Below are 72,089 nucleotides of genomic sequence, written 5' to 3' on the forward strand. Positions count from 1 at the left end.
TGATAATCTGTGCTTGCAACTGGCATCTGAAGGGTGTGTTGGAGGAGAGGGGAGAGGGTTGGGGGTGGTGGTGGAAGCAGTGTTGCAGGACTGAGCCCTCAACCTGTGAATCTGATTCCATCTCTGAGTGGATAGTATGAGAATTGACCTGAATTGTTAGACAACCAGCTGGTGTCAAAAATGTTGCTTGTTGGTGTGGGAAAGCACCTCCCACCTTATACACACATTGGAATTTGAGTGAAGAACCCCAAATGGAGGCTAACACAGAAAGAAAGGGAGAAGACACAAATTGTCAACATAAAAAATGAAAGAATCATCATTACTACTGATCCCATGGATATTAGAATATTTTGAAAAAATACTATGGGTCTTGTCAGAGAGGAGCTTCAAGATGGTGGAAGAGTAAGAAGTGGAGATAACCTTCCTCATCAAAAATACATCAGAAATACATCTACATGTGGGAGAACTCCTACAGAACACGTACTGAATGCTGGCAGAAGACCTCAGACATCCCAAAAGGCAAGAAACTCCCCACGTACCTGGGTAAGGCAAAAGAAAAAAGAAAAAACAGAGACAAAAGAATAGGGACGGGACCTGCACCTCTGGGATGGAGCTGTGAAGGAGGAAAAGTTTCCACACACTGGGAAGCCCCTTCACTGGCAGAGACGGCGGGTGGCGGGGGGAAAAGCTTCGGAGCTGCGGAGGAGAGCGCAGCAACAGGGGTACGGAGGGCAAAGCGGAGAGATTCCTGCACAGAGGATCGGTGCCGACCAGCACTCACCAGGCTGAGAGGCTTGTTTGCTCACCGGCCAGGGAAGGTGAGGGCTGGGAGCTGAGGCTCAGGCTCCGGAGGTCAGATCCCAGGGAGAGGACTGGGGTTGGTGGTGTTAACACAGCCTGAAGGGGCTAGTGTGCCACAGCTAGCCGGGAGTGTGTCCGGGAAAATGTCTGGAACTGCCAAAGAGCAAGAGACTTTTTCTTGCCTCTTTGTTTCGCGGTGTGAGAGGAGAGGGGATTAAGAGCGCGACTTAAAGGAGCTCCAGAGAAGGGTGCGAGCCGCGGCTATCAGTGCGGACCTCAGAGATGGGCATGAGACGCTAAGGCTGCTGCTGCCATCACCAAGAAGCCTGTGTGCCAGCACAGGTCACTCTCCACACCTCCCCTCCTGGGAGACTGTGCAGCCCGCCAGTGCCAGGGTCCTGGGATCCAGGGACAACTTCCCCGGGAGAACACACGGCACACCTCAGGCTGGTGCAATGTCACACCGGCCTCTGCCACCACAGGCTCGCCCTGGATCCATACCCCACCCTCCCTCCGGCCTGAGTGAGCCAGAGCCACCTAATCACCTGCTACTTTAAACCCATCCTCTCTGAGTGGGAACAGAAGCTCTCAGGCGACCCACACGCAGAAGCAGGGCCAAATCCAAAGCTGAAACCATGAGCTGTGTAAACCAAGAGAAGAAAGGGAAATTTCTCCCAGCAGCCGCAGGAGCAGCGGATTAAATCTCCACAATCAACTTGAGGTACCCTACATCTGTGGAATACCTGAATAGACAACGAATCATCCCAAAATTGAGTTGGTGGACTTAGGGAGCAATGATATATTTTATTTTTCCTTTTTCTCTTTTTGTAAGGGTGTATGTGTGTGTTTCTGTGTGTGATTTTGTCTGTATAGTTTTGCTTTTACCATTTGTCCTACGATTCTGTCTATCCAGTTTTTTTTTTTTTCCCTATACTTTTTAGCACTTCTTATCATTGGTGGATTTGTTTTTTGGTTTGGTTGCTCTCTTCTTTCTTTTCTGTTTAAATTACTTCTAAATTTTTTTTATTTTAAATAATTATATTTTATTTAATGTTTATTTTCTTTCTTTCTTTTTTTCCCTTTTATTCTGAGCTGTGTGGATGACAGGGTCTTGGTGCTCCAGCTGGGCATCAGGGCTGCGCCTCTGAGGTGGGAGAGCTGAGTTCAGGACACTGCTCCACAAGAGACCTCCCAGCTCCACATAATATCAAATGGTAAAAATCTCCCAGAGATCTCCATCTCAATGCCAAGACACAGCTTCACTCAACGACCAGCAAGCTACACTGATGGACACCCTATGTCAAACAACTAGCAAGACAGGAACAAAACTCCACGCATTAGCAGAGTGGCTGCCTAAAATCATAATAAGAGCACAGACACCGCAAAACACACCACCAGATGCAGACTTGTGCACCAGAAAGACAAGATCCTGCCTCATCCACCAGAACACAGGCACTAGTCCCTTCCACCAGGAAGCCTGCACAACCCACTGAATCAACATTAGCCAATGGGGGCAGATACCAAAAACAACAGAACTACGAAACAGAAGCCTGTGAAAAAGACACCCCAAATTCAGTAATTTAAGCAAAATGAAAAGAAAGAGAAACACACAGCAGATGAAGGAGCAAGGTAAAAACCCACCAAAACATACAAATGAAGCAGAAATAGGCAGCCTACCTGTAAAAGAATTCAGAGTAATGATAGTAAAGATGATCCAAAATCTTGGAAATAGAATGGAAAAAATACAAGAAATGTTTAAAAAGACCGAGAAGAACTAAAGAGCAAATAAACAGTGATGAACAACTAAATAAATGAAATTAAAAATTCCCTAGAAGGAATCAATAGCAGAATAACTGAGGCAGGAGAACGGATAAGTGACTTGGAATACAGAAAGGTGGAAATAACTACCGCAGAGCAGAATAAAGAAAAAAGAATAAAAAAAATTAAGGACAGTCTCAGAGACCACTGGGAAAACAGTAAACGCAACAACATTCGAATTATAAGGGTAACAGAAGAAGAGAAAAAGAAAGGTACTGAGAAAATATTTGAAGAGATTATAGTTCAAAACTTCCCTAACATGGGAAAGGAAATAGTCAACCAAGTCCAGGAAGCACAGAGAGCCCCATACAGGATAAATACAAGGAGAAACATGCCAAGACACATATTAATCAAGATATAAAAAATTAAATACAGAGAAAAACTATTAAAAGCAGTAGGGGAAATACAACAATAACATACAAGGGAATCCCCATAAGGTTAAGAGCTGATATTTCAGCAGTAACTTTGCATGCCAGAAGGGAGTGGCAGGAAATATTTAAAGTGATGAAAAGGAAAAATCTACAACCAAGATTAAGGATCTCATTCAGATTCCATACAGAAATTTAAAAGTTTACAGATAAGCAAAAACTAAGAGAATTCAGCACGACCAAACCACCTTTACAACAAACGCTATAGGACCTTCTCTAGGCAGGAAACACAAGAGAAGGAAAAGACCTACGATAACAAACCCAAAACAATTAAGAAAATGGGAATACGAACATACATATTGATAATCACCTTAAATGTAAATGGATTAAATGCTCCAAACAAAAGACATAAACTTCCTGAATGGATACAAAAACAGGACCCGAATATACGCTGTCTACAAGAGACACACTTCCGAACTAGGGACACATACAAACTGAAAGTGAGGGGATGGAAAAAGATATTCCATGCAATTGGAAATCAAAAGAAAGCTGGAGTAACAATTCTCATATCAGACAAAATAGACTTTAAAACAAAGACTATTACATGAGACAAAGAAGGACACTACATAATGATCAAGGGATCAATCCAAGAAGATGATATCAATTGTAAATATTTATGCACACAACATAGGAGCACCTCAATACATAAGGCAAATACTAACAGCCATAAAAGGGGAAATCGACAGTAACACAATCATAGTAGGGGATTTTAAAACCCCACTTTCACCAATGGACAGATCATCCAAAATGAAAATAAATAAGGAAATACATGCTTTAAATGATACATTAAACAAGATGGACATAATTGTTATTTATAGGACATTCCATTCACAAACAGCAGTATACACTTTCATCTCAAGTGCTCGTGGAACATTCTCCAGGATAGATCATAACTTGGGTCACAAATCAAGCCTTGGTAAATTTAAGAAAATTGAAATCATATCAAGTATCTTTTCTGACCACAATGCTATGAGACTAGGTATCAATTACAGGAAAAAAATGTGTAAAAAATATAAATACATGGAGGCTAAACAATACACTACTTAATAACCAAAAGATCACTGAAGAAATCAAAGAGGAAATCAAAAGTTACCTAGAAACAAATGACAGTGAAAACACGATGACCCAAAACGTATGGGATGCAGCAAAAGCAGTTCTAAGAGGGAAGTTTATAGCAATACAATCCTACCTTAAGAAACAAGAAACATCTCAAATAAAAAACCTAACCTTACACCAAAAGCAATTAGAGAAAGAAGAACAAGAAACCCCAAAGTCAGCAGAAGGAAAGAAATCATAATTATCAGACAAGAAATAAATGTAAAAGAAATGAAGGAAACAATAACAAAGATCAATAAAACTAAAAGCTGGTTCTTTGAGAGGATAAACAAAATTGATAATCCATTAGCCAGACTCATCAAGAAAAGAAGGGAAAAGACTCAAATCAATAGAATTTAGAAATGGAAAAGGAGAAGTAGCAACTGACCCTGCAGAAATACAAAGGATAATGAGAGATTACTACAAGCAACTATATGCCAATAAAATGGACACCCTGGAAGAAATGGCCAAATTCTTAGAAAAGCACAACCTTCCAAGACTGAGCCAGGAAGAAATAGAAAATAAACAAACCAATCACAGGCACTGATTGAAATTGTGATTAAAAACCCTCCAACAAACAAAAGCCCAGGACCAGATGGCTTCAGAGGCGAATTCTATCAAACATTTAGAGAAGAGCTAACATCTCTCCTTCTCAAACTCTTCCAAAATATAGCAGACGGGGGAAAACTCCCAAACTTATTCTATTAGGCCACCATCACTCTGATACCAAAACCAGACAAAGATGTCACAAAGAAAGAAAACTACAGGCCAATATCACTGATGAATAAAGATGCAAAAATTCTCAACAAAATACTAGCAAACAGAGTCTAACAGCACAGTAAAAGGATCATATACCATGATCAAGTGGGGTTTATTCCAGGAATGCAAGGATTCTTCAATATATGCAAATCAATCAATGTGATACACCATATAAACATATTAAAGTATAAAAACCATACGATCATCTCAATAGATGCAGAAAAAGCTTTCGATAAAATTCAACACATATTTAAGATAAAAACCCTCCAGAAAGTAGGCATAGAGGCAACTTACCTCAACATAATAAAGGGCATATATGACAAACCCACAGCAAACATCATTCTCAATGGTGAAAAACTGAAACTATTTCCACTAAGATCAGGAACAAGACAAGGTTGTCCACTCTTGCCACTGTTATTCAACATGGTTATGCAAGTTTTACCAACAGCAATTAGAGAAGAAAAAGAAATAAAAGGAATCCAAATCGGAAAAAGGGTAAAGCTGTCACTATTTGCAGATGACATGATACTCTACATAGAGAATCCTAAAAATGCTACCAGAAAACTACTAGAGCTAATCAATGAACTTGGTTAAGTAGCTGGATACAAAATTATTGCACAGAAATCTGTTGCATTCCTGTACGCTAATGATGAAAAATCTGAAAGTGAAATTAAGGAAACACTTCCATTTACCATTGCAACAAAAAGAATAAAATACTTAGGAATACACCTACCTAAGGAGACAAAAGACCTGTATGCAGAATACTATAAGACACTGATGAAAGAAATTAACAAGGATACAAACAGATGGAGACATAGACCATGTTCCTGGATTGGAAGAATCAACATTGTGAAAACGACTATACTACCCAATGCAATCTACAGATAAAATGCAATCCCTATCAAACTACCACTGGCATTTTCCACAGAACTAGAACAAAAAATTTCACAATTTGTATGGAAATACAAAACACCCTGAAAAGCCAAAGCAATCTGGAGAAAGGAAAACGGAGCTGGAGGAATCAGGCTCCCGGACTTCAGACTATACTACAAAGCTATAGTAATCAAGAAAGTATGGTACTGCCACAAAAACAGAAATATCAATGGAGCAGGATAGAAAACCCAGAGATAAACCCATGGACATATGGTCACCTTATTTTTGATAAAGGAGGCTAGAATATACAATGGAGAGAAGACAGCCTCTTCAATAGTGGTGCTGGGAAAACTGGACAGCCACAGGTAAAAGAATGAAATTAGAACACTCCCTAACACCATATAGAAAAATAAACTCAAAATGGATTACAGACATAAATGTAAGGCCAGACACCACCAGTCTCTTAGAGGAAAACATAGGCAGAACACTCTATGACATAAATCACAGCCAGATCCTTTTTGACCCACCTCCTAGAGAAATGGAAATAAAAATAAACAAATGAGACCTAATAAAACTTAAAAGATTTTGCACTACAAAGGAAACCATAAACAAGACTAAAAGACAATCCTCAGGATGAGATGAAAATATTTGCAAATGAAGCAACTGACAAAGGATTAATCTCCAAAATTTACAAGCAGCTCATGCTGCTCAATTTCAAAAAAAAACAACCAAATCCAAAAATGGGTAGATCTAAATAAACATTTCTCCAAAGAAGGTATACAGATTGCCAACAAACACATGAAAGAATGCTCAACATCATTACTCATTAGAGAAATGCACATCAAAACTACAGTGAGGTGTCACCTCACACCAATCAGAATGGCGATCATCAAATAATCTACAAACAATAAATCCTGGAGAGGGTGTGGACAAAAGAGAACCCTCTTGCATTTTTGGTGGGAATGTAAATTGATATAGCCACTATGGAGAACAATATGGAGGTTCCTTAAAAAACTACAAATAGAACTATCATATAACCCAGCAATCCCACTACTGGGCATATACCCTGAGAAAAGCATAATTCTAAAAGAGTCATGTACCACAATGTTCATTTCAGCTCTATTTACAATAGCCAGGACATGGAAGCAACCTATGTGTCCAACGATGGATGAATGGATAAAGAAGATGTGGCACATATATACAACGGAATATTACTCAGCCAGAAAAAGAAACAAAATTGAGTTATTTGTAGTGAGGTGGATGGAGCTATAGTCTGTCATACGGAGTGAAATAAGTCAGAAAGAGAAGAACAAATACTGTATGTTAAGACCTATATATGGAATCTGAAAAAAAAATGGTCATGAAGAACGTAGGGGCAGGATGGGAATAAAGACACAGACCTACTGGAGAATGGACTTGAGGACATGGGGAGGGGGCAGGGTAAGTTGGGACAAAGTGAGAGAGTGGCATGTACATATATACACTACCAAATATAAAACCGATAGCTAGTGGGAAGTAGCCCCATAGCACAGGGAGCTCAGCTCGGTGCTTTCTGACCACGTAGAGGGGTGGGATACAGAGGGAGGGAGGGAGGTAAATGCAAGAGGGGATAGATATGGGTATATATGTATATGTATAGCTAATTCACCTTGTTATAAAGCAGAAAGTAACACAGCATTGTAAAGCAATTATACTCCAATAAAGATGTTAAAAAAAAGTACTATGAACAAGTCTATCCCTACAAATATGAAAATGTAGAGAAAATTGAACCATTCCTTGAAGTATATATCTCTATGGAAGAAATATGGACGATGCATAAGAGTTTTGATACTGAACCCAGACAAATTAATGTGGATATTATTGCTCAATCCAGGTGAGAAATGATGAGGTATTTGTGGCCGGATAAGTAGAAATTAAAAGGAGAAGGTATGAGGAGGTTTGAAGAAGAGGGAACCATCAATTCCAATGATCTTACACTTTAGCATTTCTCATCTGCTCACTCCCTTGAACATATCATTGACTGCATAATCTCAATTTTAAGCAAAATTCTCTCTAACTACAACCTCCTGTCTTCCTAGCTAATTACCTCTTTACAGTGATTTTACAGTTCTTTGAATTTCCCATCTAGACTAACAGGTCTAGGGGAAATTTTTTTTTAATTGAGATATAGTTGATTTAAAATGCTGTATTAGTTTCAGGTGTACAGCAAAGTGAATCAGTTATACATATACATATATCCACTCTTTTTTAGATTCTTTTTCCTTATAGGCCATTACAGAGTATTGAGTACTCTGTACAGTAGGCTGTGCTGTACCGTAGGCTCTTATTAGTTATCTATTTTATATATAGTAGTGTGTATATGTCAATCCCAATCTGGGGGAAAATTTTTAATAACACTCATTTGAGGCTTTTTATACCCATAATTTTGTAATTCTTACAGTCAACATGTTTTTCCTTAATGTACATCTAAAATTATTGCTGGAATCTTGAGGAAGAAAAATGGATCTGGAGGAACCAGGCTCTCTGACTTCAAGCTATACTACAAAGCTGCAGTCATCAAGACAGTATTGGCAGAAAAACAGAAACATAGATCGATGGAACAGGATAGAAAGCCCAGAAATGAACCCACATATCTATGGTCAATTAATCTACAACAAAGGAGGCAAAACTATACAATGGAGGAAAGACAGTCTCTTCAATAAATGATGCTGGGAAAACTGGACAGCTACATGTAAAAGAACGAAATTAGAACATTCTTTAACACCGCACAGAAAAATAAACTCAAAATGAATTAAAAACCTAAATGTAAGATTGGATACTATAAAACTCTTAGAGGAAAACATAGGCAAAACACTCTCTCACATAAATTGCAGCAATATCTTTTACGATCCATCTCCCAGAGTAATGGAAATAAAAACAAAAAATAAACAAATGGGACCTAATTAAACTCAAACGCTTTTGCACAGGAAAGGAAACCATAAACAAACCGAAAAAACAACCCACAGGATGGGAGAAAATATTTGCAAATGAAACGTCTGGCAGGGGATTAGTCTCCAAAATTTACAAACAGCTCATGCAGCTCAATACCATAAAAACAAACAACCCAATCAAAAAATAGGCAGAAGACCTAAATAGACATTTCTCCAAAGAAGACATTTGGATGGCCAAGAGCCATATGAAAGCTGCTCAACATCACTAATCATTAGAGAAATGCAAACTAAAACTACAATGAGGTATCACCTCACACCGGTCAGAATGGCGATCATCAAATAATCTACAAATAATAAATGCTGGAGAGGTTGTGGAAAAAAGGGAACTCTCCTACACTGTTAGTGGGAATGTAAATTTTTATAGCCACTATGGAGAACAGTATGGAAGTTCCTTAAAAAACTAAAAGATATAGCTATCATATGATACAGTAATCCCACTCCTAGGCATATATCCGGAGTAAAACTTGGTTCAAAAATATACATGCACTGCATTGTTCATTGCAGCACTGTTTACAATAGCCAAGACATGGAAGCAACCTAAATGTCCATGGACAGATGAATAGATAAAGAAGATATGGTACATATATAAAATGGAATACTACTCAGCCATTAAATTAATGAAAAAATGCCATTTGCAGCAACATGGATGGACCTGAAGATTATCATACTAGTGAAGTAAGTCAGACAGAGAAAGACAAACATATATCACTTATATGCATAATCTAAAAAAACAATGATGCAGATGAACTTATTTACAAAATAGAAACAGAATCACAGACTTAGAGAATGAATTTATTGTTACTGGGGGGAAGAGATGGGGGAGGGAAAGATTGAGAGTTTGGGATTGACATGTACACATTGCTATATTTTAAACAGATAACCAACAAACACCTACTGTATAGCACAGGGAACTCTATTCAGTATTCTGTAATCACCTAAATGGGAAAATAATTTGAAAAAGAATAGATACATGTATATGTATAACTGAATCACTTTGCTGTATACGTGAAACTAACACAACATTGTTAATCAACTTTACTCCATTATAAAATTTAAAAAATTTAAAAATAAAAATAAATAAATAATGAAATTATTGCTAGCATTCATAAGGTGTTTCATTTCTACCAGTAGGCATCTATGTATCAGTCTCATTGCTCTGCTAATTCCACATGCAAGTGGAAATATGCTACAAAGCTTTCATTGTGCTATGTATCTTAATGCAATTACACTAATCCTCTTGTTCTTGACTTATTAGTGACTAAGTGGTAAAATGAAAAAATATTTATCTCATCTATTCCATATAAGCAAAAACTAAAAGAAGCTGATCAATATTCTTACATTCAATTCAAGTAAATTTTATCTCTAGTTAATGAAAATTGGGAATAAAAATGAAAACTTTTTTCCATGAAATCATTTTCGATTCAAAAGTGGGTATTAGCATTTGAAAAAGATACGTTTATTAAATTAAAAACATAATTCAATACGAATCTCAGGTTGATATTCATACCCCTTAGAGGTAATGAATTTCAGAAAGGAATGTTTTAAGTAGGAAATACAATTATACTGTCACATATAATACATGATTTGAAAAATATAACTAAGATTAAGTGGCCTACCAAATTGTAATTCAGAACTAATCATTCTATTTGCTTCACTGTTTCCCTTACACAACCTTCATTCCCTACCACCTCACCCACACCATAAAGAGATGAGAATATAAATGTTTTTCTGTACTCTCTGTCCCATTTTGTAGTTTCAGATTATGATCCTTTGGCAAATGGAAAATTATCTATTATAAATTTGATGACAGCAGCTAAAAGATATTTAAGAAAAATATTGAAAAAGTAACCTGTCTTCATGAATATTTTGAGGATTTTTTTTCAAAAACAAATAAACTCTTGGGTTTTGTGTTTTTTTTTTTTGTTTTTTTTTTTACTATATTTGTAGTATTTCTGAGGATTCCTTCCAGGAGATTGGATGTACAAATAAAGCTATTCATAAGATTTTCCCCACTTTCCCTATCTTATGCTAAAGGGATAAGCACAATTTAATACAGTACAATGGTAAATAAGCCTTTTTTCTTTTTAAGCAATATGCTTCATCATTATTTTATAAAGTAGGAATCTAACTTTGTGCCATACAACATGGCTAGATTCAGGGGTTTATACATTTTTTAGCATGATAATACTTTGATATTAATATTTGGGTAAAATTAAGTAACAGAATTATCTTGTTTTAATAGATATACTCATATTAAGCATTCAGGGAAAATTCTTTAGGTGTCTATATTTCTAAATTAATAAAATTTAACCCTTTATATCAAGAATAGATTTGTTGAGGTCTAATTCTAAATATTTTTGATATGTGTTTATCATATTTAATTTAAATTTGGAATTTAATTTAAAACTTACTTTAAATTTAAGTTTGGGAACTTACTGATGCTTTCATCCATGACAGTAATCCTTTAGGGATTCAAGATTCAACGTGTATAATATGATTCATTCTGAAGAAATACGACTAGCTCCTGCAAAATTGCCTTGCAGTTTACAATTCAAAAATATTTTAACATTTTAGTGTGGGTTAATACAGTCAAATAGATTACTTTTGTGTCATCATGGTATTAAAAATGTGGGGATTCTCATTTTTTATTGTATTCCTTTTAAATGTTAAAATGTACTATTTATCCAAATGCCTGCTGGTGGTTTGCTGTCACTTTAAAATGAAAAAATGCACTCATCTCATTCTAAATCTGTTATACTTTAATCTTGTTTATTGTTAATGGCAACATAAGTGTCCTAAATTCTGGTCTTACTCATTCCTCTCCTTCACACTATATTAAATCAATCACTAAGTCCTATAGGTTTCTGATCCAGAGTGCCATAATAATTTCTTCTTCCTGAAATTTTTTGTAACTTCGTTTCCTTAGCCCAAGTCCTATTTGCATTGTAAACTAAAAACCTCTTTCTGGATGCACTGATTCTCCAATCACAGTGGAAGTCACTGCATCCTGAACTATATTCGATATTGACTGTAAGATGAAGGAAGGAGCCATATGCCAAGGAAAGTTGTGGACAGTAAAAGCTGAAAAAACCAAAGACATGGATTCTCCCTTAGAACCTCCAAAAAGGAACACAGTCCATCCATCACTTTGAATTTTGTCCCAATAGACCTCTGTCAGACTTCCGACCTACAGAATTGTAGGATGACAATTTGTATCATCAGAGTACTTATTTTCATAAAGTGTTCTTTGAAGATATTAAGGATGTGACACACAGATCCCTTCAGTTAAACCGAAGAGCATCTCAGAAACTTAAGGACATTATCCCTCAGTTATCTCAGCAAAAGGCAAAAATAGAGATGAGCTAATCTAGGAAATATTTGTGAAGGAGCTTCTTGTCTAATTAGTGAACACTGGGTCGTACACAGGAGCACTGTGGAAAAGTCTAGAAAGGTGTATTTTTTAAATGTCTTAGTTCTTCTAATGGTAATTCCTTTCATATTTATGTTTCAGATTTCAGAGATAAACCTACAGCAAGGTTTCCAAATGTTTGGTTCAAGGGTCCCAAGTATCACCTGTCTAAAATTATGTAGAAAATTAATATTTATGATGAAAGTGAATATGCATTCACTATATTGCACATAAAACTATGAATATATGTTGATGAGTTATAATTTCTAAATGTCATTTGTACTCATCAAATAAATCCTTAGGCTCTGCTGATTCAAATGACAGAATAAGGCAAAAATAGCTCTGTGATGGTTATAAATGATAGAAACAGATCCACAATTATTGGTCACTAAAATCTCAGTCCTCTTGAAGACAGGTGACTTTGACAATTTAATACAAGTTTTTAGGCTGATAACATTTTGTTTTTTGTCTACCCTCCATGAAAATAAAGATGGGTACCACAAGAACAAACAAGCAGAAAGTCAGCTTGTTTGTCAGAGCCTCTGGCTCTCCAGCAGATAATGCAGTCAACAACAAAGATGTCAGCGTTTTGACCTGGAGCAAAAGACAATGTTCATCTGCATGTGTTAGCTTGAAGCACAACCTGGCGATCTGGAAGATCTTCCCCATGAAAGCTGTCCTAAAATGGCTCCACATAGCATGGAGACTCTGGAAAAAATTCCTTTGGGCTAACTAGTGTTTTAATCTGTTGACAGCATTTTAATTTTCTCTTTCCGAAGAACCTCTGAAGAGGCCCCGTGGAGAAAGGAAGTGAGTCAAGAGGAAATTAAAAGTGAAGATCTTGTTTTCTCACAACTAGGATAAATCTGTTAATTAAGCCAACCCAGAAAAATGTAAGCAATTTTTAATTTACAATCTGGTGAAAGCTTGCTATCAAATAAATTGATTAGTAGTAATCATAATCAAAAGCTCTGGATTAGTAGTTAATTTGTGGAATCAATTAATAGGAACATTTATCAAATATTTTTGGCCCTGTGTTTCTGCAGATAACAGATTCATTGCCCTGTGTTTCTGAAAATAAGAAACCCTGGATTGTGGGATATGCAATGATTCCTAGGGATATGGCTCTGATGTGAGTTTGTTTTTTCTTGATTTCTTGTTTCAAAAATGTACTCTTGAATATTGTGATTTAATTTTTCCTTTTTATAAGCATAATATTAATGGATGATGTGTAAAATTATTTATCAGGTAGAATTTTTTAGTATTAATTTATTAAAGTGGTCTATCCAACTGTTTGTCCTGGATATTTATAACTAATTCACTTAAGGCTGGATAAGTATTTTCCCAAATTAATAAAATTAGCAGTGACTCAAGGCTCAATTATCTGCCATTAAACCTCAAATGAACTACATCTCTCTAATTTAGAATTTAATGTTTGCTTGAAGGGTTTTTTTTCCCCTGAATATAAAAGTTTCATATAAATGCTTAAACCATGTAATATACTACCCTAATTTATAAGACTTTTTAAATAAATATTGGGTGTGTTACTGAAGGACTGCTTTTCAAAGGAAGTTCCTTAAGGCAAAATTTTAAAGTATTTTTAAAATACGTTTTGTAAATCAATCATTTCCTTAAATTAGATTTATCATCCAAACTAACCTTACATCATTGATTTGATTATACATTAACAGAGAAGATAGAGCCCTATTACTTGATCTATGAGAAAAATATAACCAAATAAATAATTATTTAACTTTTATTTTTAAACTTCAGAGTAAATTTGTTTATGCTCTCTTTTCTAAAAAGAAAACATATCACCTTAGCATACCTTCTCTTATTCAGTTCTTTTCTTCAAAGATAATTTGCAGCAGTGCCTGGTTAAAGGGTCAGTTATATATGATTATACTTGGGCCAAAATTTTTTTAAAAATTATACTTCATGTGTTATAAAGCAACATAAGGAATATGATATTTCTGTTTAATGCCAAACTTTACTTTCATTTGGAATATAATTTTACATTATCATGTCTGAAAATTCTTATCACAGTTTTAGCTTTCTTTATTGTGTACTAAAAATACTCCACAGTATTGCAAAAATGCAATTGGTTATTAAGCCAGAAGAGAAGAGTCTTCAAAAAACAAAATGACCCTTTAGTCATCATCAATTCATTCTGCCTAAATAGTCTTTGGTCTCATATTAAAACATAGTGATGGCTCAAAATGACCAATCAGAGAGTTACCACTGAAAAGGAGAAGAAGGACTTGATCATCTAAAGTCATGTTCTGCTAATTTTAAGGGAAATGTATATTAACAGAGACCTCTATATCATATTCCATATGTCATATACATTACCTGTAATTAACTTACATGAAAATTTTTATTAAAAATTGGGCATTGATTTTTAACCCCCAGGCAAGCTAGAGTAACAGAGACTGACTTTACACTCCTACTTGAAACAACTGAAAAAATAGACAAAATACATAAAAGAAGAGTATAGTTTTTAAGTCTATGGACATCAGGGAATTAAGGATAGCGATCCCTGAGAGACAGGAAGCAAATGAGGTAAGCTCTATGATTGCCTACTTTCCTGTCTAAAGAAAGTTTCCAGCTGGGGCAAAGATAGGGGACCCAGGAAGAGATTAGAATTGAGGAACTGAAGCTGAGGGTCCTGAGAAGCCAAAAAGTCTAGAATTCACAGTGTAGAGTACCAAAGAGTGAGCTATATAGATAGAGGATTCTGAGAATCTGCAGAGTAGCCCCCTAGAGTCTTAATCTGAGTATTTATATACATTTGGGGAAAATATTGCCCAAAGAAAGAACCACTCAACATCATTAAAGAGAAAAATTTCCAGAACTCACACAGAGCCAGAAATAATACCAGTTCCTACCAGTCAGATTGGAAAGACTTACAGAGCATTGTGTAGAGTACTCAGAAAGGTAGTGCCTTAACTATAAGGAAAATTAGTCATTAACTGCATGTTGCTCTTATCTCACAATGCCTAAAAACAAGACCTGAAAAGATCAAACTGTTTCCAAGTAACTTAACTGCATGCTAGAATGAAGCCTAAGAATATTAATTAGAGTAAAAAAAAAAAAATCCAGCAGACAATACTTTCATATTGTCCAGGATTCAGAAATTACCCAGAATGCAAATAAGAAAATGTAACCCATAGTGAGAAGAATAATCAGTTAATTGAAACAGACCCAGAAATGACACAAATGACGGAATTAGTAGACATTGCTGTACAAAGAGTTATTATAAGTGTATACTAAATCTTTAAGAAGCTAGAGGAAGGATTAACACATGAAATAGAGAAAAGAAAGATACAAAAAAGGACCCAAATCCAACTTCCAGTGATGAAAGCTACAATATCTGAGAGAAAAAAAAAATTATTTAGATGTGTTGACAGTATATAATATACTGCAGAAGAAATAAAAAGAAAAAAGATTAGTGACCCTCAACACATATGAAAATATACTATCCAAAATAAGACAGAGAAAAAAAAGAATGACCAAAAAAAAAAAAAAAAAAAAGGTGAACAGAGGAACCATGTGACAATATCAGGCAATCTAATGTACATGTAATTGGAGTCGGGTGAGGCAAAAAGGGTGGGATGATGAAAAATAAAAAAAAATATGAAGAAGTTATGGCAGATTTTCCCCCCAAATTTGATAAAAACTGTAAAGCCACAGATGAAGACACTAAACAAAACCAATGAAAAGAAACAAGAAGGAAACTACACTAAGGTATATGACAAGCAAAATGTTTAAAACCAGAGGAAGAAAAATAATATCTTAATAGAAGTTCAAGAAAAAAGGATATATACAGAGAATACAGATAAGGGTGACAGCAGTGTTTTGGCAGGAAAAAGTGCTAGATAGAAGATATTAAAACAACATCTTTAAATAATGGAAAGAAATCTGTCAATTTATAATTTTATAACATGAAGAAATATTTTTCAAAAATGAAGATGAAATAAATACTTTTCACACATACAAATGCTGAAGAAATTCAACACTATCAAACTTGCACTATAAAAAAAAGTTAATGGAAGAGCTTTAGGTGGAAAAAAATGATACCATGACAATGACATAAACAATGATTATCAGATTAGATGAGAAAGCAAGACCCAACTATATGTTGCATATAAGAAAGCCAGATTAAATAGAGAAACAAATAGATTAGTGTAAAATCAGAAGTTGTGAAGGACATAAGATGTTACTACTTACAAGATTATATACTAGATGGATGGATGGATGATAGATAAATAGATAGATAGATAGATGATAGATAGATAGATGGATATAGCTAAACAGACAGACAGACAGAAAGATAGATAGATACTAGCAGAAACTGTAGGTATCTGAGTCTGAGACCAGAGCTTTATCAAGTTGATTCCTCATTCCTAGTACTAGGCAGGTGACATGGTGAGAGCCAGATGAATAATCTTACTTGAATGGTGGGATCAAAGTACAGGAAGTAGATAATGCAAATATTAATCTGGGAGTTTATATAAGAGAAGAGTAATTGTTTCCCAGTCCCCTCCTTATAAAAGAAAAGAAGACTTTGCTCCCTAATGTAAACAAAAATTCTCTTCTGGAAGAGAAAGGGGAAGATCCTGGGTTCTTACACTTTGTAATGTAGATAAATGTCTCTAAATCATCCTCTAAGCTTACAACCCAGAGTTTTATTCCCCTTTGAAATATAAACACATAAGGAGACATGTCCCTACATCCCTATGGAATTTACTTTCAAAATTTGTCCCTTAACCCAGTACTCTGGAATGTAAGCATTTGGCTACAGGGGAAGTAAGGGAAAGTGTGTGTGCATGTGTGTCTGTGTGTTTTGGGGGTGGTTGGGTTTCTTGGTTTTTTAATCTTCCAAAAAGAAGTAAATGCCTCTATCATGAAGAAAGCAAATGGCTGCAGGTTTGATATAAATGCTCTGTGAAGAGCAAACATTACTGGGAAAATGAAAGAAAACATGCTTTGTTATAGTATATCAATTTCCATAGCTCAGAACGTCAGAATTTTCTAGGAACACTGAGAAATACAAGGAAATTTTGATTCTTCCTCAGCTATAAGTAAAATAATGGAAAAGGATATACAAAGTTAACACTAATCAGTGATCCAAAGATAGCTAGAGTGGCTATTTTAGTATTATACAAAATAATTTCAGAGCAAAGAATATTATCAAGAATACAGAGTCATTTCATAATGACAAAGGGATTGTTTTGTCTAGAGGACATAATCATCTTAAACATTTAAACACATAATAGAATATATTAAAAATGCACAAAGCAAAAACTGATAGAACCACAGGGACACATAGATGAACTTACAATTACAGTAAAAGATTTCAACATTATCTCTCAATAACTGATTAAAAAAAAAACATAAACTCAATAAGAATATAAAAGACTTGAACCACACTTTTCATGAACCTGACTTAATTGACCTTTATATATACTTCTCCCTAAAACAGAAATGCATTCTTTTAGCCTCCTGGGAAAGACTCAATAATTCCAAAGGATTCAAATCATACAAAATAATTCTTTAAGCAAAATGTAACTAGTAGTAAAATCAGTAACTGAAAGATCTCTGGAAATACTCAAATATTTAGAGACAACACAATTCTAAATAGACATGTGTCAAAAAGACATTTAAATTAATATTAAAAAGTATTCTTACTGAATGAAAATGTAAACAATGTAGCAAAAATTTCAAGATTCAGCTGTAGCAGTATCTAGAGGGAAACTCATAGCACTAAATGCCTGTATTAGTGGACCAATTCCTTAAAAGAGACAAGCCAGCAAAGTTCACTCAAGAAGAAATAGATATCTTAATAACTCTAAATTAATTAAAATTGAACTTGTAGTTAAAAACTTTCCCCAAAAGAAAAATCAAGGCCCAGATAGCCTGACTGAGGAATTTACTTCTATTGTTGAAGGTGAATTGTCTGTGCTCCTAGCAGGGACAAAATCTCTGTTGCTGCACTAGATCCCATCTTTTTAATATATCAAGGAAATTTTTCCACCAAGATTCCTCTATTTAACCTACACCATAAGTTCTCCTATTTTACTAGATCATCCTTAAAAGCACACAGACATACTTTAAATTAAAATCTTTACATCTTTTTCTCCTGACTGCCTAAGTGCTTTCCTTCTTTTCACAGAAAACCTTCTTAAAAATATTGATTTACCAGTGCTGACCAACAGAACTTTATGCAATGATGGCAGTTAAGGAGTTAGATACCATTTCATTTCTACAGATTGAACATAGAAAAAAATAGTCTATTAATATCAAGTGTTGGTAACACTGTGTTATAACCTGAGTATTTTTAACATGTTAGTAACTATGTAAATCCATACAATGCTTTGGAGAAAGAGAAAATGTTTAAAAGATATTGTGCTATTTTCCTTGGCCTTACCATTATAGTATAAGTAAGACTGGCTTTTAGCCGCAAGTCATCTGCATATTTTTAACCTGAGAGTCTTTTCTCCACTCACACTCACCCCAGGCATGCATGCAGGGCAGGCCAGGAGTCCTAGAGAATTAATGGCTCTAGGAACAACCCTCAATCAATAACAGGTGAGTTAATGTATAAATACTCTAGTTCCCACACACTTAAGTTTGAATATCTCTGAGTTTCAACCACATTCTACACTGGTTATCATAGTTTCTTAGTAAAATTAAGTGCCAGTTGCCCACAATGGTAACTTGCTTGAAAATTCATGCTTTATTAGCTGTCTTCCCTTCCTTATCTCACTTCCTTCTGGGATCACCTCCCAGATAAGTTACTCATAATTGACTCCTCATCTCAGGGTCTGCTTCTCAGGAACACAAGTTATGACAGACTTTTTCAAGTAAATTTGAAGATGTATATATTGACGAAATAGCAATTCCACCCCTAGGTATTTATCTTAGAAGATCTATTGCATATGTGCACCAGGAGACATCTACAAAAGTGTTAATAGTACTCCCTTTTGTATTAGCAAATAACTGGAAACAGGAGAAAGGATAATAAATTAGTAACTTCATACAATGGAAAACTCCGCAGCAGTAAAAATGAATGGATTTTAGCTTTAAGTACCATCATGCAAAAATCTCAGAACAAATGTTTATGGAAAAAAAAAATATGTTGAAGAATGCCTAATGATTTGCATTTTATAAAGTTAAAAGCCTGTAAAATGAAAAAAGTGTTCAGGGGCACTAATATACATGATAGTATTCTAAGGAATTGCAAAATTTAATGCAAAATTTAGGATAATGGGTACCTCTGAAGAAGAAAGGAAGTGGATTGGAATAGTGCATAAAAGGTCTTTGAAGATGATTATAACAGTATTTCAAATTAAACTGTGTGGTAAGTGTATCTCTGCTCATTATTCTTTATAAATTACACAAATTTTATAAATGACATTTTGTGTCTACTTAGTATTGAGATTAGGAAACTTTAAAAAATGAAACTTTATGATGAGAAAGGTAGTTTCCCTACAGAAAATCAGTTACACACCTACTTAAAAGTTAAATATGTATTTGGTTTTACATTATGCAGGATCAATGAAAAAATCCAGTTTTCTATGAACATTGGTAAATGTTCTGACATTAGTTCTACTTTATAGGAAGTTTGGAAAATTGCTGATTTACTAATTAGTGAAGGGTAATTGCATCTGAATTTGGGATTGATATCTGGAATTATTTATATTTTTACCAACAGCATGATCAAATTGAGTCATGTCTTCTCAAACGGAAAATACTATCCAGAAACACATTGGGTTGGCCAAAAGGTTCATTCAGGTTTTTCCATAAGACGTTATGGAAAAGCCCAAATGAACTTTTTGCCAACCAAATACTTTGATTGAATAGTATACAACATATAAAGGTGCTGAAAGACTACAGAATATATCAAGTATGCAAGAGAGTTAAGTAAATCAACCCTGGCCAAGAAGGACTTCATGGATTAAAAAAAAGAGAATCATAGTGCCATGTAGTGCCAGGTGATTATGGGTAAACATAAATTTTCTTCATTTAAAGGACTGTTTTTTGCTAAACCACCTGAAACATTTCAGTAAATGTAAACACATAGTGTTAAATGCTCATAGAGTCCCTAGTGACACAGCACCAACTGTTATGCTATTTTTTCCCTAGTGCTGTGAAAAAGAGATTGTATTTTTTTCTACTTCTTAAGATTGCCTTTTCTACACTTTACATATTTTGCTGATTATCAAGTCTTCTTCATCTATAAAATAAGAAAAATATTGTCTTTACTGCTAAACATATGGTTGTATTGAGCCTTAAATAAGATAATAGATGTTAAAATGTTTTATATACAGTAAAACACTCTACATACAATCAAGGTATTTTGGAGAGTATTTTACTGACTTTTGTTGAGAGTGATGTGAACGGACATTTGTCTTCTCTGTTTAATTCTCTACTAATGGAGAAATTAATATAAAATTTAGATATTTCACCTTACAAACAAAAAGTCTCTTTTTTAAATATTAATCTGACACTTCTAAGCTCAACACCTCAAATATAGAATATAGTGAATATTTGTTGATGGATGCTACTATTGATATTTCAGTCATCTAGCATTCACTCCCACTTTCTTACATCACATCTCTTTTCTAATTTTATTTTCTGGGAGTCTGGTAGCTCCATAGTTGAGATGCCTTCCCATCTGGAGACCAGGGGTAAGCACATGACATAAACTAACAAAACAGAAACAATTTTTCTAGTACTCCCTTTATGGAGCTAAGTAAAACAAAATTAGAAAAGTTGATTTGGAAAATTAACAGTTGCCTAAATTCCTCAAGACACCTGTGTTCCTAACTGTCAAGTCTTCCCCAGTTGGCACCATAGTCTTTTTTTCCATCCCTTGAAGTCTCAACCCAATAACTTAAGTTTTAAAAGAGTAGGTTTTTTTTTTTTTATGTGAACATATCAAAGATTACTTTAGCTGGGAATTTTATTTTTATTTTTTAATTTATTTTTTTCTTTCAGCTTTATTGAGATATTATTGATATATAATACAGTGTGTTGAAGGTATACAATGTGATGATTTTATATATGTATTGCAAAATGATTACCACAATATTTCTGTCACCTCACATAATTGTAATTTGTGTGTGTGTGTGCGTGCATGTGTGTAAGAACATTTAAGATTTACTTTCAAATATTTAATACAGTATTAACTATAGCCACCATGCTGTACATTGGATCCTCAGAATTTATTCATCTTATAACTGGAAATGTGTACACTTTGGCCAACATCTTCCCATTTCCCCCACCACCATTCTACTCTATATTTCTATGAATTTGGCTTCTTTAGATTCCACGTATAAGTGAAATCATATTGTATTTGTCTTTCTCTGTCTAATTTATTTCACTTAGCATAATGCCCTCAAGATCCATCCATGTTGTTGCAAACAGTATGATTACCTTCTTTCTTGTGGCTGGTTAATATTCCATTCTACAGGTATACTGCCTCTTCTTTATACATTCATCCATGTATGGACACTTGTTTCCACATCATGGCTATTATGAATTATGCTACAATGAACATGGGAGTGCAGATATCACTTCAAGACCCTGATTTCATTTCTTTTGGATATATAATCAGAAGTGGGATTGTTGGATCATATGGTAGTTTTCTCATTTATTTATTTATTTTATGGTAGTTATTTTTAATTTTTTGAGGAAACTCCATACTACTTTACATAGTGGCTGAATAATTTACATCCCCACTAGCAATGCACAAGAGTTCCCTTTTCCCCACATCCTCATCAACACTTATCTCTTGACTTTTTGACGACAGCCATTCTAATAGGTGTGCGGTGGTCTCATTGCAGTTTTTATTTGCATTTCCCTGATGATTAGTGATGTTGATTATCTTTTCATGCACCTGTTGGCCATTGTATGCCCTCTTTGGAAAAAAAAGTCTATTCAAGTCTTCTGCCCATTCTTTAATTAGATTGTTTGATTTTTTGGTATTGAATTGTATGAGTTCCTTATACATTTTGGATAATACCCCTTATCAGATACATGGTTTGCAAATATTTTCCCCCATCCCTTAGGTTGCCATTTCATGCTGTTGATTGTTTCTTTTGCTGTGTAGAAGCTTCTTATTAATGTAGTTCCACTTATTTATTTTTGGTTTTGTGACTTGTGCATTTGGTGTCATATCTAAAAATATATTTGGGTGCTCCAATGTTTAGGTGTATATGTACTTAAGATTTGTATGTTCTCATGATGAATTGACTCCTTTATCATTATATAATGGCTTTCTTTATCTCTTGTTACAGCTTTTGAGTTAAAGCCTATTTTGTCTGCTATAAGTATAGTTAACCTGCTCTCTTTTGGTTCCACTTGCATGGAATATCTATTTCCATCCCTTCACTTTGAGCCTCTGTGTGTCCTTGAAGCTGAAGTGAACCTCCTGTAGGGACCATATAGTTGGATCTTGTTTTTTTATCTATTCAGCCATTCTATATCATTTGATTGGAGAATGTAACCATTTACATTTAGAGTAATTATTGATAAGTAAGGGCTTACTAATGCCATCTTATTTTTTTCTGGCTGTTTTGTAGTTCTGTTTTTATTTTTCCCTTCCTCTCTTGCTGCTCTCCTTTGTGAATTGATGATTTTTCAGAGTGGTATTATTTGATTCCCTTCTCTTTATCTTCTGTATAACTACTGTAAGTTTTTGCTTTGTGGTTACCGTGTGTTGGGGGAGATCATTGAGAAGATAATGACTGCCTGTTGACCGGAGAGCTGGACCCAGGCAGTTGGAGGCTCCCACTCTCTTCCCTGTCCTTGAAATGTGCATTTCCCTTGCCTCTCCCATTCCCAGAAGCTGCCCCAAGGATATGCTGCTGAGACCACCTGGATGGTATACATGACTGAACCCAGTAAACTCTTCTATATAAACATTTAAGATTTTCTGGGCAGGTGCAAAAACATACTAATCTTGAGGCTGCCTAAGAAAAACCTCATAAGTAACTTCCCTTGCTTATTAAACCTGCTTATTAAACCTCCACCTATCAATCTGGAGTAGTCTGCCTCTTTCTTTTGTCTCTCCTGTCCTCCATTAGTGTGGAAGCTGGTTTCAGATTACACCCTGGAAGTTCCCAAGGACATCATGAGGTGAAAAGAGTAGTTTTAAGGGATTAACATAAAAATAACGATAAATTGGAGCAAGGAAAAGAGTAGATTTTCTAAAAGCAATGAAAACAAACCAAAACCTATTTGGAGACATAGAAAAGCAACTAAACCATTTGGGCCAATAATTGTTTTGAATGCTTCAGTGTCCTCACTTTTGGTGTTCCATTTGAAAGTCACAGAGACTTGGGGATTTAATACAGTATAAACACACTTTTCAAGTGTTTTCCACATAATTTTCTTCTCTAGGGAAATTTATTTAAACATTCATTTTCACACAAAATACTTAAGAAACATTAACGTGTACACTGACATGACTAATAAGCCACTCACTACTCATACAAATCTATTGCTTGGGCAGTCAGGATATCAGGTAGTATAAAACTGCTTTATGGGAGATTTATCTTACTAAAGATGAAAGTTTATGCAGTATTTCTAAATTTTTTTATGAAAAATGAATTTACGTGTCACCATTTCCAGCTCTTACAACCAAAGTGCAATCAAAATGACCCAGAAATGCCCAGAAAATGTTTATTAAAATTGATTTTTCTGTCATTTCATTGCCAGTGAAAACTGTATGAAATACATACATTTCATTTAGAGGGTCAGTTTTCTTCTCTTAGAATATCTTTAATAATAAGTTTTTTAATAAGAGAATGTCTCTAAAATGGGACAAGGCAAAGGAATTCTAATTTTTCATGGAAATCAAGCAAAAACCTTTTGTACAGATGGAGAGAAATGTTTGGACTTTCAGCTTGTGAGTTCTAATTTTTCAAGAGATGTGGACTATATTCCAATGCCCAATAATTGCCTTATTTCTCTTGATTTTAAAGATAGTCAAAAGTGTGGATAGTCATAAATTAACTAATAGCTAGATGGAAAACTATGGTAGAAGAAAAGAGAAAGACTAAATGACATTCCCCTTATTATCATATGGGAGCTTAAATGTCACAGAGAAGGAAGGACAAGAGGGAAAATGAGAAAGGAGATTAACTCTCAATCCACATAAATTAATAATAATAATTTTGTATTTTTAAAACCTTGTGTACTCAGAGAAAGAGGGGCTTTACACTTCCACAATCAGAAAAGTAGGGATATCATAAAATTACTGATTGCAAAATAAACTCAGCAATTTATTTTTGTACAATGTGTGAGTTCTTAGAAGTTATCCTAATTAGAGATTTAGCTTCCTTCTGATTTCCACTGTTATTTACGTACCTCAAACCAGACACAAACATTACATAGTAACTATACTGAAAAATGTTTTGCTAGATTAAAAGAAAAATGCATATAAAATTAGTCTCATTACTGGATTCAGCTATTTCTATATTGCATATAAATTGGTTCTCTTTAAACACAGAGGAACTGCCTCCAAAATGGTCTATAGGTGAGGGGTATAATCTATTATGGCAGGAAGCTGAGAGGGCACATAAGAATAGGAGATGTTCATTTAACAAGAGAATTTGACTTGTCTGATAATGGGTTTAAAGAAAACAAACTGCTTGAAGCATTTATCCCCAGAATTATAAAAGAGTAAATTCCAACTGATCTATTATGAAATTCAGTTACCGAATGTAATGCCAGAATCCTTGGGGTTTTTTTGTTTGTTTGTTTGTTTTTACTTACAAACATGATAGTATTTCTCTATTGTATTTGCTCCAGGACAGCCTGTTTCCAAACTGAAAATGGTGACATGATGCTATAGTGCACAAGCATCTTCAGCTTCATTCCACCAGCTGCTTGTTTAGAGTTTTATCCCCTGGCAGTTTGCTTTGGCAAAAAGCCTTCAAGATTGTGTCAGCCACAGAGCACAATAGGAAAGACCAACATGGTGGTTTACAGAATTAACAAGAGCAGCTATCTTCCTTGACAGATTGCTCTGTTTAACGATAGCTGTTGGGGATTGAGTCAGCTGCTTGAAAAACAGGGAAAAATCAGAAGGTCATTAAAGCAGTCTGTTAATTTTCTGTCATGAGTAGCTGTATATCCATGATCTGCATATGCAGTATGGCAGAACACTTTCCAAATTACTGGCCTTACAACTGCTACGGTATTTTTTTTTAATCCCTGTGGTAACTTAAGGGATAAGAAAACTGTGATGATTTTGGATACACATTTATAGTAGTTAAAATTTACCAGGTGGAAAATATTTTTGTTCTAAAATTGATCCGAAAATATTTTTTAAAGAAAAAAAAGAATATCAATTCAATGCATCACCTTCTTCTGCCAAAAGTATTACTTGTTCCAACATGTAACAAATAAAAGGCACATTATAGTCATTCCTTGGCCCATATTTTTCCTTGGAAGAACAGATATCTTTAAAGATATTAAAAGAAAAACAAAACTTCTACTCTCTGTCTTTCAGGTGGGACAAAAAAATAATAATAATAAAAGCATCCATTCCATGTCAGGAAAAATACTGGAGCTGAAATGATATTACTTGGTAGCCATGCAGACTCCTAGAGAATGGCACGAAAGGGCAACCAGTTTATGTAATCTTTTAAGAACATCCTGCAGTGTCATCTCAGCAGCCTCAGAATGCTTTAAGTACTTCTAAGTTCTGCATACCAATATATGAATGGCACTGACAATTAAGGACTAACACACGTTCTAAAAGTTCTCAGCTCTTGAAATACCTGCAATACACTATTCTTAGTATCTTAACACCAGCAAAGATCACATCAATACAGGTTGCGGAATCTAGAGTTCTCTTCACAGTTGCTGAGATTGAATAATAAGCTTTACCAGAATTGAGAATTGAGTAGGGACGTATATATCAATTTAAGGGAATTTTCTAATCTATGTGTCTGCCTATAGATAAGAAAACACAATCACTATCATTAAACACTATGCTCCCAAGAATGCGAAAGCACTTAAATAATAACTTGATAGGAGATAAAGAGAAAATTAAGAACAATAGCACTGTGATGGTCTCATTATATCTAGAAGAAAAGGAAGAACTAAAAAATGATCTAGGTTCCTAGAATTTAATCTGCGAATTAAGCAATACAACATTCTCTAATAAATAAAATCATACCCATTATGGTTAAGGCTTCTTAAGTATATGTTTCTTTCTTTTTTTAATTAGTTATCTATTTTATACATATTAGTGTATATATGTCAATCCCAATCTCCCAATTCATCCCACCACCACCACCTCCCACTTTGTGTCCATCTGTTTGTTCTCGACATCTGTGTCTCTATTTCTGCCTTGCAAACTGGTTCATCTGTACCATTTTTCTAGGTTCCACATATATGCATTAATATATGATATTTGTTTTCCTCTTTCTGAGTTACTTCACTCTGTATGACAATATCTAGGTCCATCCACGTCTCTACAAATGACCGAATTTCATTCCTTTATATGGCTGAGTAATATTCCACATCTTCTTTATCAATTCATCTGTTGATGGATATTTAGGTTGCCTCCATGACCTGGCTATTATAAATAGTGCTGCAATGAACACTGGGGTGCATGTGTCTTTTTGAATATGGTTTTCTCTGGGTATATGCCAGTAGTGGGATTGCTGAGTCATATGGTAGTACTATTTTTAGTATTTTAAGGAATCTCCATACTGTTCTCCATAGTGGCTGTATCAACTTACATTCCTACCAACTGTGCAAGAGGATTCCCTTTTCTCCACACCCTCTCCAGCATTTGTTGTTTGTAGATTTTCTCATGATGCCCATTCTAACCAGTGTGAGGTGATACCTCATTGTAGTTTCAATTTGCATTTCTCTAATAATTAGTGATGTTGGGCAGCTTTTCACGTGCCTCTTAGTCATCTGTGTGTCTTCTTTGGAGAAATGTCTATTTAGGTCTTCTGTCCATTTTTTGATTGGGTTGTTTGTTTTTTTTAATATTGAGCTGCATGAGCTGTTTATATATGTTGGAGATTAATCCTTTGTTCATTGATTCATTTGCAAATATTCTCTCCCAATCTGAGGATTGTCTTTTCATCTTGATTATAGCTTCCTTTGCTGTGAAAAAGCTTTTAAGGTTCATTAAGTCCCATTTTTTTATTTTTGTTTTTATTTCCATTACTCTAGTAGGTGGGTCAAAAAAGATCTTGCTGTGATTTATGTCAAAGAGTGTTCTGCCTATGTTTTCCTCTAAGAGTTTTATAGTTTCAGGTCTTACATTTAGATCTTTAATCCATTTTGTGTTTATTTTTTGTGTATGGTGTTATGGAGTGTTCTAATTTCATTCTTTTACATGTAGCTGCCCAGTTTTCCCAGCACTATTTATTGAAGAGACTGTCTTTTCTCCATTGTATGCCCTTGTCTCCTTTGTCATAGATTAGTTGACCATAGGTGCGTGGGTTTATCTCTGGGTTTCTATCCTGTTCCATTGATCTATATTACTGTTTTTGTGCCAGTACCATACTGTCTTGATTACTGTAGCTTTGTATTATAGTCTGAAGTCAGGTAGTCTGATTCCTCCAGCTCCATTTTTTTTCCCTCAGGATTGCTTTGGTTATGTGGGGTCTTTTGTGTCTCATTACAAACTTTAAGATTTTTTGTTCTAGTTCTGTTAAAAATGCCATTGATAATTTGATAGGGATTGCATTGAATCGTAGATTGCTTTAGGTAGTATATCATTTTGACAATATTGATTCTTCCGATCCAAGAACATGGTATATCGCTCCATCTTTTTGTGTCATCTTTGATTTCTTTCATCAGTGTCTTATAGTTTTCTGAGTACAGGTCTTTGACCTCCTTAGGTAGGTTTATTCCTAGGTATTTTATTCTTTATTTTGCAATGATGAATGGTTTTGTTTCCTTAATTTCTCTTTCTTATCTTTCATTGTTAGTGTATAGGAATGCAAGAGACTTCTGTTTATTAATTTTGTATCCTGCAACTTTACCAAATTCATTGATTAGCTCTATGAGTCTTCTGGTGGCATCTTTAGGATTTTCTATGTATAGTATCAAGTCATCTGCAAACAATGACAGTTTTACTTCTTCTTTTCCAATTTGTATTCCTTTTATTTCTTTTTCTTCTCTGATTGTCACGGCTAGGACTTCCAAACCTATGTTGAACAATAGTGGCGAGAGTGGACATCCTTGTCTTGTTCCTGATCTTAGAGGAAATGGTTTCAGTTTTTCACTATTGAGAATGATGTTGGCTGTGGGTTTGTTGTATATGGTCTTTATTATGTTGAGGTAGGTTCCCTCTATGCCCACTTTCTGGAGAGTTTTTATCATAAATCGGTGTTGAATTTTGTCAGAAGCTTTTTCTGCATCTACTGAGATGATCATATGGTTTTTATTCTTTAATTTGTTAATATGGTGTATCACATTGATTGATTTGGGTATATTGAAGAATTCTTGCTTCCCTGGGGTAAATCCCACTTGGTCATGGTGCATGAGGCTTTTAGTGTGTTGCTGGATTCTGTTTGCTAGTGTTTTGTTGAGGATTTTTTCATCTATATTAATCAGTGATATTGGCCTGTAATTTTCTTCTTTTATAGTATCTTTGTCTGGTTTTGGTATCAGGGTGATGGTGGCCTCGTAGAATGAGTTTGGGAGTGTTCCTTCCTCTGCAATTCTTTTCAAGAGTTTGAGAAGGTTGGGTGTTAGCTCTTCTCTAAATGTTTGATAGAATTCACCTGTGAAGCCATCTGGTCCTGGACTTTTGCGTGTTGGAAGATTTTTAATCACAGTTTCAATTTCATTCATTGTGATTGGTCTGTTCATATTTTCTATTTCTTCCTGGTTCAGTCTTGGACTGTTATACCTTTCTAAGAATTTGTTCATTTCTTCCAGTTTGCCCATTTTATTGGCATAGAGTTGCTTGTAGTAGTCTCTTATGATGCTTTGTATTTCTGCGATGTCTGTTGTAGCTTACCCTTTTTCATTTCTAATTTTATTGATTTGATTCCTCTCCCTCTTTTTCTTGATTGGTCTGTCTAAAGTTTTATCAATTTTAGTTACCTTCTGAAAGAACCAGCTCTTAGTTATATTGATCTTTGCTATTGTTTTCTTTGTTTCTATTTCATTTATTTTGCTCTGATCTTTATGATTTCTTTTCTTCTACTAACTTTGGGTTTTGTTTGTTCTTCTCCTCTAGTTCCTTTAGGTGTAAGGTTAGATGGTTTATTTGAGATTTTTTTTGTTTCCTGAGGTAGGACTGTATTGCTATAAACTTCCCTCTTAGAACTGCTTTTGCTGCATCCCATAGGTTTTGGATCATCATGTTTTTGTTGTCATTTGTCTCTAGGTATATTTTGATTTCCTTTTTGATTTCTTCAGTGATCTCTTGGCTATGGAGTAACGTATTGTTTTACCTCCATGTGTTTGTGTTTTTTACATTTTTTCCCCTGTAATTGATTTCTAATCTCATAGCATTGTGGTCAGAAAAGATGCTTGATATGATTTCAATTTTTTTTTAATTTATCAAGGCTTGATTTGTGACCCAAGATATGATCTTTCCTGGAGAATGTTCTATGTGCAGTTGAGAAGAAAGTGTAATCTGCTGTTTTGGATGGAATGTCCTATACATATCAATTAAATCTATCTGGTCTATTGTGTCATTTAAAGCTTGTGTTTCCTTATCAATTTTCTATTTGGATGATCTCTCCATTGGTGAAAGAGAGGTTTTAAAGTCCCCCACTATTATTCTGTTACTGTTGATCTCTTCTTTTATAGCTGTTAGGATTTGCCTTATGTAATGATGTGCTCCTATTTTGGGTGTATATATATTTATAATTGCTATATCTTCTTCTTGGATGATCCCTTGATCATTATGTAGTGTCTTTCCCTGTCTCTTGTAACATTCTTCATTTTAAAGTCTATTTTATCTGATATGAGTATTGCTACTCCAGCTTTCTTTTGATTTCCATTTGCATGGAATATCTGTTTTCCATCCCCTCACTTTCAGTCTGTATGTGTCCTTAGGTCTGAAGTGGGTCTCTTGTAGACAGAATATATATGGGTCTTGTTTTTGTATCCATTCAGCGAGCCTGTGTCTTTTGGTTGGAGCTTTTTATCCATTCACATTTAAGTTAACTATTGATATGTATGTTTCTATTACCATTTTCTTAATTGTTTTGGATTTCTTTTTGTACATCCTTTTCTTCTTCTGTGTTTCCCACTTAGAGAAGTTCCTTCAGCATTTCTTGTAGAGGTGGTTTGACAATACTAAGTTGTCTTAGCTTTTGCTTGTCTATAAACTTTTAATTTCTCCATTGAATCTGAATGAGATCCTTGCTGGCTAGAGTAAACTTGATTGTAAGTTTCCCTTTCATCACTTTAAATATATTGTGTCACTCCCTTCTGGCTTGCAGAGTTTCTGCTGAGAAATCAGCTGTTAACCTTATGGGAGTTCCCTTGTATGTTATTTGTCTTTTCTCCCTTCTTGCTTTTAATAATTTTTCTTTCTCTTTAATTTTTGTCAATTTGATCACTATGTGTCTTGGCATGTTTCTCCTTGTGTTTATCCTGCCTGGGACTCTCTGCACTTCCTGGACTTAGGTGGCTAGTTCTTTTCCCATGTTAGGGAAGTTTTCATCTATAATCTCTTCAAATATTTTCCTGGGTCCTTTCTCTCTCTCTTCTCCTTCTGGGACCCCTATAATGTGAACGTTGGTGCATTTAATGTTGTCCCAGATGTCTGTTAGGCTGTCTTAATTTATTTTCATTCTTTTTTCTTTATTCTGTCCCATGACAATGAATTCCACCATTCTGTCTTCCAGGTCACTTATCCGTTCTTCTGCTTCAATTATTCTGCTATTGATTCCTTCTAGTGTATTTTTCATTTCAGTTATTGTATTGTCCCTCTCTGTTTGTTTGTTCTTTAATTCTTCTAGGTCTTTGTTAAACATTTCTTGTATCGATCTTTGCCTCCATTCTTTTTCTGAGGTCCTGGATCATCTTCATTATCATTATTCTGAATTCTTTTTCTGAAAGGTTGCCTATCTCTACCTGCATTTAGTTGTTTTCCTGGGTTTTTATTTTGTTCCTTCATCTGATACATAGCCCTCTGCCTTCTCATTTTGTCTATCTTTCTGTGAATGTGGTTTTCATTCCACAAGCTGCAGGATTGTCATATGTTTCATTGAAACTCATTGAAACTCGACTGACCATGCATTAAAATGATCTCAAGGAAACCTTCTACACTTTTCAAAATGGGTTTAATTTGCTATTTATATTCCATACTTAAATGATGAATTCTTCCTTATTGAAAATATCTCCAAAGTGAATTCTAATCACATTGCTTCCTTTTTTCTTTTTATACAGTCACAATGGAAATTACTTATCTTCATTAATGGGTTAACCCTCCATGAACTGAAAGTAATAAATAACCCAAACACTTTAATTCTAAACACCTAAAGAGGTGTAGATTTTGAACACAGATATTTATACATGTGTTTAGTAACTTGATGCAACTCCATGCTGTGAAGTTATTAAAAACTGAAATTTAGAATATTTTTGATGATATCCAGGGTTAAATCAAGATTAGAATGAGGAAAGATGAACTCAGAGGCTCTAAAGACTTATGGCTTTCCCCTCTCAGTAGGTTAGCAAGGAACTTGTTCAGGAACCTGAGTTACATCAGTAAAAGACAGGTTGGTACAAAATTCCCTTCTCTAACAAGTCGACTTTCTCAACTAAGAAGTTCCCAGTCTCCCAGATATCTCCTTCCCTGATGTTCCTATAAATATGCAGAATTTTATGTGGATTCATTCCTTCTTCTGGAGTCTTCTCCATGGTGTGTCCAGTTCAGTAATGCCTGGTTCAAGTATACGTCTCTATGTACTTAATAGGAAATAATGTGTATTCTGCTCTTTTAGTGTTTTAAATCTCCTCCAATAAACCCTAATTCACCCTTACAACACATGGCTCCAATTGCTCCTTTGTGTATGGCACAGAAATATTGAAAACATACTTCTGATGTAACTCCCTAAATCATTTGACATAATAAAGTATTAAGGACATACATTTTCTACTATATATTCTGAAATTAGCTTGATTTTGGCTGAAAATTTTCATTTATCAGAATCTTAATCCACAGAACTCACTTTAATAAGGACAGAGACATTTGTATTGCAAATAATATTTGATTTTATAGACACATATGATACTTAAAACAAGGAATGTTATTACCCTGGTAGTAAATGATCTGGTCCTTAAATTAATAGGTAAAAACCTTTGCAAATAAGTTTCAGAATAAAAAGTAATAATCCATATGTTAATTAAAGATGAGTTGTTTTTGCCTGAGAAGCTACTATTAAGTACAACTGGCATCTCAATAGAAGCATCTATTTAAGTATATGGTTACAAATAAATATTTTACATTAATATGTTAAGAAGAGAAAACATAATTTTTAATATCTATGGCAATTTTTCATGCCTTACTAAGTGTGACTTGAACTACTTTATACCAAAGACATAAAGGGTTTAACTAATACTTGTTAGAAATATGATCCCCATTTACTCCTTCAGAGAATCTAATCTATTTATTGTATGGAATTTGATGTAAATTACAAACTGTTTTATATATATATATATATATATAAAAGAGAATAATTTTATATATATATGGTAGAAAATAATTATTTAGGATTTTCAGACTAATCAGTCTAAAATTTTTGTGAGAAGTCAAATATATTTTGAAAGAAGGCATTTTCCCTAATCAGCATACAGAGGGATGAGAAGAAGGAAACGATGTGGTTTAGAGATGTGTTCATTGAGTTGGCAACTGTGCAGAATCTTTAAGAAGATTAAGTGTTATATATAAGTGGGGAAAGATGTTCCATATATAAAAAGAAGTAAGGGCAAAATAACCTTAGTACCTTTTGAAAACAAATATATAATTTTAGATCATGGTATTTTGAGGAATGAGGAGTAGTCATGGTGAAAGTAATGTTGATCGTAGTGAGAATAGCGATACGTGATGTTTATGTACATAGAATAGAGGGACTATGTCTCACTCATATTTGCACCTTTCCTAGGTACTGAAGTCAATGACTAGAAAAGTGTCATCATTGTTAAATAATATTTTTGAAACATGAATTTTATAAACTGTATAACTATAAAAAAGAGTGACATGAATAGATTTAATTTTAAAGAATTTCATGCAAAGGGAAATGAAAAGGAGGATCGGAAAATATTGGATGTAAACCTAGATCAGAGCTGGGCCACAGACCCTGACAGTGGTTCCAAGTAATGGTATATATTCATTAAAAATAGTACCAACAGATTTCTATTTCCTGATTGAATGGCAGTATTCAGCAAACACACTAGAAAAGGCCAAGATAGATTTGCTTTTAAAGTGTCTGTTTAAAGGCATCAAAGATTTTTGAAGCAATGAGGGATAAAAAAGACTAAAATTCCTGCTGAGTGTGAATCACAGTTCAATAGTTTCTTTTTCCTTGGAAGCATTTCTAGTTCTGATGAGGGCAAATGGATGAGAATCTAGCTTCATCTGGAGAGAGGGTCACAGCTGGGAACGAGCAGAACCAGGGGAACATTTAATGGTCCTGTAGAGCTGGAGTGACAAAATTGGTATGATAAAATGATAGGCTTTAAACACACCATCAGTTTACACCTCAAGACATTTACCAAATTCTAAAGCTGCAGAGCACAGAAGGTCAAAGAGCTACCTCAAACCTCTGAAAATTAGAGTTTTCCAGTAGGCAAAGATTTGAGTTTAGGTCCTATATAAGGGAGTGGCACCCTGGTGAACATACCATGATATCACTTGAATGCCCTGATGTTCTATACCATAAGCAATGGGGAAATTTAGTGGTAGAGTAGTTCTTACCAAATTGAACCCAAGTCTTATCTCAGCTCCATACCTGATTGAATTAACCTGAAAAGCTTTCCCTCTATCAGCCTCAAAAAAATAAGAGAAGAAATACTCACTAGAGAAAAATAACATCACCAATAAATAATTATTTCTAGTATTGAATCATGCATTACTAGGCATTTCAAAAGAGAGTACCATATGGTGGAAAACCAAGAGAAAAACTGACTGAAACTACATACATGTAAGCCACATATTACAGTCATCAGACAGGATTGTGAAGAAAACAGAAGAATACAGAGGGAAAATATGGAAAAATATTAATTTCATAAGAAAATTATTTCTAAACAATATATCAAGCACTTTATAGTACAAAATACAATACTTTATATAAAATTCAAAAACTGGATTTAAAAACAAACAGAGTGGGCTTCCCTGGTGGTGCAGTGGTTGAAAGTCCCCCTGCCGATGCAGGAGACACGGGTTTGTGCCCCGGTCCGGGAGGATCCCACATGCCGCGGAGTGGCTGGGCCCATGAGACATGGCCGCTGAGCCTGCGCATCCAGAGCCTGTGCTCCACAACGGGAATGACCACAACAGTGAGAGGCCCGCGTACCGCAACAACAACAACAAAAAAAAACAGAGTACAAGGCACTATTAATGAACTAAAAAATAGATCAATAGATCATATATAAACCGACCCACAGAGTGGGTCAAACTGGAAAAATGTGAAAAGGATGTAAAGACATGAGTGATGTAATTTTAAAATGTTTATACATATGTTTATTGGGGGTCCCAGAAAGAGAGGAAAGAATTGGATAGAAGTAATATTTGAAAAGATAATGAACAAAGATTTTCCACAATGGATGAAATATATTAAGCATAGATTTTAAAAATCTCCGTATACTCAAGGAATGATAAATGTGGCCCAAATAGAAAAAAAGTATAATATAAATATAATAAATACTTCAAAGAAGAGGCTAAGACTATGAGAATTGATTAAAACAAATTAAGAAACCAAAACAAAATCCAAAACACTCAACTAATATTTTACAAGGGAGCTAAGAATACTCAATAGGGAACAGATAGTCTTTATAATAAATGATGCTGGGAAAATTGGATATTCACAGACAAAAGAATGAAATTGGACCACTATCTTGCACCACTCACAAAATCTAACTTGAAATGGATTAAACACTTAAATGTAAGAACTGAAATCAAAAAACCATAAAACCAAAAAACATTGGTCTTGACAACAAATTTTTAGATTTGACACCAAATGCACAAACCACAAAGCAAAAATAAGTGGAACTACATCAAATAAAAGGCTTCTGCACAGCAAACAGAAACAATCAATGAAATGAAAAGAAAAGGCAACCTTAGGAATGGGAGAAAATATTTGCAAATCATGTACCTGATAAGGGATACTATCTAAAATATATAAGCAACTCATAAAACTCAACAGAAAAAAAAAATCCAATTAAAAAATGGAGAGAGGACTTGAATAGACATTCTTCCAAAGAAAACACACAAATGGCCAACAGGTGCATGAAAAGATAATCAACATCACTAATCATCAGGGAATTGCAAGTCAAAACCACAGTGAGATGTCACCTCACACCTATTAGAATGGCTATTATCAAAAAGACAAGAGGTAACAAGTGTTGGTGAGGATGCTGAGATGTTGGTCAATACGTACAAACTCTCAGTTATAAGATGATTAAGCTCTGGGGATCTAAGATACAGCAAGGTTACTATAGTTAACAATACTGTATTATATACTTAAAGGTTGCTAAGAGGGTGGATCTTAAATGTTCTTACCACCCACCCCCCACCCCCAAAATTGTAATTATGCTGAGTGATAAATGTTAACTAACCTTTCTGTGATACTCATTTCACAATATATATGTGTATCAAATCATCATGTTATATACCTTAAACTTATACAGTGTTATTTTTCAATTATAGCGCAATAAAGCTGGAAAAAATCCAACTGCATTTTGCTTATATATATAAAGACAAATAAAGACTAAAAGTAAAAAAGATGGAAAAACCTATACCATGCCAACAACCAACCTGAAGAAGGTGTGAGTAGCTATATAAATATCAAAGGAGATTTTTAAATCAAAAATCATTAATAGAGGTAAAGAGCCATTTCATAAGGATGAAAGTTTGGTGTAACAGGAATATGTATGTAATAATTGCACATCTGTATACAAAATAAAATGGCTTAAATATAGATAGTAAAGTAGAAATCATCAATTTCATAAACTTTGTGTGAGATTTAGCACATTTCTCTCAGTGATAGACTAAGTAGACAAAGCTCTTGTAAAGATTTAGGAAATTTGAACAATACAATTAATAATTTGATCTAATTTACACTGTACCTTCAAACTGCAGAATGTAAAATATGCATTCTTTGCAAATACCTGAAATAAACACAAGCTGATTTGAAAATCAAACATCAACGAAAAACTTGGTTTCGGTTAATGAAGTTTTCCATTGACTTTAATCACAGGGAATGATAGTACTAAGAGATGCCCTAATGGACCTCTTATATTCTAGACATACTCTTCCTTACCTCCATTGTGAAATAGCAGTGAATTTTTTCTTGGTAATCAGGAGGAATCACCCCAGGAAGCAAATAGGAAAGACTATGTGAGGACAAGGCAAGAAGGCAGTCATCTGCAAGCCAAAGACAGAGGTCTCAGAAGAAACTAAGCTGGCTGATATCTTGAGCTTGGACTTCTAGCCTCCACAATTGTGAGAAAATAAATTTCTGCTGCTTATGCCTCTCAGGCTCTGACATTTTGTTAAAGTAGCCCCAGAAAACAAATATGGATTTTGGTATAGACTCCATTGGAAAAAGTAAACAACATTCAAGAATTGATGAGTAATATAAGGAGAGGGATATAACCTCTAAGAATCATTAAGAAATGTCTGATTTTTTTTTAAAGGTAACAAAAATGAATAATACCTTTAGCATGCTTACCAATAGACTGGACACAGAATTAGTGAGCTTGAAATTCTGTCAATAGAAACTTACAAAACAAAAATGCAAAGAGAAAAATGAATTTAAAAAAATGCAACAGACCATCCAAGAACAATTACAAAAGCTATAACATATGGGCAATGGGAATACCAGAAGGAGAACAAAAGAGTGAATGAAGCAGAAGAAATATGTCAGTAATAATGGCTAAGGATATTTCAAAACTAATGACAGACACCAAACCTAGATCAGAGACGTCAGAGAACAATAAACAGAATAAATATCAAAAAATCTACACCTAGGAATATCATATAAAAACTGCAGAAAACTGAAGACAAAACAAAAGAATCTTGAAAGAAGCCAAATGGTTCAGGGAGACCAACAAAAACCTTACTTATAAAGAAATAAGTATGTACAAGATGTCAAAAAGACATAGGAGCCAACTGACAGAATTTTCAATGGCCCAAACTGAAACAATTTGAGCAACAAAATACATAAATAGCCAAAGTATAAAGTAAATATCCAAATCCCATACTGATAGAAATAAGTGATTAATGATATAAATAAATAAATGGGAGAGAATAGACAAATCTCTTCCACAGAAGAATCCTGAATAATTGATGTAGATATTCTTCCCTCAAGAGGGTAGATCATAACTTCCTACTCCTCATGTGTGGACTACACATAGTGACTTTCTTTAAAAGAATATAGAATGGAAAGGGGAGAAAAAAGGAATAATTTTATACATGGGAAACCCAGCAAACACTACCTCAGCCAGGTGGTCAAGGTTAGCATCAACACTGTTGCAATAAGAAAAGCATTTTATTTCGATGGCTTTCCTCCCCAAACTCCATAACCCTAGTGTAGTCATGAAAATTTCATCAGATAAATCCCAGTTTAAAACACCTGACCAGTACCCTTCAAAATGGTCAAGGTCATCAAAGTCAAGGAAAGTTTGAGGAAATGTCACAGACAGTAGGGAAATAATGAAACATGACCATGAAATATGATATATTCTGGACGAGATACTGGTATGAAAATATGACAGTACATAAAAACAAATAAAATATGAATAAACTATGGACTTATAGTAATGCTTTTTTAAAAAAAAAATTTTAACATCTTTAGTAATGCTTTTTTAACATAATAATTTTGAAAAAACCTGTTGCAAGATCATTCAAGAAAAAAGAGAGAAACACAAATAACCAAAAGAGAAATTTAAAAATATTTAAAAGACATTAAGAAGATATTACTTACAATTATATGTCAATAATTTTGCCAATTTGGATGAAATCAATAAATTCTTGAAATTATACAACTGATGAAATCCTGACACAAGAAGACATAGAAATTCTGATTCTATTGAAGAGATTGAATCAGCTATTAAAATATAACCTTCAATGAAAATTCCAGGCTCTTAAAATCCCCACATGGAAAGATAGAAGGGCAGTCAAGGGAAATAGTTGTGTCAGGCAGATGTTAAAATGTTTCCACTGAGAAGCTTTTTATATGTTAATGAGTTATTTAAACCAATAGATGAATATATCATTAATTGCTTACTCGTGTCTCAGTTTCAAGTACAAATATTCAAAGACATTTGCTCCAAAGGAATAAACTAACAAATGTCTACTCAAATCACCACTAGTAGGTAAAATTAAGGAGCTGACAAAAAAATAGAGTAAGAAGAAAAGATAAGGCTAAATTTATTCCCTCAACCCCTAATGACACCCACAGAAGGCATCCCAGTCCAAATCTGTAGGAAAACAATTATAATGGACTAAGCTAATCACCAGCATCCCTGTTTTGGGGGAGAGCTTTGTATCCAGGTCACCTCATCAGTCTTTGACAATGCCTGTCCTTAGTAAATATCTCTATACCTTGATCATGTAACTGCCCCTGGGGAGAGTTACATTACAGAACATATTTGCTTTAGCATGATCCTTCAGAAAAGAATGGCAACTGGCAGGAAAGTTTTCTGTGAAGGAAGGCCATTTACATGTCAGGTACTAAAATTGGTAAATCCTATAAAAATGCATAGCAGATAAGGAAATAAAAAGTCCATGCTGTCAATAAACTCACAATCTGCTGAGGGAAAAGATACAACAAATTCTGTAATACAAGACCTCACATAAGGCTGCCTTAGAGTTGTTCATTACTGAGAGTTCAGAAGGACTTGTGTCTTCCTTGAATTTTTAATACAACTAAAATAGCTTTCAAAATTTTTATTGAACATAATAACATATATCAGAAGGATTTTTTTTGGTAGCCCTAATTTTTAAATACTACTAAGAAAACAGAAGAAAAAGAAAATCAGCATAACTTGAATGGATAGTAAGAGCAACCAATTGTATTTATTTTGTGACAAGCATCCTTTTAAGTTCTTTATAGATATTGATTCAGTTAACTTTCATAAAATCATATTAAGTATGTTTTATTATTTATGCCCAGTTTTACAGATGAGTAAACCTGAGAAAAGTGACGTTAAGTAATATGACCAATTTCATGTAACTACTGACATGGCAAGAAGTTGAACCAGGCAGTTTGGTTCCAGATCACAAGCTCTTAACCACTTTTTTAGTCTTACATTTATGCAAAGTTAATGTACAAAATAACTCAGTGATTTTCCTTATAAGAGAGCCATTTATGTCTTGGGCTAGACATTACTAACAACCTTTCTGGTTGCAAAGAATAACTGAAAGAAATGAAAAGTAATAATCTTAAAGAGACCAAGACATGCCAAGTTGAATGCATCATATTCTATGTCAAGCAGGTGGCAGGCTAAGTAATCCATTTCAGGAAAAATTTGGATACAAAATGTTTGAGAAGTGTTGATTTTAGTAGAACAGTTCTGCAGTGAGATCCTACTGAATGAAATAAAGGAAGATGAGTATGTAGGACAAGGTGGCCCTTGTCCTATGTATCCAGGCCTTCACCACAAGTTCTAGAACATTCTGTCCAGAAGTTTCATAATAAGCTCTTAAAAGAAATATTGGGGGCTTTTTGCCCCTCGTCAATCGTTTTCTAAATACACATTCTTTTCTGATATAATTCAAGACAACATAGGATGCGCAATAGGTGGCTATGCTAACAAATGTTCCCAGACAAAGCTTGACAGTACTGTAAGGTCTGTACATTTCTTTACACAAAATAACTCAAGACAAATTGAATGGCAAGTTCACTAGAAATGTTTGTTATAAATGCAAAGACAAAAAATTGGAAAGATTTAAGTTATAAAAATAACAGCTGAAATCACCTGTTTTCTGCTTTTCTATTATGTTGGCTCATCTTTATTTTAAAAATCTTTCTAGAAGGTTCAGATACTAATCATTTTTTAAAATTCTACAAGGATGGAGGTTTGTATCACATTGTTGAATGAAATTTAGAAAAAAACGTTCTTGAACTGTTCCACCAAATTATTTGCTTCACTTTCTCCCACACTGAGCCCTTTAGGAATACCTTATTTTTAATTCTTCTAACCATATGGTCATTAAGGTTATGGTCTTCATCAACCAGTTTCTGAATCTTTATTGTCTTGCCTTCATGCCACTCACATTGCTCTGTGACCTACAGGGACAGATACAGTGGCTTTTCCAATTGGAAATAAAACATATTTGTTTGTTGAATGTGCTCACAAAGTTAAAACTTATCTGCTTCATTCCTAAAGGAACATAAATTCCTCTGGATTTATTCTTAGATATATTTTTAATTAACCACCTTGTGATTTTGTGTTACAAAGGACATTCAAAATATATTTGCTGATTTATGTTAATCTGTTAAGGGTTTTATTTTGTTTTGTTTTGTTTTGTTTAAGTCTGATTAACTAATTTGTAGAAGATTTTATGTTAAACTGTTACCAGCATTGAGACATTTATATTGATACACAGTGTTGATATTTTATATTCATCAGTTGCTTAAAAGAATAACACTAATAAATAAAGTCTCATCTATCTCATGGCAATTAAAATCTTTAGGTGGTGTAGATTTTAGCAGGTGAGTTTGAAATTTTGTTCACAATAAGAACACTAAAAATAAAAGAAGAAAAAAATTATTCCTGGTGACTGTTGGTTGAGACATTGGTTGACAGGAGGACTGAGAGATTTACAACCTAATTTTAACTTATTGCACTGCAGTCTTCCCGGTGTTCCTAGGTACAAGTACTATATTTAGAAAAGCAGATTAACTCAAGATAACTTGGAACAGCACTCATATGTAGATAGCAAGAACCATAATGCTTCAGATATGAAAGTCACCTTTAGAGGACACTCTAGCCCACCCCCAATTTTACAGATAAGGAAACAGTAGTATAAAGAATCTAGCTAATTTGTAAAAAGTTACACATCAATTAGTGAAGGATCAAATGATGGTCTCCTGAATCAGTATTGCCCTGTTTTTACAGTACTGAGGCACAAGAAAGAGGAAGTAGGAGAAGCAGTAATTTAACTGAAGAAAGATAGCTTCTGTATTTTTTTTTCTTCCAAGGTTTCATGCTCAAGTTGCTATAGGCCTCACGGGTCTGTGCTGATCTTGTAGCTTGATGGGGTGTAAGGGAGTATGTAGAAGAAGGCTTAAGGAGACATCAGGAACCTGGTCAGATTTTTTTTAAGCCATTAGTTTTTTTGTTTTGTTTTGGTTTTTGTTTGTTTGTTTTTTAGTTTAATCCTTTTTTCTCCTCTTCTTTTAAGAAGGGAAGGTGTAATATTCAGCTGTAGGAAAAAACTTGTCTTGTATCCTCTCCTATCAGTTTGCCCTTGGCCCAGTGTAACTAAATGTTTTGTTCTGTTTGCATAATCTGTTGTCCATTGCTTGCCTGTTTCTCTCATGGCCTCTGTGTCCTGGATGTTAGTCTGGTTACATCTTGGTCTCACACATTTTGAATGAATCAATACTACCTCCTTCATTTTTTTCTATTGCTTTTTCCTCCCCCTTATTTACTTGCTCGTCCATCATTTCCTAGGGCCTCTTAACCCTACTCCATCCATTCAACACTTCTCCAGGTCCAAAATTCTCTCTCTCCTTTCCACTTTAAAACTCCTTTGTCTCTTAATGCATTAGCTCAGGAGTTAGGAAATAGTTTATTGAACTTAGGTCACATTTCAGTCTATATCACTGTTGAGCTAAAATTATTGTCAGGCTCATCACTGTTAACTTCCTCTGTTTCCTGCTTTGATGCATAAAATGGACTATCTTGGCACAAGTTCTCACTCTTTTCCCCACAAATATAAAGAAAGAAATAGTTCTTTTCCTGCCAAGTCTTAACCACTACCCCATCTGCTTTCTCTGAAAACTCACTCAAGTGAACCCCCCACTGAGGTTCTTTGCCCTTAGTTTAAAATGTCTCATCTTAGGGCACATGCACACACTGACCAAGACAGCTTTAACATTCCCCTCAGCTTGATTAAACATTAGACAGGTTTCTTCCTAACTATAGGCTCCTGATCATCATTTTCTTAGAACACATACTTTAAAAACTTGCAAGCAAGCCAGGAATGCCTCTCTGGAGAACCTGCAGTCATCCTTCTGAAATGTAATCATCAAGAAAGATAGAGCCTCTATCTCCCAGTCTCTGTGAGAGGACAGAAGCCTAACTAAGTGACAATCAGCCAAAGCAGATATCTTTTTTTTTTTTTTAATGGTACGACCACCTTTATTGTTTGCAACCAGGAAGTGGAAGAGGAAGGGATACAACAGCTCTGGTTCCTGGGGCGGCTCCACAGACTCCTGCGCTGTCCTCCAAAAGGCAAAGCAGATATCTCAATGACATTGACTAATCTCTTTCCTAAAGTCATTCAGTACTTTTTCATTAGCCCAATCTTTAAGTCTTTCTGCCTTTTTTTCCTGCAGAGTTCAGTTCTTTCTCCCCTATTGCAATAGTCTTGAATAAAATTTCCCCTGCCTGTATAACTTGGTCCAGTGCAATTTTTCTTTGAAAACACATACAGACACACACACTTTCTTAACATTCTAAATGTTCCTCTAGTTGCTATCCTATTTTTATAGCTAACATTCATTGTCCCAACTTTCTCACCTTCCAGTCACTCCTTAATTTACTACAATATAGCATCTGTCATTCCACTGACACTAAAGATACCAAGGTCACAAAAACTTCCTAGTTACTATAGACATTGGCTATTTTCAGTTTATATCTTACCTGAAATCAACACTAGTCTCAAATTCAGCAATGCATTTAACCTCTTTTTTAAATGCTCTCTTAATCCCTTTGTCTTTATAAAATTTTCATGGGGTCTTCTGTCGTTACTTCAGACATGTTGGTGTTTCACAGTTTTCAAACATCTTTCTTAATATTCTATAAATTATCTATGGGTAATTTAATTTTCATCCCTGTCATCATCTACCACATCCCTGCTGTGGATTCTCATACTGGTTAGTCAACTAGACATTTCCTCTGAGTTCCACACATTTATATTAAATGTTCCACTAGATATGTCTATTTGAAAATACCAGAGGAAATTTAATTTTAACATGTAAAATTAAATTTAACTGATCATTGTCTCTCTCTAATTGGTCTTTATATATTAATTAATCATCAGAGTGCAGGCTGCCAACATCTAGCTAGCTGCCCACACCAGACATCTCAGGGTTTCCTTCTTGATAACTTTTTATCTTTACCTCTTGAACCCAGTCAGACATCTTACCTATACTAACTCTTTAGTAACCCCAGAATATGAGTTCTTTCCTCAATCCACTGTCAATACATTTGTGCCAGGTTTATTGTATTATACTAGGATTACTGCAATAACTGCCTAATTGGCATCCCTCTTATCCCTTGGCCTCTTTTCTCTCCTTGTTTCAAGTCATTCTTCAAAAAGCTCCCACCTTTGTAAAACAAAAATTCACCTGTCATTTTCACTGCACTGCAGGATAGAATCCAATTCCATTACTGTAAAATATTGAGCCCTATACCAAGATTTGTTTTTTATTAGGTATAAGATGTTGGGTTGGGCAAGCTATTTACCATCTCCCTTTTCCATTTTCCTCATCGCAGTAATAAGTAACAATAATAATGACACCTTCCTCATAGTATTATTATTAAAATTGCTTAGCAAAGAATCTGTTACATACTTACTGTCATTAATGGAAATGGTATGAGTTTTGTCCAAGAAATTGTAGATCACTTAAACTTTAAATGTATAATGTATCAGAATACAAATAGAGCACATCACTTTTTAGGTAAGGAATGATTTCTAAACCAGCAGATTTTACAGGAAATGGATGGAATTATCAACATATCTTAAAAAATAAAGAATGCATCAATAAGAAGTGGCTTTGATCATAAATGGAAGCAAAAAATAAAAGAAAAGAAAAAAGAAAGAAAGGAAGGAAAGAAAGCAGGGAGGAAGGAGGAGAGAGATTCAGAGAAAAATGTTTGTGCAGCAGATCTAAACATTTCCAATAGAGTATGATCAAGAAAAAATATATAACTCAGCCCCAGTGGCAGGAATATTCCCATGATGAAGACTGACACCACTAAATATCTGACTCTCATAACTAACTTTCCTTGTCAAGATTTCTTCTACATTTCAAAAGTTTTCAGATTTTTTTTCTCATATATTTTGTTTAAAGCGATAAAATAGTTTGGATTTTGGACAAGAAAAATAACTACCTCATGAAAGTTTTATTTCTCAGTCTCTGGGAACTTGGTTAAAGGAAATCCACACTTTAGAAATGGATCCATTCTTAGCTGGCTAACAAGTCATCACTTTAACTCTACAAGGTTAGGAATCAAATGTTGAACTATAGTGTATTTATCAAAGTCATACGACCTGTAAAGCTTTATCTAGGCAGCCACTAAGCCTTCCCAAGGTGACCCTTAGTCTCAGTGTAGATGTTTTACTCAATATTTCTACATAAACATAAAATACACATTGTCGCTGTTGTTTGAAATCACTAAGTAGTAAAATTTTCTAGGTTCCCTGCTTAAAGGGTAAGGTGTTTTTAATTGACCATTTTCTTTCTTTGCCTTTCTAGTTAAAATGTTTTATAGTAAAGAAGGGCTTCTGCACATGATGAACTTTTCTGTTAAGGAAAACTTGGAGGCATTTTGGTCAAAGCCAAAGAGTACATGGTTCTATTATGTGTTATAAAAAAAATACATGTGATTTTGGATTTTTAAAAATCTTATTTTTGATAATACTGGGAGTCATTTTTCATTTACCATTTATTGAATTCTTACTATGTCAGGCATAGTTTTAAGTACTTTACATGGATTAATTTATTGGGAAAATGAAATAAAACTATCATAGGGTATCTGTAACTGAAAATTTGTGGATTTCAATTCTGAGAATTTACAGCCTAAATTGATGGTAGTGTATAGAATATCAATAAAATTAAATAAAATAAAAGTCTTGGAGGAGCAAACAGAGGAAGTCTAACTCCTAACTCCTAAGGGTGTGTCCTGTTGTGCTGATGAGAGGGGGATGGGAGTGAGAGCAGACTGGACAAAATATTCTACTAGTGGGGAGAATGACATCTAGAAAATCTTTTTGACAAGTTTTGCCAAGATCATGTATTCAATAAAACCACTTAAGAAACTGCCATTCAGTGTAGTCCTTTTTTGTTATTGTTTTAAATTCCTTCTGTTACCCTTACCACTGAAGAATGGTCTAAATGTTAGGGTATACTTCACTAGAGGTATTTGTGAAATTAAAACAAAATGATATAATAGTTAAGAAAATAAGTTTGGAATCTGATAAAACAATTCCATATTAATATTTAAATTTACTAGCTGTTTTTCTTTGGGCAAATTACTTGATAAGAGAGGTAGTTCTACAAATTCATGTTTGTAAATTCTTTGATACTCCCCTTGATAATGGGATGGTTTTAGTGACTCATTTCTAATGACCACAGTGCAATAGATTTGACACAGTGATTTTCAAGGTTAGGTCATAAAAGACAATACAGCATCCCCCTGGCTCTCTCTCTGTGGACTCCAGACACCATACAGCAAGGAATCCCAGACTAAATGGAAGGGCTTGGTGTGTGTGCCCCAGCCAACAACACTCCACTGAGATCTCAGCCTACAGCTGGCATCAATTGCTAGACATGGGAGAAAGTCTTTAGTATGACTCCATCCCAACCACCATGTGCCTTCAACTTCATAATGAGAACTACCCCACTGAGCCCAGTCAACTGCTAGAACCATGACCATGAATGATTGTTTCATTCCACTAAGGTGGGTTTATTATGCCACATAGAAAACTGGAATAATTTGTGAGCTGCAATTTTGTCATCTAAAAATATAAGTAACAGTACCTCTTTCAAAAATTTGCTTTGAGAATTAAGTGGGATACTCTTCGTTAAGGAGCAATAATGGCACCTGGCATATAAATTAGTGTAGTAAATGGTAACTTTCGCTCTTAATGATAATTTTGTTTAGAAGTAGTATCTTAGTCTGTTCAAGCTGCTGTATCAAAAATATCATAACAATAATATTAAACAAAATAAACATTTATGTCTCACAGTTCAGGAGGCTGGGAAGTCCAAGATCAAGGTGTCAGCAGACTGGGTGTCCCATGAGAACTCACTTCCTGGTTCATAGACGACCATCTTCCCTGAATCCTTACATAGTGGACAGGGTGAGGTAGCTCCATGGGGGGTTCTTTTATAAAGATACTAATCCCATCAGAAGGGCTCTGTCTTCATCACCTAATCACCTCCCAGAAGCATCACCTCCAAATACTATCACATTGGAGATTAGGTTTCAACATATGAAATTTGAGAGGGTACAAATATTTAGCCTATTGGACTCTGCCCCACACCCCAAAATTTATGTCCTTCTCACAAAATTTATTCAATCCACCCCAATAGCCCCAAAAGTATTAACTCATTCCAGCATCAACCTTAAAGTCTAAGTCTAAAGTTTCATCTAAATCAGATGTGGAGACTCAAGGTACTATTAATCCTGAGGCAAATTCCTCTCCAGCTGTGAATCTATGAAATCAAACAAGTTATGTGCTTCAAAAATACAATGGTGGGGCAGGCTTAAGATATACATTCCATTCCAAAAGGGAAAAATAGAAAAGAAGAAAGGAGTGACAGGTTCCTGGTAAATCCAGAACCTAACAGGGAATGTTCTATTTAACCTTAAGCCTCGAGAATAAGCTTTGGCTCAAGGCTCTGCCTTCCGGGCCAACTGGGGTGGCAACACCACCCCTACAGCTCAGCGGAAGACCCTGCAGTAGCTCTGTGCCTGGGCTACCTCCCTACAGTGCACTCTGGCTGGGGTCACGTGCCTGCAGCTCCAGGCAACTCCCTCCTTTGAAACCTAGGTATAAGTAGTCATTTTGGAGGGAGACAAACATTCAGTCTATAGCAGATAGTTATAATAAAACATTATAAATAATTTGCATAAGAAAAAGAATTGTCAACCTTTTTGAATAAGTGTGACAAGAATTTGTTTGATTCCCTTAGAGCTAAATTTAAGCTCCTCGAGACAGGTAGCATGTCTTGTTCATAATTTTATACTTCATAACAGGATAGTAGTCATTCTTGAAAGATACAATAATTCAGTAATTACTTGTTAAATTCTATCATATGTTTACACACACACACATACTCACACACACACGGGCACATGAATACTTTAGTTCCTGATCTTTGGAAGAACAAAATGCTATGCAAACAAGATAATACTTACAATGGGTACTTACATTAGGGACTTTATATATAGTGGTTGGATTGAGTTGAGATAGGTCCATGGTTTCTCTTTCTTGCTCATACAGTTTTCTGAAATTCATAACTCTACTCTACTTCATTGTATAACCACAGAATCAACCCCAAACTGTTCCTATACTGTCTCTAACAAGACACTGAGTTGTTCTTTTTTGAGACAACAGAGTAAAACAGCAAGTCATGCAGCCCAAGCATATGCAGAGGAGAAGATTTTTACCACAAACAACACCCGGAACCCAAGGACGAGGACATGACTGGAACCTGAATGCTGGAACCCTTTCAGATGCAAGGGGTCCACTGTCCAGGAAGATCGATCCTGAAGCTCCCTTTACCATGCCTTACTATATAAATTACCAAGTTCCAAAGCCCTCCAGTGGAAACCTGTCCCACCAGTGTTTCCACACACCATCATAAGAGTTTGACCCAACCCCAGATCAACCCCAGACTGGGGAGAAAGAGTTGAGCCCTGCCTCCTGTCTCCTTGCCAGTTGACTTCACAATAAAGCATTCTCTTTTCTCAAAAGCCAGTGCCATAGCATTGGCTTCTATGTGCATGGGGCAGTAAGTGCTTTGTTAGGTAACAATGGCATATAATAGATGTGGCAGTGAAGCCAGAAGAGTAGGAATAAATTTACTCTACTGCCCCTTTCATGGCTCCCTTTTTTTTGAATGTATTCTATTTTATTTCTACAGGTTGTTGGCATTTAAATACTCAAGATATATTAGCCTGTTGCTTTACAAAGTGTGGCCCAATAGACCAACACCATTGCCATCACCTGGGAGATTATTAGAGATGACAAATTTGAAGCCCTTCTCCCAAACTGCTGAAACAGATTCTGTATCTTAAGCGATTTTTGAGGTGATTTATACTCACATTGAAACTTGCCAAACCCTGCCTACAGAATTTTGCAAACTTCTTATTATTTTATATTTTCAAAAAAGCAAAAACAACCACCACATTCTTCTTAACTAAAATATTTAGTATTTTGAACTTAAGCATCATTTGCTACAACAGAGGTATAAACTGTCAAATGAATATAAAGGCTCTAAACATTTGGTAACCTATTTAATTCTCATCATGAACACTGTTCTTATCACTTCTGCACAGTTATCAAGACCTGCACAAGAACAGAATCCAGAGGCTAATCACTTTTCTGATGACATAAAGAGTGCTATTCCTGGTGAGGTTAATAGTTTCCCTCTTAAACAAGCTTCATAAATTGTAGCTTTGGAAGAGAATTAAAAATGATCCCTGACCAGCCATTTATTGTTATTTCAGGTATTTGGTCCTACCAATGACAAGTAGGTAAAGAGCCATGACTTTGATTCAACTTCAGGCATCCTCAGGGACAATTTTGGATAGTAATGTTCAATCCAGTAATTAGTTGCAGATAGAGGATGAGATTTGTGTTACAGTATTATTAAAGGAATTCTCGAGAATAGGGAAACAAACATCCCTACTCCTTTTATATTTATCAAAATGTTTCTTGTGCACCTAAAATTTATCAGCTACCATTCGAGGCACTGAAGTAAAAATAGTGAATAAAACAAAGTTGTTTACTTATACTTTATCTCATTACCATTTTAGATCAAAAATTATGGACACATTTCTTTGTATGTGGAAACTGTCTTTGGTATTTAATCATCTTTAAGTCAGAGTCTGGTTTCATTTCACATACTATGTCTACTGGTAATTTCACTTTTGGAAGATGTTTTCACTGGATGTAGAAATCTGAGTTGACAGTTTTAGTACTTTAGTAATTCTCTATTGTTTTGCTTTTATCAAATTCATTGATTTCTTATGTTTAAAATATCCTTCCTTCTACCTTCTTTGGTTTTGGTTTGCTCTTTTTTTTTTTTTAAGATTGTTAAGGTGGAATCAGATCATTGATTTGAGAACTTTCTTGTTTTCTTTTATAAGCATTAAATATATAAATTTCCCTCTAAGTACTGATTAAGTAGCATAATAATACAACTTTTAAAATGCTGTACTTAAATTTTATTAAAATAAAACTATTTTGTAATAGTCTTTGAAATATGCTCATTCCCCATGGGATTAGAAGTGTTTGGGTAAAATTTTAAATATTTGGAATCTTCCAGATATCTTCCTTTTTTTTTTTTTGGTATGGCATTCAATGTCTCTCTCCCACTTTATTCTGCCACATGTAAGCCACGGTTTTCTTCATTCCATCTCTCATTAGAAATAACTGTCTTTTCTAGATTTCAGGGTACTTACTTGATAGATTTCCTTAGCTCTTTGATGGTGTCAAGAAAAGTTAGGATTTTGTAGATTATCCAGCAGTTTGATTGTTGTAGAAGTGTACTGAGACTCCTTCTGGCTTTCCATATCCTAGGCAGGAGTGAAAACCTTTTTAAGTTACTTTTTTAATTGAAATACACATAATGTAAAATTTACCATCTTAACCATTTTTACCTTCTCAATTATTTCTAACCTGGCCCTAATCATAGTGTGGATCAAATGTTTCCAGCTTTTCTTTTAAATTTATGTTATAAATGAATGTATTAAATATGAAATTGCAACATATTTCTCAAAATTATCATTTTTATTTCCTACAAATTAATATAAGTAGATGTATTACTGTCTTTAATGATTTTTTCTATTTTTAAACTTAAAAACTATTCATAATGTATTTTAAATTTTAAATGAAACCATAATAAACATCTTTTTATATGATGTTTTGAGTTACTTCCTGAAGGGCATGACAGAATCAAGAGTGATAATGCCTAGGATCAAAGTGGTATATGCCAATATTTAATGAAAACTATATTTCAAATTATATGCATTTTTATATGATGAAAAGTTGTGGAATTTTTGAAAATTATAGTGCTTGGGTATATGTTTGATTCATTATATTTGGTATTTGAATAATTAATTTTAATATTCATATTTGATAATTTGAGTAATCAATAGAATCTGTTTAAAAGTCCAAATTTGTGCTTTAATAATGCAAAATATACTTCTCCTATTTAAGAATTTTTACATTCCATTAGTAACCTTAAAGTGAGTGGTGTTAAAAACACAGTACATGCATATTGTCATTATTTTAGATAGTCCCATAAAATAAATTGAATTACTGTATTATGGAACCTCAGAATCAGTTAATCCATAAAAAAGTTGGCTCAGCATTTTTTGGATTATGGTAGGATTACAAACCTGTATATTTGAACTCTTACTCTGAGGAAATATTTTTTTTCACCTTAAGGAGAAGATGAAATAGTTTGAAAATAATAAAGAGGACTTACAATTAATTCCTTAGGCATGAAATTTTGTCTACATATATTATAGAATTCCAACTAGGGTTGGAATTATTAATAATGAATACTATGATGCATTTATCTATAGATTTCAGATTTATAATTTAATTTAGTCCTTAAAACAATCTTAGGAGTTAGATGCTATTGTTATCCACATCTTACATAAAAGAGAATTGAAGCACAAAGATTTTATATTATTTGCCCAAGATCACAGAATTAATAAGGTGCAGAGTCAAATGGAAATCTAGATATAATCTAAAGTCCAAGCTTGTAACCATTTGCTTAATGGAGAAAACAATGTTAATTCTTGATTCCAATATATTTTAAATGAAAAACAGTATTCCTATGCATGTATTCACATGTTTTTAAAATGTTATATTTTATTTCCTAAGGAAATTTAATACTGGGAGAGGACACATTTGGAACTTACCACAAAAGAAGTTATTAGCTACTTTCCTAAAGCCACCTATAACAACTTCACAGGTAATAGAAAGGACTCACAAGATTTCTCAGGGTGTCAAGGGAGTAAACACGGTGTAGCAGTAGAAAGAAAGCACAGGTAAGCATCTGGAGCCCAACAAATTTCCATACACAGCTACATAGGCTACTGTCTTAGTTTCACAGGACATATTTTGCCTCAGGAGTATGAACCATGAAGATCCATGTAAGAAATCTTGGTTTTAGGAGAGCTTGAGCAAGATTTTCCAGGGGAATCATTTATGTCCCATTGGTTATATAGCCAAGAGAGAATCTGTAACTGATTAAACCAGGTCTAAGTCATCAATCTACATATCTCTAACTCTAAACAAACTAGCCCTGGGGACTGTCTTCTAGTTTCAAACTTTAAATAGCACTTTATAAATTGTTAGATAGCCCATATTAACCTTATCTTGGACAAAATTCCATACCATGGCATTCCTGAAAATAAGCCTGTCCAGCTGTAAGATAACTCTATCTTACACACCATCAAAATCTACATTCTATTATAAATGTTTTTATTTAAAGTGTAGCAAATGTATTTTCAATAGCTGAAAAACATTTTTGATTAAGACATTAATACAGAAAGTGATATCTAAGAGATACTAATGTGGAAGATATGTCATTCAAGTCAGAAATCTGAAACCTCAAATGGCATCTGGAACACAGTGAAAAAATAATCATGTGAAGTGTTTAGCTAAAAGATCTCCATGACTAAATGAGGTAAATAGTTATATCAGAGGAAATAAGACTTGCTTTATGGCTGATTGGAATTCACCCCTGCAATTAGTTTTCATGACTTCCCTAACACAGTGTTCAAATAACTATAATGTCATAAAACTACATTGATCACATAGTAGAAAGGAAAAAAGTAAAGGAATTAGACGAACATACACACTTAAATAAGCTCAAATTCTGGATTATATTATTGTAGTCTGAATAGTGATGTTTATTGAAAAGCATCCATTTTGCATGTTTAATTCATAATGGAATCCAGCACATGAGCATTGACATATTTGAAAAGCAGGTAGTTGGAAGAAAACAAGTGTTCCAAACGTATAATTAATATTCCATTCTTCATACTGCAGAGAGAATAGAACAGCTTTAAATACTGTTCATCTGAATTAGATTTTTAAATAGGTAGAAGAATTGGTTTTTTAGACAATATATATTTTTTTAAACCATGATCCTTGATGACACTACCAGCTAATTCACTGCCAGTCTTTTTATGAACAGCCTATTTTTTTGAAGGGTCTTTTATATAAAATGGCTTAAATCAAGAAGAACCTGCAGTATAAAAAATAAATTAAATAAATAAAATGTTTAAAAACCAGCTTACACCACCAGATGTGGACCTGCCCACTAGAAAGATAAGATCCAGACTCATCCACCAGAACACAGGCACTAGTCCCCTCCATCAGAAAGCCTACACAGCCCACTGAACCAACTTTAGCCACTGGGGACAGACACCAAAAACAACGGGAACTACGAACCTGTAGCCTGCAAAAAGGAGACCCTAAACACAGTAGGATAAGCAAAATGAGAAGACAGAAAAACACACAGCAGATGAAGGAGCAAGATAAAAACCCACCAGACCTAACAAATGAAGAGGAAATAGGCAGTCTACCTGAAAAAGAATTCAGAATAATGATAGTAAAGATGATCCAAAATCTTGGAAATAGAATAGACAAAATGCAAGAAACAGTTAACAAGGACATAGAAGAACTAAAGATGAAACAAGCAATGATGAACAACACAATAAATGAAATTTAAAATACTCTAGAAGGGATCAATAGCAGAATGACTGAAGCAAAAGAACAGATAAGTGACCTGGAAGATAAAGTAGTGGAAATAACTACTGCAGAGCAGAATAAAGAAAAAAGAATGAAAAGAACTGAGGACAGTCTCAGAGACCTCTGGGAAAACATTAAACGCACCAACATTCGAATTATAAGGGTTCCAGAAGAAGAAGAGAAAAAGAAAGGGACTGAGAAAATATTTGAAGAGATTATAGTTGAAAACTTCCCTAATATGGGAAAGGAAATAGTTAATCAAGTCCAGGAAGCACAGAGAGTCCCATACAGGATAAATCCAAGGAGAAACACGCCAACACACATATTAATTAAACTGTCAAAAATTAAATACAAAGAAAACATATTAAAAGCAGCAAGGGAAAAACAACAAATAACACACAAGGGAATCCCCATAAGGTTAACAGCTGATTTTTCAGCAGAAACTCTGCAAGCCAGAAGGGACTGGCAGGACATATTTAAAGTGATGAAGGAGAAAAACCTACAACAAAGATTACTGAACCCAGCAAGGATCTCATTCAGATTTGATGGAGAAATTAAAACCTTTACAGACAAGCAAACCTGAGAGAGTTCAACACCACCAAACCAGGTTTACAACAAATGCTAAAGGATCTTCTCTAGGAAAGAAACACAAGAGAAGGAAAAGACCTACAATAACGAACCCAAAACAATTAAGAAAATGGGAATAGGAACATACATATCGATAATTACATTAAATGTAACTGGATTAATGCTCCCACCAAAAGACACAGACTGGCTGAATGGATACAAAACCAAGACCCATATATATGCTGTCTACAAGAGACCAACTTCAGACCTAGAGACACATACAGACTGAAAATGAGGGGATGGAAAAAGATATTCCATGCAAATGGAAACCAAAAGAAAGCTGGAGTAGCAATTCTCATATCAGACAAAATGACATTAAAATAAAGACTATTAGAAGAGACAAAGAAGGACACTACATAATGATCAAGGAATCGATCCAAGAAGAAGATATAAAAATTGTAAATATTTATGCACCCAACATAGGAGCACCTCAATACATAAGGCAAATACTAACAGCCATAAAAGGGGAAATTGACAGTAACACAGTCATAGTAGGGGACTTTAAGACTCAACTTTCAGCAATGGACAGATCATCCAAAATGAAAATAAATAAGGAAACACAAGCTTTAAATGATACATTAAACAAGATGGACTTAATTGATATTTATAGGACATTCCATCCAAAAACAACAGAATACACATTTTTCTCAAGTGCTCATGGAACATTCTACAGGATAGATCATATCTTGGGTCACAAATCAAGCCTTGGTAAATTTAAGAAAATTGAAATTGTATCAAGTATCTTTTCTGACCACAATGCTATGAGACTGGATATCAATTACAGGAAAAGATCTGTAAAAAACTACAAACACATGGAGGCTAAACAATACATTACTTAATAACGAAGTAATCACTGAAAAAATCAAAGAGGAAATCAAAAAATACCTAGAAACGAATGACAATGGAGACACGATGACCCAAAACCTATGGGATGCAGCAAAAGCAGTTCTAAGAGGGAAGTTTATAGCAATACAATCCTACCTTAAGAAAGAGGAAACATCTCGAATAAACAACCTAACCTTGCACCTAAAGCAATTAGAGAAAGAAGGAAAAAAAAAATACCCCAAAGTTAGCATAGGGAAAGAAATCATAAAGATCAGATCAGAAATGAATGAAAAAGAAATGAAGGAAATGATAGCAAAGATCAATAAAACTAAAAGCTGTTTCTTTGAGAAGATAAACAAAATTGATAAACCACTAGCCAGACTCATCAAGAAAAAAAGGGAGAAGACTCAAATTAATAGAATTAGAAATGAAAAAGGAGAAATAACAAGTGACACTGCAGAAATACAAAGATCATGAGAGGTTACTACAAGCAACTCTATGCAATAAAATGGACAACCTGGAAAAATGGACAAATTCTTAGAAAAGCACAACCTGCCAAGACTGAATCAGGAAGAAATAGAAAACATGAACAGACAAATCACAAGCACTGAAATTGAAACTGTGATGAAAAATCTTCCAACAAACAAAAGCCCAGGACCAGATGGTTTCACAGGCAAATTCTATCAAATATTTAGAGAAGAGCTAACACCTATCCTTCTCAAACTCTTCCAAAATATAGCAGAGGGAGGAACACTCCCAAACTCATTTTATGTGACCACCTTCACCCTGATACCAAAACCAGACAAGGATGCCACAAAGAAAGAAACCAAAAGGCCAATATCACTGATGAACATAGATGCAAAAATCATCAACAAAATACTAGCAAACAGAATCCAACAGCACATTAAAATGATCATACACCATGATCAAGTGGGGTTTATTCCAGGAATGCAAGGATTCTTCAATACATGCAAAACAATCAATGTGATACACCATTTCAAAAAATTGAAGGAGAAAAACCATATGGTCATCTCAATAGATGCAGAGAAAGCTTTCGACAAAATTCAAAACCATTTATGATAAAAACCCTCCAGAAAGTAGGCATAGAGGGAACTTTACTCAACATAATAAAGGTCATATATGACAAACCCACAGCCAACATCATCCTCAATGGGGAAAAACTGAAAGCATTTCCCCTAAGATCAGGGACAAGGTTGCCTACTCTCTCCACTCTTATTCAACATAGTATTGGAAGTTTAGCCTAAGCAATCAGAGAAGAAAAGGAAATAAAAGCAATCCAAATCAGAAAAGAAGAAGTAAAGATATCACTGTTTGCAGATGACATGATACTATACATAAAGAATCGTAAAGATGCTACCAGAAAACTACTAGATCTAGTCAATGAATTTGGTAAAGTAGCAGGATACAAAATGAATGCACAGAAATCTCTGGCATTCCTATACACTAATGATGAAAAATCTGAAAGTGAAATCAAGAAAACACTCCCATTTACCATTGCAACAAAAAGAATAAAATATCTAGGAATAAACCTACCTAAGGAGACAAAAGACCTGTATGCAGAAAATCATAAGACACTGATGAAAGAAATTAAAGATGACAAAAATAGATGGAGAGATATACCATGTTATTGGATAGGAAGAATCAACATTGTGAAAATGACTCTACTACCCAAAGCAATCTACAGATTCAATGCAATCTCTATCAAACTACCACTGGCATTTTTCACAGAACTAGAATAAAAATTTCACAATTTGTATGGAAACACAAAAGACCCTGAATAACAAACACAATCTTGAGATAGACAAACAGAGCTGGAGGAATCAGGCTCCCTGACTTCAGACTACACTACAAAGCTACAGTAATCAAGATAGTATGGTACTGGCACAAAAACAGAAATATAGATCAATGGAACAGGATAGAAAGCCCAGAGATAAACCCACGCACATATGGTCACCTTATCTTTGATAAAGGAGGCAGGACTATACAGTGGAGAAAGGACAGCCTCTTCAATAAGTGGTGCTGGGGAAACTGGACAGGTACATGTAAAAGTATGAGATTAGATCACTCCCTAACACCATACACAAAAATAAGCTCTAAATGGATTAAAGACCTAAATGTATGGCCAGAAACTATCAAACTCTTAGAGGAAAACATAGTAAGAACACTCTATGACATAAATCACACCAATATCCTTTCTGACCCACCTCCTAGAGAAATGGGAATAAAAACAAAAATAAAAAAAATGGGACCTAATGAAACTTCAAAGCTTTTGCACAGCAAAGGAAACCATAAACAAGACCAAAAGACAACCCTTAGAATGGGAGAACATATTTGTAAATGAAGCAACTGACAAAGGATTATTCTCCAAAATTTACAAGCAGCTCATGCAGCTCAATAACAAAAAAACAAGCAACCCAATCCAAAAATGGGCAGAAGTCCTAAATAGAAATTTCTCCAAAGAAGATATACAGACTGCCAACAAACACATGAAAGAATGCTCAACATCATTAATCATTAGAGAAATGCAAATCAAAACTAAAATGAGATATCATCTCACACCAGTCAGAATGGCCATCATCAAAAAATCTAGAAACAATAAATGCTGGAGAGGGTGTGGAGAAAAGGGAACACTCTTGCACTGCTGGTGGGAATGTGAATTGGTACAGCCACTATGGAGAACAGTACGGAGGTTCCTTAAAAAACTAAAATTAGAACTACCATATGACCCAGCAATCCCACTAATGGGCATATACCCTGAGAAAACCATAATTCAAAAAGAGTCATGTACCAAAATGTTCATTGCAACTCTATTTACAATAGCCAGGAGATGGAAACAACCTAAGTGTCCATGGACAGATGAATGGATAAAGAAGATGTGGCACATATATACAATGGAATATTACTCAGCCATAAAAAGAAATGAAATTGAGCTATTTGTAATGAGGTAGATGGACCTAGAGTGTGTCATACAGAGTGAAGTAAGTCAGAAAGAGAAAGACAAATACATATATATCAAATCTAAGAAAAAAAAATGTCATGAAGAACCTAGGGGTAAGACAGGAATAAAGACACAGACCTACTAGAGAATGGACTTGAGGATATGGGGAGGGGGAAGGGTAAGCTGTGACAAAGTGAGAGAGTGGCCTGGACATATATACACTACCAAACATAAAATAGATAGTTAGTGGGAAGCAGCCACATAGCACAGGGAGATCAGTCAGTTCTTTGTGACCACCTAGAGGGCTGGGATATGGAAGAGATATGAGAACATATGTATATGTATAACTGATTCATTTTATTATAAAGCAGAAACTAACACACCATTGTAAAGCAATTATACTCCAATAAAGATGTAAAAAAAAGAACAAAGTCACTCTCCCGGAGCTCTGGGGACTCGTGGATACAGAGGCTTAGCCTGATGGCCCCCTGCAGTGCTCTGCCATCTTAAAAAAAAAATAGCTTAAATCAGTCTAACTATGATTTGTTTATTTAAATCTTACTTTACTGGAAAATTGTCTTTATTGATTCATTTTTTAAAAAAAATAACTTTAATGTTTAAAGCAGTTTTAGTTTCACAGCAAAACTGAGTGGAAAGAACAGAAAGTTCCCGTATATCCCCTTTTCCCATACATGCACAGTCTCCCCTACTATCAACATCCCACACCAGAATGGTACATTAGTTAACACAAATGTATAGGATGAACCTATACTGACACAAAATGATCACTCAAAGTCCATATTTTATATCAGGGTTCATTTTTAACCTGATACATTCTATAGGTTTGGACAAATGCATAAGACATATATGCGCCATTATAGTGTTATACCCAAATCTTCTGTGCTCTGCCTATTCATACCTCCCTTCTTCTCCCAACTGCTGGCAACTACTGATCTTGCTACTGTCTTCATAGTTTTGCCTTTTCCAGAATGTTATGTAGTTAGAATCCTACAGTATATATAGAGATAGCCCTTACAGATTGGCTTCTTACACTTAGTAATATGCACTTTAGATTCCTCCATGTCTTCTTGTTTTGATAGCTCATTTCTTATTAATGCTGAACAATATTCCATTGTCGTACCACTGTTTATATATTTATCTATTTCATGTATTGAAGTATATTTTGGTTGCTTCCAAGTTTGGGTAATTATTAATAAAACTGCTATAAACAACAATGTATAGGATTTTGTGGGGACATAAGTTTTCAAATCCTTTGAGTAAAAACCAAGGAGTGCAACTGCTAGATCTTATGGTAAGTTTTGTAGAAACTGCCAAACTGTCTTCCAAAGTGACTGTACCATTTTGCATTCCTACCAGCAATGAATAAGACTTCCTGTTGCTCCCCATCCTGACCAGCAATTGGTGGTGTCAGTGATTTAGATTTTAGTCATTCTAATAGGTGTGTAGTGGTATCTCATTGTTGTTTTAATTTTCAATACCCCAATGACATGATGTTGAACATTTTTTGAATTCTTATATGACATCTGTATATCTTCCTTGATGAGGTACCTCTTCAGGTGTTTTGCTCATTTTTTAATAGGGTTGTTTGTTTCCTTACTCTTGAACTTTAAAAGTTCTTTGTGATTTTGGATAATAGTCCTTTATTAGATGTGTTCCAGCAAATAATTTCTCTGGCGATTCATTTTGTTTCATGAATTATATTTTCTCATGTCTATTTTATTTGTGACCATGATGACTTTTTTATTCTATACTTTCAAAGAGGTCTTTTTTTACATGAAGAAACACATAAAATATATACTTTTATGAGAATGTATTATATGTTAATTTTTGACTGTGTTTGCTTTAGTTTTCATGACCTTCTTATATGAAATGTGTTTTTACAATTACAAGTGTTCTAAACTAGGACTCTAATATATGATTTAGCACAAAATAGTATTGTAAGTATCATTTGACTTTCATGGCAGATTTCACATGCATATTTACTGAACATCACTTCAACAAATTTAGTTAAATTTTTGAGGAAAAAACAAAAATTTTACTACTTCAATACTAGAAATACTTAAAAACTGTATTTAAATATGGTAGTATACAGGATAAAAATTACAAAGGGATGAAATGTGATCAAAAGTGTAAGGGTAATGTGCCATGCAAAATATACCCAACATTAAAATTTAATGACACCATGGTCTCCTGGATTTTCTTTTTTTACTCAACTTTGTCTTAGACCTTTTGTGAATTCCTGCTATTGTCCTCAACCTCTTAAAAATGAAGTGCCCTGGGGTTTAGTCCTAGGTGCTTATCTATTCTCAAGCTCCACTCACTTTCTTGATGAACTAATTCATTATCATAATATGAAATGCCATCTATAGGCCAGTGATTACACCCATTTTTTCCAGCTCATACTTCATCCCATGCCCTGACCTCATAAATCCAACTGCTTTCAAGATATCTCCAATATTTAGAAGATAATTCAAATCATCTCATGTTGAACTGAACTCCTGATCTTCCTGATCAAACTTTCTCCTCTGTTAATAATCATCATCTCATTTGACAGCATCTTCATTCTTTCAGTTTATAGGCCAAAAAAATGAAGTTCTCCTTAATGCCGCTTTTCTCTCACACCTCATATCCAGTCCATTAGGAAATTCTGCTGGCTCTGACCTAAAAATACTATATGTAGAATGTAACAATGTGTCATCACCTCTATTGCTACCTATCCTTCTCTGAGCCATTGTCTTTATCCTTACTTGCCTGGATTATTGAAATAGTCTTTCTACAGCTCCTTCTGTTTTTGCCCTTCCCTTCTTACTTTCTTTGAAGCACAACAGCTACAGTGATCTTTTTCAAATGGAAGTCTATTTACCTCCCTCCTTTGCTCAAAACATAGCAATATTTTAACTCAGTATAAAAGACAATTTCTAATAATGGCCTGTAATGGCCTCAGTTACTCTCTAACCTCATATTATACTACTCTCCCTCAACCACTCTGCTTTATACAAAAGAGCATCATTGCTGTCCTTCCTTTTAACATATCAGGAATATTCCAGCCTTGCAGGAATCTGTACTGTTTTCTTCAACTGGATTCTTCTTCACTCAGTCACTTTTGTGTCTACCTCTCTAAGTTTTTTAAGTCTTAGTTCAAATGCTGTATTTCCAATAGGGGTTATCCTGATCACTCTGTTGAAAATTTCAATCTGCTCCCTCTCCAGCATTCCTAAATGCACTCTACACTAGTCTACTCTTTCCTTTGTCTACAGCATTTGTTGATGTGTTTACCTCAGTAATTCTTATTTTGTACTAATCTTATTTTTTAACATCTGCCTTCTTCCACTGGAATGCACACTCTACAAGAACAGGAATATTTTTGCTTTTTGTTCACTATTCTATCCTAGAGATCTAGCTGAGTACCTGGATGTATTAGTTGCTTAATAAATATTTGCTGAATTAATTAATTATAGAAAGTTTAAGAGTAATGTATCTTTGGCCCTGGATCAGAATCACAGATACAAATGTAAGTTTCCTTAAATTATATTTTAAGTTATGTTAATACATCACCACACAACAGCACTGAAATTATTTTAACTGTGTAATGAATTAATTACCCACCTGTAATGACCCAATTGGTAATCTCTCAATTGAATCAAGACTAGTTCTGTGTATAGCAGAGTCTGTGCTGATTGAATAAAGTAGCAAATATGCATGAGATAAAAAGATAGTCAAATGGAACCAAGTTAGCTGATAGCAAAGGCATTAATCTCTATAGCTGTAAAATTATTACAAATAAAATCTTCTACAAGCAGGACAGTAGAATTTCATTGCAGAAATACAAGCACTTTTTCATTCAAACATATGTGTTAATACATTTCTTAAGTCTTCCAAGAAGAATTGTTGAAACAAAGACAGAAGGAATCATGTCAGGAGTGTGCCATTTTATAAAAAGAGAATAGTAAAGGGTGAGCGCTCATAAATCAGCTCATCTTTCCAAGATGCATCTTATGACTTTTGTCTCCAGAGCAAAGCTAAAAGTGACTTATTACAAAACTGTACATAAGAGCAAATTTTTAAAAGTTTGCTCTTGTTAAAACCCATTCCAGTGTGCTGTCCTTATTAACAGAACCTTAATATTGCTTATGTATCATCCAGCCATATTCCCCAGGGGATGAATTTTGATTAGCTCAAGCTAATCTGGTAAACCTATTCCCTTGACAGGGCTAGTAATGTTCATGAAAAACCATTCTGGCCAATTATAAAGGAGAGTAATTCTATTGGAATCTTCTGATAAATTTCTCTCACTCTAAAAGTAGAATTTATAAATTTATATATTAACATAGATAAATAGGTAGATAATTGACATCTTTACAATATTGATTGTTCCAGTATATAAATACCATATATCACTCCAATACTCTCCAGAGGATATTTTACAATAATTCATTAAGCATAATGTTTGCTACAGATGTTTGTAGATATTCGTAATCAGGTTAAAAGAGTTTCTGTTCATAGTTTGCTGTGTTTTCAATCATGAATGGATATTCTGCATTTATTGTGTCTATCATTTGATTTTTCTTATATTCTGTTATTATAATGAATACAAACCTTGTATTTCCAAAATAATTATAATGCATTATCAATTTTATACATCAATATCTTTCATTTGCTAATCATTTGGTTAGATTTTTATATCAAGATTTTTCAGGGAGACTGGCATACATATTTTGCTATCAAGTTTATTCAAACTGCATCAAATCAATCACAAGGATTTTTTTTTCCCTTTCTGAAAGATTTCTTTGACTTTGGTGTTATGGGTTTTTTTGTTTTTTGGGGTTTTTTTTTTTTTTCACATTTTTGGGATCCAGCAGTGAAGATGTGAGGTCTTGGAACTAAGTTTATGGAAAAGTTTTTAAGCATGGATTCAATTTATATAAGAGAGAGAAGATTTTTTTCAATGAATTTATCAATTTTAGTTAAAATTTAATATTTATTGGCATGATGTTGTCCATGGTATTATCTTTAGAATCAACAGTGCTTTTCTGTGTAATCCTATTACTGGAAATTGGTCTCTTTGTTAGCCTGAGTCCTGGGACAAACAACCACTAAGACAGGATTCTATGTTGAAATAGAGTGACTTACTTATCATATTGATAATATTTAGTATACAGACTTTTAACAGTAATGGACTGACAACTGTCTCATTTGAATTTATTTTGAAATCTAAGGCTAATATTCTTAGAGACATCTTCTTTCCTCCTGTGACCAAACAAAACACTTATTTTCCCAGCCACTCATAGTTACCATACCCTTGCAGATGCCAGCTCCTGCAGAGAAAATGATACCTCACTCCACAACAAACAGCAGGACTTCCTTCTCAGAATGCAATGTATCATAAACACAAACCCTCCAAGACGTCATCAAGAAGAAATCTACCAGGACTGTAATGCATCTATCACGAGTCAGTGACTAATGTGGTAATACTCTCTCCTGTTATTTATATCCTAGTCTACAGTTCTTTAGAATGGTTTGATATTTCTCATTTTGTATCCAGGTTCTGTATATTCCCCCATCCTAGCTAAATCTTTCTTTGTGTCTTTCAGAATTTCTGCTGTAAAAAACTTTTTAAATTCTCTTGTTTCTTTACCTCTGAATTTTATTTCCATCTCTGAGCCTGAAATGACAATTGGCTTTCAATAACACCATTTACTTTGTGCTTCCTCAAGTGTAAGCAGTGCATTCTTTCACATCTCATATACATCAAGATCTTGATTCCAATGTCATTCCAATTATATGGATGTCTCTTTCCCTGCTCCACTGAGATTCATGGTTATACAATTACATTCTCCCTTTTATTTCTGTCATTTACATAGTTTCTTGTCACTTTTCCTCACTGTATAAAAACTTCCGTAAGAGACTCAAATTCTCTTCCTCCCCACCACAATTTTTCTGCCATAATCCTAGATGTACTCCAATTTCACACTGATGATCCATCCAATTCAAATCTCTCATTTCCTTGACCATTTTATCGTCAATGAAATTATCCTTCCTTACAGCTTGGACCCTACCAACAGTCAAAACTTATCACCACAAAATCACTAATTAAAATAGCCCATTCTCTGAAAATGGTCTCTTATTCTTCAAATTCTCAAGGCATTGTTTGAACCCTTCAAGGCCTTCTTCTCACTCAAGAAAGAAAGTTCTAAAGAAATCCATTTCTCTGAGATATTACACTTGCATAGGTTTCAGATATTTTCTCTGGGCCTCAGTTCTCATAATCAGATATCCTAGTTTATCTTCAGGCTTAACTGATTCAAGGACTCAGTAATGTTATCAAAGACCCAGGTTCTTTTCATTCCTTTGGGCCACCATCCTTGGTGTGGCTTCACCCTCAGGCTGGTTGCAAGATGGCTGATGGCTGCAACTGTTTCAGGCATCGCATCCTGCACACAAGGGGGAAAATGGAACATCTTTACCTGCACTCGCTCTAAGGAATTCATCATCATTTTTTATTTGGAGTATTGCAATAACCTACTAACTAGTTTCTACCTATGTAATGTTGTCTTCTCCATTCCAATAATTGTACATGGAACAGTAGATGAAGTTGCAAACATGCAGATATTTCCATCTGACTCACTTGCCTGCAGACTTAAATGATTTCTCATCACAGCTTCCAAATTCTTAAAAGGTCTAAAGATACCTTTAAAACATGCCTCCTACTAAACATCCTAGTCTCGTCACAAAACAATCTTCCTATTGCTTACTACCTTCACAAGTCTTCCTTGTTTGTTTGTTTACTTGTTTGCAAACAAACTTCTTTCTATCTCCAGTGCCTTCATACATGCTAGGCTTTATTGCTGAAATATTCTTTTATCCTTCCCCATGGTATTTTTTTAAACTGGCAACTTTTTCACATCAGTTTTCAGAAAATTACTCTAGGATAGGTCAAATATATATACTTCATGCTCTCACTGTACCTTCAGACTTTCTTTTGAGGCACTTATCACAACTATAAGTGAATAAGAAGTTGTATAATTCCTATCCTTAAAAATATCTATTTCTCACTGTAAATTCTAAGCTTCTTGAGCACAAATGTCATCTATCTTTTTCTGCTGTGTTTTCAGAAAATAGCAATATATGGTACATAGTAAAACACAAATATACATATATATGCTGAAAATAGAGGTAAAGGAGTTAAAGATAATTTCTACTTTCTATAGTACTAAAAAGATAATTTCTATTTTTGCCATATACACTTTATGTTTACCACACTTCTCACACTCTTTCTACTTTTACAGCATATAATTTGGCCCTACTTCACATAGAAATGAATGGGCAACAGGCAAGATTATTTGTTTTTATATCTCTTCTTTATTAGTTTCCTCTTTAGGGTTAGAAATCCTATTTTTTATAACACCAAGTAAGGATATTGTGTAATTTTCTCCAGCTGCATTTAGCATTCATGTGTAAAAGTTGAAGTGATGAAACTTGAGTCAATCAGGGAAAAAGTTTTCCTTGATGAAATAATGGCAGTCCAGAGAGTTAAGGAGAATAGGTTATTAGCAAAACAGCCTTTGGATTGACAGTACATGGAGGCTTTTGCAGATAGGGAAGAAAAACAGTACATCAGTAGAATGTAGGAGATAGTGTACAAATATAACTGGAATGAGGATAAGACTGATAGATATAATGAAATGGCCAGAGAAAAGAAAATTTGTAGAAATGGATGTTAAGAATGGAAAAATTCTGGTTGATAACAGGATCTATAATTCTAAAATTGATGTGTAGGCCAGAGGGGAGTGCAGTTAATTGACCAAATGGTTAAAATACATATAAAATTTATTTATAATATGCATAACATTATATTAAATATAATATATAAATATATAATGAATATATATAATTGTGTGTGCATGTACGATGGGCCTAGAATATGAAAAAATTGCCAAGTTTTAAAAATAATACTGGAAATTGACTAATCTGACCACTTGGGGGTATGGAAGCTTTATTCTATACTTAGGATAATATTATCTTCTATAATTACTAAAGTTTTTATTGTATGTAGAAAGAAAAACTCTCTAGAGACTTCTCTTTTACCAGTATAAAAGAAGAAAAATGTCTTTGGGGGTTTTAGGGATGTGCGACTGAGGATCCTACATTAATGTTGCAACACACTTCCTCTACAGTGACATATTTCCCTAGAAGTCACCAAGAGAGTGAGTTGGTTTCTTTGTGTTGAATAATGTTCCCTTTTACCTAACTTTCATTGAATTGACCCTATTGTGTTGTGATATGAGCTGTCCCCATAGCAGTAGAGGAAATTGGAAAGATAATTTGTATATCAAGACATCAGTATTAAAAAGTATGAGTTACATTCTGTACTTAAATTAATACTGTGTGGTTGGAAATACCTGCCTCATAATAAACAGATTTCATTTAGCTACCTCGCAGTCATGTACAACAACTGTCTGAAATCCTCCTTTATGGAAGAACTTCTCAACTACCATGCGAAAACACCAAAAGCTTTGTTAATATCAATAGCAGTGGAGTAAGTGGAGGACCCATCTTCCACTGTTAGGTCCTAAAGTGAATGGGTTGTGGGAAAGTGCATCATACAAGGAAGTAGTGACTCAGCATACAGTCAGGGTCCAATTAGACCCCCAAAGTGAAGGAAACTTTCAGAAAAGAAATTGAAGACACATGGTGCCTTTAATGATGACAGACTATGAGCTTCAGAGGCCAGAGTGAGTAGATTTGCCCTGACTGGAAATGAAGTTTAATAGGACTAAATTAGATAATATGTGGAAACTGTTTGTTGATAAGTGTCTCTGTGATAATGAGTGATCTAGGAAACCTGGGCTTCTGATTAAAACAAAAGTAAACAGAAATGTAAGAAAACAAAGACAGCCTTATAGATCTCTAAGGTAAAAGGTTTTTTTTGTTTTTTTTCTAAAATCTTTATTGGAGTATAACTGCTTTACAATGTTGTGTTAGTTTCTGCTGTATAACAAAGTGAATCAGCTATATGCATACATACATCCCCATACACATTCTCTCTTTCATCTCCCTCCCACCATCCCTAACCCAGCCCTCTAGGTAGTCACAGAACACCAAGCTGATCTCCCTGTGCTTTGTGGCTGCTACCCACTAGCTGTATTTGGTTCTGTATATATGTCAATGCCACTTTCTCACGTAGCCCCAGCTTATCCTTCCCCCTCCCCATGTCCTCAAGTCCATTCTCTACGTCTGCGTCTTTATTCTTGTCCGGCCCCTAGGTTCATCAGAACCATTTTTCTTTTTTTTAATTTAGATCCCATATATATGTGTTAGCATATGGTTTTTCTATTTCTCTTTCTGACTTACTTCACTCTGTATGACACACTCTAGGTCTATCCGCCTCACTACAAATAACCCAATTTCGTTTCTTTTTATGGCTTAGTAATATTCCATTGTATATATGTGCCACGTCTTCTTTATCCATTCATCTGTCATTGGACATTTAGTTTCCTTCCATGTCCAGGCTATTGTAAATAGTTCTGGAATGAACATTGTGGTTACATGACTCTTTTTGAATTATGGTTTTCTCAGGGTATAGTTCCAGTAGTGGGAATGCTGGGTCACATGGTAATTCTATTTTTAGATTTTTAAAGAGCCTCCATACTGTCCTCCATAGTAGCTGTATCAATTTACATTCCCACCAACAGTGCAAAAGGGTTCTCTTTTCTCCAAACCCTCTGCAGCATTTATTGTTTGTAGATTTTTGACGATGGCCATTCTAACTTCTGTCAGGAGATACCTCATTGTAGTTTTGATTTTCATTTGTCTAATGATTAGAGATACTGAGCATCCTTTCATGTATTTGTTGGCAATCTGTATATTGCCAACTTTGGAGAAACGTCTGTTTAGATCTTCTGCTCATCTTTGGATTCAGTCATTTGTTTTTATGATATTGAGCTGCATGAGCTGCTTCTATATTTTAGAGATTAATCCTCTGTCAGTTGCTTCATTTGCAAATATTTTCTCCCATTCTAGGAGTTGTCTTTTCATCATGATTATGGTTTCTGTTGCTGTGCAAAACCTTTTAAGTTTCATTAGATCCCATTTTTTTATTTTTGCTTTTATTTCCATTTCTCTGGTGGGGGGGTCAAAAGGATCTTGCTGTGATTTATGTTATAGAGTGTTCTTCCTATGTTTTCCTCTAAGTTTGATAGTTTCTGGCCTTACATTTAGGTCTTTAATCCATTTTGAGTTTATTTTTGTGTATGGTGTTAGAGAGTGTTCTAATTTCATTCTTTTACATGCAACTGTCCAGTTTTCCCAGCAGCACTTACTGAAGAGGCTGTCTTTTCTCTATTGTATATTCTTGCCTCCTCTATCAAAGATAAGGTGAACATATGTGCATGGGTTTATCTCTGGGCTTTCTATCCTGTTCCATTGATCTGTATTTCTGTTTTTGTGCTGGAACCATACTGTCTTGATTACTGCAGCTTTGTAGCATATTCTGATGTCAGGGAGCATGATTCCTTCAGCTCCGTTTTTCTTTCTCAAGATTGCCTAGGCTGGGAGCTTCCCTGGTGATGCAGTGGTTGAGAGTCCGCCTGCCGATGCAGGGGACACAGGTTCATGCCCCGATCCAGGAAGATGCCACATGCCGCAGGGTGGCTGGGCCCGTGAGCCCTGGCCACTGAGCCTGCGTGTCTGCAGCCTGTGCTCCACAATGGGAGAGGCCACAACAGTGAGAGGCTCACGTACAGCAAAAAAAAAAAAAAAAAAAAAAAAGATTGCCTAGGCTATTTGGGTTTTTTTGTGTTTCCATACAAATTGTGAAATTTTTTGTTCTAGTTCTGTGAAAAATACTATTAGTTTGACAGGGATTGCATTGAATCTGTAGATTGCTTTGGGTAGTAGAGTCATTTTCACAGTGTTGATTCTTCCAATCCAAGAACATGGTATATCTCTCCATCTGTTTGTATCATCTTTAATTTCTTTCATCAGTGTCTTATAGTTTTCTGCATACAGGTCTTTTGCCTCCTTAGGTAGGTGTATTCCTAGGTATTTCATTCTTTTTCTTTCAATGGTGAATGGGATTGTATCTGTAATTTCACTTTCAGATTCTTCATCATTAGTATATAGAAGTGCGTGAGATTTCTGTGCATTAATTATGTATCCTGCTACATTACCAAATTCATTGATTAGCTCTAGTAGTTTGCTGGTAGCATCTTTACTATTTTTTATGTATAGTATCATGTCATCTGCAAACAGTGACAGCTTTACCGCTTCTTTTCCAATTTGGATTCCTTTTATTTCCTTTATTTCTCTGATTGCGTGGCTAAAACTTCCAAAACTATGTTGAATAATAGTGGTGAGAGTGGGCAACCTTGTCTTATTCCTGATCTTAGAGGAAATGGATTCAGTTTTTCACCATTGAGAACAATGTTGGCTGTGGGTTTGTCATATATGGCATTTATTTTGTTGAGGTAAGTTCCCTCTATGCCTACTTTCTGGAGGGTTTTTATCATAAATCTTTGTTGAATTTTGTCAAAAGCGTTTTCTGCATCTATTGAGATTATCAAATGGTTTTTATCTTTCAATTTGTTAATATGGTGTATCACATTGATTGATTTGCGTGTATTGAAGAATCCTTGCATTCTTGGGATAAACCCAACTTGATCATGGTGTATGATCCTTTTAATGTGCTGTTGGATTCTGTTTGCTAGTATTTTGTTGAGGATTTTTGCATCTATGTTCATCAGAGATATTGGCTTGTAGTTTTCTTTTTTTGTGACATCCTTGTCTGGTTTTGGTATCAGGGTGATGGTGGCCTCGTAGAATAAGTTTTGGAGTGTTCCTCACTCTGCTATATTTTGGAAGAGTTTGAGAAGGATAGATGTTAGATCTTCTCTAAATGTTTGATAGAATTCACCTGTGAAGCCATCTGGTCCTGGGCTTTTGTTTGTTGGAAGATTTTTATTTTTATTTATTTTTTTATTTTTTTATTTTTTCCGGTACGCGGGTCTCTCACTGTTGTGGCCTCTCCCGTTGCGGAGCACAGGCTCTGGACGCACAGGCTCAACGGCCATGGCTCACGGGCTCAGCTGCTCTGTGGCATGTGGGATCTTCCTGGACCAGGGCACGAACCTGTGTCCCCTGCATCGGCAGGTGGACTCTCAACCACTGCGCCACCAGGGAAGACCTGTTGGAAGATTTTTAATCACAGTTTCAATTTCAGTACTTGTGATTGGTCTGCTTATATTTTCTATTTCTGGTTCAGTCTTGGGAGGTTGTGCTTTCCTAAGAACTTGTCCATTTCTTCCACATTGTCCACTTTATTGGCATAGTGTTTGTAGTAATCCCTCATGATCCTTTGTATTTCTGCAGTGTCAGTAGTTACTTCTCCTTTCACTTCTAATTCTGTTGATTTGAGTCTTCTTCCTTTTTTTTCTTGATGAGTTTGGCTATTTGTTTATCAATTTTGTTTATTTTCTCAAAGAACCAGATTTTAGTTTTATTGATCTTTATTATTGTTTCCTTCATTCCTTTTTCATTTATTTCTTATCTGCTCTTTATGATTTCTTTCCTTCTGCTAACTTTGGTGATTTTGCGTCTTTTTTCTCTAGTTGCTTTAAGTGTAAGTTTAGGTTGTTTATTTGAGATTTTTCTTGTTTCTTGAGGTAGGATTGTATTGCTATAAACTTCCCTCTTAGAACTGCTTTTGCTGCACCCCATAGGTTTGGGGGCGTCATGTTTTCAATGTTATTTTTTTCTATGTACTTTTTATTTCCTTTTTTGATTTCTTTAGTGATTTCTTCGTTATTTAGTAGTGTATTGTTCAGCCTCCATGTGTTTATATTTCTTAAAGATGTTTTCCTGTAATTGATATCTAGTCTCATAGTGTTGTGGTCAGAAAAGATACGTGATATGATTTCAATTTTCTTAACTTAACCTAAGCTTGATTTGTGACCCAAGATATGATCTATCCTGGAGAATGTTCCATAAGCACTTGTGAAGAAAGTGTATTCTGTTGTTTTTGGATGGAATGTCCTATAAATATCTATTAAGTCCATCATGTTTAATGTGTCATTTAAAGCTTGTGTTTTCTTATTCATTTTCAGTTTTGATGATCTGTTCATTGGTGAAAGCAGGGTGTTAAAGTCCCCTACTATGATTGTGTTACTGCCGATATCCCCTTTCATGGCTGTTATCATTTGCCTTATGTATTGAGGTCCTCCTATGTTGGGTGCATAAATATTTAAAATGTTATATCTTCTTCTTGGATAAATCCCTTGATCATTGTGTAGTGTCCTTCTTTGTCTCTTTTAATAGTCTTTGTTTTAAAGTCTATTTTGTCTGATATGAGAGTTGCTACTCCAGCTTTCTTTTGATTTCCATTAGCATGGAATATCTTGTTTCATCTCCTCACTTTAATTCTGTATGTGTCCCTAGATCCGAAGTGGGTCTCTTGTAGGCAGCATATATATGAGTCTTGTTTTTGTTTCCATTCAGTCCGTCTATGTCTTTTGGTTGGAGCATTTAATCCATTTACCTTTAAGGTAATTATTGATACGTATGTTCCTATTACCATTTTCTTAATTGTTTTGCATTTGTTTTTGTAGGTCTTTTTCTTCTGTTGTGTTTCCCACTTAGGGAAGTTCCTTTAGTATTTGTTGTAAAGCTGGTTTGGTGGTGTTGAATTCTCTTAGCTTTTGCTTGTCTGTAAAGGTTTTAATTTCTCTGTCAAATCTGAATGAGATCCTTCCTGAGTAGAGTAATCTTAGTTGTAGGTTTTTCCCTTTCATCACTTTAAATACGTCCTGCCTCTCCCTTCTGGCTTGCAGAGTTTCTGCTGAAAGATCAGCTGTTAAACTTATGGGAATTCCCTTGTATGCAATTGTATTTCCCCTACTGCTTTTAATAGTTTTTCTTTGTATTTAATTTTATAGTTTGATTAATATGTGTTTTTGCATGTTTCTCCTTGGATTTATCCTGTATGGGACTCTCTGTGCTTCCTGGACTTGATTAACTATTTCCTTTCCCATGTTAGGGAAGTTTTCAACTATAATGTCTTCAAATATTTTCTCAGATGCTTTCTTTTTCTCTTCTTATTCTGTTACCCCTATAATTTGAATGTTGTGTTTAATGTTGTCCCAGAGGTCTCTGAGACTGTCCTCAATTTTTTTCATTCTTTTTTCTTTATTCTGCTCTGTGGTAATTATTTCCACTATTTTATCTTCCAGGTCACTTATCCCTTCTTCTGTCTCAGTTATTCTGCTATTGAATCCTTCTAGAGAATTTTTCATTTCATTTATTGTGTTGTTCATCATTGTTTGCTTGCTCCCTACTTCTAGGTCCTTGCTAAATGTTT

Source organism: Grampus griseus, assembly GCF_964374135.1.
Source record: "Grampus griseus genome assembly, chromosome: 2".
NCBI lineage: Eukaryota > Metazoa > Chordata > Mammalia > Artiodactyla > Delphinidae > Grampus > Grampus griseus.